The 72,089-nt window shown below is 38.3% G+C and overlaps 1 protein-coding gene across 2 annotated transcripts; it reads left to right on the forward strand.

Moving 5' to 3' along the window:
* The first annotated feature begins 23,119 nt into the window (after positions 1-23,119).
* tmem168a (transmembrane protein 168a) lies at positions 23,120-44,715 on the forward strand. Of its 2 annotated transcripts, none has more exons than XM_028450518.1 (6): positions 23,120-23,168; positions 25,724-26,674; positions 28,335-28,610; positions 33,752-33,894; positions 40,058-40,335; positions 42,606-44,715. In XM_028450518.1, the coding sequence occupies exons 2-6, from the start codon at positions 25,841-25,843 to the stop codon at positions 43,154-43,156; spliced, it is 2,082 nt and encodes a 693-aa protein (XP_028306319.1). In that variant the 5' UTR covers positions 23,120-23,168; positions 25,724-25,840; the 3' UTR covers positions 43,157-44,715. The 2 variants fall into 2 exon arrangements, with proteins under 2 accessions (XP_028306319.1, XP_028306320.1); XM_028450519.1 differs by having other exon boundaries at positions 23,154-23,281.
* Positions 44,716-72,089: the final 27,374 nt, after the last annotated feature.

Below are 72,089 nucleotides of genomic sequence, written 5' to 3' on the forward strand. Positions count from 1 at the left end.
TATCAGACCAATTGCACATTTAAATAATACATGTAGGAAACCATTTCATTTAGATACATTATGCTTGTGTTTATGTATCCTATTCACAATGGCTTCTTTATGTAATTCTATACGGTATACTCTTTGGTTTGGCACTAAAATAGATTGGATTGTGGCATAAATGGGGATGTCAAGATGAGATTGAATAAAATGTAGGACTTCTACTGCAACGCTGTTTAGTTTTAATATTATGTAAGAATAGAAATGCATATAACTCTTTGTGTAAGCATTAAAATATACATCCATTTATTTTACAACTAGAGGATACCCATCATACAAATGACTTTAATGCTGAAATATGTCTTTAATTATTTGAGTCGTGTAAATTCTGTTGAACCATTCATTTGAATTCAATAATTAGTAAAAGCAATCTTCATAATGCTGCGGCTCTTTTTAAAAGCATGAATGTTTTACACTTTGGGTTAAAGAGGAGAAGAGCCACTCAGTACATTGTCATTGCAAAATTAAAACGTTACACCTGCAAAATTAGTGATGTGTTACATGGCTCTGAAATGGAAACTATGCACAATGTGCATTTATAAATACACAATTACTCTTTTATTAATATTGTTAAGCTGCTAGGGACACTTTTTTTTATCAGATAAAGACAGTGTAGGCCTGATTGATGAATAAAAAAGTAGCAAGCAGTAAACCACTCATATGCATTGTCAGATAAGTTTCACGTATTGCATTGTGGAATGTGGAGTCCCAGTAACATATGCATGGAAGTGTTTTGCATTTTTAGCGTGATTCTTTTCATTTAATTGTTCGAGCAAATGATCTTTAATTTATTCATTAATTAAAGATCCAGTATAATACTATTTTTCACCCATCCCCATTTGTTCAAAGAACCCCAACAACATAATATTTGAGGTTTTTTTTCCCAAACTCGCCTGTTTTCTGGAGTTTTCGCCTCTGAAAAGTTAATTTCATGATGCTTCTATGAACAGGCTGTTTTGGGGCCTACGTGCTCAGTCTGAAACACAGACACACAAGCACATCAACTCAGCGTGGCTGTACACTCCCGGACATCTGGGTTAACTGAGCAACACATGGCATCATGGACCCCTGTGCTGCCCTGAGCTGTCCCAAAAGTGTCTGTGTGATATTTCTTCAATTTAATCCACAAATGTACAAACTAAAATATCACGGTGCCCTTGTACAGGAACATCTAGCAGTAGCCCTCACACATCCATACCCATATATACTGTATATCTACATCATTAGAGATGGACAATATTATCACAATATGCATCATGGGTGTGTCTATAGACGCAGACTTCATTCCTCGATCTTGCGAGGGAGATCTGTGGTCACCAAAGCAATTTCCTTTTGCGATCCACACACTGTTGTTCTTGTATAGCCAAAAACCTGCACACTACAGTAAAACACATGGCTATTTAAGCGGCTATTGTGATTGTGAGTCCAGCTCAGCGCTGCTTCAAGGTGCGTTTTTCACATCAGCTGCAGCGGAGTCAGTCAGCTGTTTCAAACATTCAATGGAGTGTTAAGCTGCTGTCATTTTCTTCTCCTCTTCATCTCTACTAACCACAGGAATAGTGCATTTAAGATGATAATCCTTTTTTTTGTCCAACCGCTGCGTCGCATTGTGTCACAAACACGTCAGATCATGTCAAAGGCAATAAGAGGCGAAATAACGGATACTAAAAGTGGAACTGTTTGTAACTGCTCACTGGGCACTACACCGTTGCTGCCCACTGCTCCTCAGGGAGGGGTAAAATGCAGAGAACACATTTTGTGTATGTAGCTTTACATATATGACAATAAAGTACAACATGTATTCTATATAAAACCACAGTGTTTGTTTTACCTGTGAGGTAGTTTGAGAGGGAAGAGCTCACATTCTTATAGAGTAGGAGGAGCCAGGATTGTCAGGAGGAGGAGTTTCCACTAGGTGACATCAAGTAGCGGGGGAAATCCAACTCGCCCATTTGGAACTGACTTTTTACAAAATATGGAATAACAAGGGAAGGAGGAAACAGAGCATTTTCAACTTTGGCCCTCTTAATGAGGCTAAAGGAATGTATATAATATCACTATAGCAAAACCATTATAAAGTGATTTTTTCAGAATACTGCCCCATTAAGCCTACACTATGCTTTTATCTGATAAAAAAATAAATAAATAAGGGTCTCTAGCAACTTTAATTACTTTTTACTTGATCATTCAGACTCAGACTGTGCCCATTCCAAAATGTAGTGTACATCATATGAAAATGAAATCTCTTCTTTGTATTGTACTCAAAATGTTTTAAATAAAGCCTTTATATTCAGTATTATTTAATCCTGGCTGTGGCGTTTCTTTGTTTACTTTACATGTTCTCTCCAGCCTGCAGGAACTCCTTCATGAATTCCTTCCTCAGTCCAAACCCATGTACCGTATGTTAGGTTAATTGGGGTTGCCATATTGACTGTTGGGGTAAATGTGTGTGTATGTGTGTGCGCACACCTTTGACTTTCTGTCTCAGTGTGAAAACAATGCGATAGATTAGAGTGAACCTTGCATTGTGCTCCAGTAATGAACAAGCACGTAACATTTAACAGCAAAGCAGTTGATTACACTGCCTCAAAGACCAATAACACTCACTTCTCAAAGCAGTATTTCACTGTTAAGAGAAACATTTAGGGGCTCCATGTTGCATTGCTAATAACTTTTGACAAAACAGGCTCGATACATGTAGCCCATTGTTTTTTTAATGTAAAACGATAACAAATGAATCCAACAATGCAAAAATGTTTTTTTGAAGACTATTGACACACCAGACATTTTGCGCTTTAAACAACATCAAATGACTAACTGATACTGTTGTTTTGGAAAGGTTGAGATATTGCATGAAAGGAAAGGAAAGTACATTTACAAAATTGTTTAAACGGGTACTCAATTATCTGGGAACCCATTGACATGTGACTTATGTAATATGTAAGATGGTTTGTTTGTTTTTTTCAAGATGGTGGATCTGTATTATTGTTATACTATTTGTTGGTTACACTGCTCTGGATTGTTATATTAAAATGTTCATTAAAAATGTATATATATTAAAAAAAAAAAAATTTGGCAAAAAATAAAGCACAATACAGATACCAGAAAACACTATTTTGTCACTTGTCACCTCCTCTTACTTTACATGACTTATTGACAATAAACCTCTGTACAAAACTACAAAAAACAATATATTACTTTTGGTTTGTTTTACATTTAATAATTCTACTCAAGATGATTAAATGGATAATGAAACAAAAAACAGACAAAAATAAAATAAAAAAACATCAAATGAAAGGTAACTTACATCATTAATTTTCATTTTGACGCATGGACTCGTTTTTGAATTGTTGCCTTCACTGCAAGAAGATGCAGAACCCATTTACCTCATGCTAATTCCTGGTCATAGATTATCAAACAAAAGACTGTAAACATCGCTTAGCCTGTTTCTCACACAATGAAAAAGTTTTTCAGCTTTGGTAGACACCTGTGTGTCATTCAGCCATTTATAATCTACTACGGATGTACTTTAGAAGTAATTTTCAGTCAAATCAGGCGTCTTCTTCCATTAGCCATGCAGTAATGATGCATTTAACCATTAAACTCACTCACCTTGGCATTGTGTAGACACGTGTATTGTGTGTTATCAAAGATGGGAAGCAAGTGTGGGGAAAAAAAGCAGATGGATTCAAAGGAACATGTATCTCAGATTTAGGCGCTCAATGAAGGAGCCAACGTACAGTATGATGGAAAGAGACAGAGATGATAATGAAGATGCGTATTGCACATACCCTCGGTGAGGCATCACTTAGTGATGTGAATCACAAGTGAGTACACAGAAGGTGTCCCAATACTAATGTTTTCATTGGAGATTGATGACTAATTTACAGCAACACATACACAATCTCCAAGCTCCATCTGCAGTCGGCGTCAACTTCTTTGTTGTACTATGATGGTGCTGCAGTGATTCGCTCTGACCAAAGAACAAAAATAGACTACTGACACCAACGTCGTTATATTAAAACTTCTGTGTCTTAACGCGTGTCGCAGGATGATTGGTTTTCACAGATGACCAGATTTGGTCAGTGTTGTACATTAAACACAGGAATGGGTGAAGGGTTTTGGATATCATTGCTCTTTGGTGATGATACGCTTTCAACCGAGAAGGAGGTAAAATATTCATATAAATATTCACAATTTATTAATTTGTTTGTTTGTTTGCAGGATTATGTCAAAACTCCTTAAAAGATGTATCCAAAGGTAGATCTTACACCATTTAGTGATTGTGGATTTTGAAAGTTGTAAAAATCCAATTTTTATTGGATTTTTATTTTACTCATCCTGATCAGATCCAAATTGTCCAATTTCATCAAGGTTTTTCTAAAAAAAAAAAAAAGGCTTGTCCATACATTTTGACCTATTGTATCATTGTTAATGGAGATAGGAATTTCTTCCAAGCCTTTAGAGCACATACTGTACGTCAAACTCAAGGCCAAATTCGGTCCTTGACAGCATCTAATTCAGCCCACAGGAAACAGTACAAATGACACAGAAAACATGAAATATTGTGTAAATTAACAAATAATCTAGTTGTAGATATCTCAAATTCTCAAATGTAATGAAACGCCACAATATTTTTAGGGGCTTGTGGTTTTCCTTTGTTTATATCACACAAATGCAGTCATTTTTAATTGCAAATTGTGGAAAGAACTCTCAATTTTTCCACAAATTTCTCACAAACAATAACACAAAATTCCTCTGCATTACACAAAATCTGGTAACTCGTGCACAACTGATGTTAAAATTGTTCTTTTTCCCACTTAAAATCTGTGGTCCACAATTGGTCCATATTTGGCCACTGAACTAAAATGAGTTTGACTCCCCTGCTTTAGTGTGTGAATGATCATGGTACCATGATCAGGATTACTGATCTAGATAAGTGTGAATATTTGGCAAAGAAGATATTTGGCTCTTGACAGGTTTGCATCGTAGTGCAAACCTCTGCCATTTTATGATCAAAAATAATTAAGTTTCAAATCAGGAAATATTCTCAAACCAAATCATTACAGTCCTGATTTACTAAAAGGTGAGTGAAAATGTACTCTGACGTGACCGCGAGCACAAACAAGTCATGGTTGATCTAATTACCAGATGCACTAGGGGAACAAATCAGAGCTGGGCCGGGGGCGGGCCCTTTAACACTAGAAGTCCCACAGAGGTGTCAAATGAACTTTTTACCTATAAAACCCAGAGAGGTGTCATTTGACCCAAAGAGAACACAAAAATTATTTATTTTTAATGACAGTGTGGTGTGAGAAATGTGCAAAAGAACAACTGTGATTTGTTTTCAATGGTTTTTATTTGTGTAAAAAAAAAACAAACAAAATAAATAAAAATAACGATAATAACAAAGCAACTGTGCACATATTTAGAAGAATCTCCTTCATCCTCTTATTGAGACTCGTGACATACTTGGCACTGCCACGGTATCTCTCTCCTACATTTGCCACATGTGTATTTGTGGCAATGAACACATCGCACAGTTGCGCGATTGCTCTTGCAGCAATGGTTGATCTGACACTTAGCCCTTTTCCCAGGGCCAGGTGTAGGCGGTTGTTGTTGGCGCAGTTGCTCTTTGAGTGCCTTCTTTTCACTCACATGAGAGTTAGCCAACTCTCTTGCTAGCTGAACCAGGAAGTCCACCCGTCTCTCCTGCACCCCGGTGCATGCTTGATAAAGCAGATGTGCATTGAGTGCCGCCATGTCGATCATGTTGTAGAACACGGCGACTGGCCATCGCCGTGTTCCTGTGCGCACACTGTACTCCCGCACCATCTGGTCCATCACATCCACTCCGCACTTTGTGGTGTTGTATTGGGTGATGGTGTTTGGCTTCCATTTGATGGTTTCCTCAGTCTCAACCACGCTGTGCATGCTGCTGAGAATGTAGACGGTCTTTTTTCGTTTGGGCGCATACACCGTCAGCGTGGCACCAGTGGTGGAAAACACCTAAAAAAGAAGAAATTGTTGTTATTATAGCGGTTTTAAACACAATGACACACTCAGAGGTGTTGATGGAATAAAAAAGACCAACAACATACCTGAGTGGTGAATTCCTTGCGGTCCATCTTTCTAGTTGACTGAGGAATTTCCCGGCGAATCTTGTTGACTGTCCCGAGGATGGTGGTTTTCCGGCTGAGCAGTCGTCGTGCAAGTGTCAGTGATGTAAAGAAATTGTCCGTGGTGACCGTCCTGCCTTTGTCCATAAATGGTTCCATCAGCTTCATCACCACACTCTCAGAAAGTCTCTCCTCACTGGGACGACTGGGGTCCTTTCCAAGATATGGGAGGACATTGCAGATGTACTTTGTTTTCAAATCACAAGCCACCCAAAACTTTATGCCAAATTTGTCGGGTTTTGTTGCAATGTACTGCAGGAAACAGCAGCGAGTCTTCGATGGGAAAAGCTGTTCATCAATTGTGATGTGTCGACCAGGGTTGTAGCATGTGATGCAGTTGGTAACAAACGATCCCCACACATCCGAAATTGCAGCAAACTTATCTGTCTGCACTCGCTCACTGCGCGTAAACATGTCATCAAATCGTAGGTGACGCATGATGTCTTGGAAACGGTTTCGTGACATAATTCCAGTGATAAGTGGGTTTCCCAGGCATGCTGACCAGCTGTCACGCAGAGATGGAACCTTGGTCACCCCCCTCAAAATAATAACAGAAATAAATGCCATTAGTTCATGGAGGATCATGAACCAGTCCGTCTGCTCCGTTTGCCGTGCATGCTGAATAGTCCATTCTTGAATGGGACGGAGCATGCCAACAGTAATGAAACAGAGGAAGCTCTGAAGGCGACTCCTGATTCTTCTTCTGGCCTTTGCTGTTGGCTCTCCATCTGCAGCGTACGGTTCCATTGGAGTGAAACGGAGAATTGTACCCACATGTTCTTCATGCCACACTGTGCCCTCTTTCGCCGTCTCTGTGGGCTCACTCTCCAACCGAGCTCTCTTTTCCAGATGAGGAGCAGTCTCGTCATCTGCAATGTGAACAAATTCAAATTATTCTTTTCTTCGGTTTTAAATAAAAATAAAGTCAGGAAATGAAAATAGGATGTTTGGGAAATCTAACCTGAAGACAGCTCAGAGTCCGAATCCGAATTTGGCTGAAGGTTTATGTCCTCCCCATCTGAGTCACAAGGGTTTGCATTGTTCAGGATCAATTCCAACGCTTCTTGAGTGGTAAATCTTCTCTGCATTTTGAGTAGAATAAGTGTGGAGTGTCAGCAGGTGGAAGCAGCCAGCTATTTATTCCCCACAGCACAAAAGGCTGCATGACAACATGGTATTCCAGGGGTGTCCAATTCCGGTCCTCGAGGGCCACTAATCAGCACACCTTATTCAAATGATCATCCAGCTCTGCAGAAGCCTGATAATCATTTGAATCAGGTGTGTTGGAAGAGGTGACTCTGTTTCTTTCAATGTTTGTAGTCTGTGTTTGTTCTCCCCCAGCATCAAGCAGAACGAGTTAATAAACGGGGCATTGTGACTTTAGCTTCCAGGGCACTTCCCCCTAACATTCCAGACTTCCATTGTTAGAGTCAGGCTCTCCCCCCTGCTGATTTCTCAGGTGATTCATTTACAAATGAATAGATGCAAATTGTAGCCATCAGAGTCGTCAGTTTGGTCCTAGAGTTCATTTGACCCTGCTCTGGGACTTCTGGGGGGATATAGAAATCCCTGGGACTTCTAGTGTTAAGGTTCACCCCCAGGGACCAGGCCCCCCAGGCTGGCCTCAGTGGTAGCAAAGAGCACCCCTGGCACCCTGGATGGGACTAGGCCGCCGGGCTGAGCTAGGCTTGGTGTTAAGGTTCACCCCCAGGGACCAGGCCCCCCAGGCTGGCCTCAGTGGTAGCAAAGAGCACCCCTGGCGCCCTGGATGGGACTAGGCCGCCGGGCTGAGCTAGGCTTGGGGTTAAGGTTCACCCCCAGGGACCAGGCCCCCCAGGCCCCCCAGGCCGAAAAGAGCATTTACAAATGAATAGATGCAAATTGTAGCCATCAGAGTCGTCAGTTTGGTCCTAGAGTTCATTTGACCCTGCTCTGGGACTTCTGGGGGGATATAGAAATCCCTGGGACTTCTAGTGTTAAACCCAAATAATAAAGCTTCTGATAACATTTTTTTGCAACATACACATGCCCGCAACAGTGGAGGGGTATTCCAGAAAGCGGGTTATGTTCAAACTCTGAGTATGTTCGGGCTCAAATGAGGGAAACTCTGAGTATCCTATTCCTGAAGGCGAGGTATGTTCTTCTCTGAGTATGTCACCATGGTAACATTTTCCATTAACTGAACCTGCTCGCTGGCAATGCAATGCCGTTCTCTGGTTGTTTTGCGAGTCTGCGCGCGCATGCACCTAATTTATATGCATACATCACACGAAATGGGTCTATTATAACCCCTTTATAAATCTGCATGATGGGTGATGTTAAACAGACTGCGCCCATACTTTGGGCGCCTCTGGGCACAAGTCATGGGAGGGCCCACCTTCTCCAGCTCCCCTGAGCCATGGTAGAGGCCTGGCTTTCTTAAGTCCAACCTCCTATCCGGCCGGGGGCGTGCTGCCCTCCCAGCCTTCCTTGAAACCCCGCCCCTGACCGGACGCATTGAAGATTGTGTCAGTCAAATGTGCAAAAATAACTATTTAGCGTGATTGCCTCTCATAAATCTGAATCTGAAAAAAAAAGAAAAAGATAATAATAAAAATCTGGGTGTTTCTGACAAAAGTTAATACTGTAGATCACAGTATACTGGTTGATTGACTTTTAATGTCGCTATTAACGATGTTATGTCTAATATGTCCAAACTGTCATGTGGAGTAGCCCAGGGCTCTGTTCTGGGGCCTGTTTTGTTTTTATTGTATCTGATGCCTCTTGGTTGATCCATGGTTTTAAAAATGCGTCTAATCATTTTTATGCTGACGATATCCAGTTGTACTGCTCCATTAATGACTCAGAGTTTCACTTTTTATCTGAGTTCTTAGATTGTATATTCAGTATCAAAAACTGGTTGTCATCAAATTATCTCCAGATAAATTCAAACAAAACAGAAACTCTGATCATCGCTCCTGATACAAAGATCCCTCTGATTAAAAACTCTCTTGGTGATCTGGGCTCTTCTGTTAAAACCAGCCTCAGAAACTTTGAAGTTATTTTTGATCAGTCTTTGGAAGGTCACTGTTGTCAATTGACTAAAAACTGTTTTTACCACCTGGGAAATATCTCTAAAGTGAGACATCTATTATCAAAATCAGATCTGGAACTGGTCATACACACATTTATATCATCTCATATTGACTACTGTAATTCTGTTTTCACTTGTTTCAATAAGTCGACCCTAAACAGACTCCAGATCGTTCAGAACGCTGCTGCCAGACTTTTAACTGGTGCTTCTAGAACATCCCACATCACCCCCATTCTTTCTACTCTGCACTGGCTTCCAGTTAAGTTTTAAATAGAGTACAAAATATTAGTTCTTACGTTCCGAGCATTACATGGTCAGGCCCCTAAATATATCTCGGCCTTGTTGTGCCCCTACTCATCAGGGCGAGGCCTTCGGTCTTCAGGTCAGGGTCTCCTAAAGACCCCAAAAACTACATTTAAAACCAGAGGAGACCTGGCGTTCCAGGCTGTAGCTCCCAGACTCTGGAATAACCTGCACCAGTCTCTCAGGGAGCTCAACTGTGTGGACACTTTTAAAAATATGTTGAAGACTTCACTTTACAGAAAAGCTTTTAGTTAACTGGGTTTAAAAATGTTATTATCCTTTAATGTTGCTCCTCTTAAGATGTTTATGCACCGATGTTTTATTATTATGTTTTATTATACGTATATATTATGATGTTGCAGTTGTATTTTTACCACAACTCTGCACAGCACTTTGTGATTTTATCTGCAAAAAGCGCTTTATAAATAAATTACTTACTTACTTACTTAAAAGGAAATTCAAACAAGTTTATTTAGCACATTCAAAGGCATGTCCTAAATGTCACAGCTGGCTGCAGTTACAGTTACAAAGAGGAAACGTAAACAAAACAAAAGCTTAAAATGTCATTTTCCCTTGCAGCCAGTTGACTCTTTCACTTTCTCGTTATTAAATACCATTGCACTTGCAAAACATTAATTTAGACAAATCAGTCTCCAGCACATTAGTGCCTGTGGTCATTTGTGTAAGCAATCCAAGTAAGTAAACTATCTGCAACAGATGAACAAACATCAATCAACACACCAATTTAATGCTCTTAATTTGAGATCTTAGTAAGTCATGCTCAGACAGTGTATCCTGAATTGTAGCGAGGTTGTTTTTTGGGACTTTTTTGTGTAATTTGCTGTGTAGCAATGTAGCGTTTAGCCAATATATCTACTCTTATTTTGTAGTACAAAAGGAGCAATACATGGCCATGTCATTGGCGTAAACAATGAAAATATGTGTTATTGACATTTTTATCTAAGTTATTAATACCCCAAATCAACAATAACTTTCCCAAGTATGACCCATGAGGCATACCTTCCACTGGTTACAGTGTGTGTAACCATCCACATGCACACACGATCTCTTACTTTGATCTTATACATGACAATTGTTTATTCAGATCCCAAACAGCTTTGGTTAGAACGGCACACTTCAAGCAATCATCCTTTTGTAGACACATCAATGGATAAAACCATACACGAACAAGAGCTCTATAAAACCAATAGAAGACACAGTTTATATGCTTTGCTTTCCTTCTTTTTGAAAATCATACTTTTACGAGAGCATTTGGCTTTCTCTAATGCCTTCAAAACAAGAAGTGCACATACGGTTGCACTGAGAGGTTGTCTGGGTAAACACACTGTTTGACAATGACTGTCGAATGGAAGTAAAAATTACCTCCCAGAATGGCTTTCTGCTCAAAAAAGCCAAGCATATTCACTGGAGAGGGACAATACCTCATCCGCCAACATGTTCCATTTCACAGGAGTCAATTTAAATCGCCATTAGACTGCTTTATCCCCCGTCAACAGCAGATATAAAGCCATGATGAGACCCGCAGAGAAGACGCCCTTCAAGTGATAGTGGATGGAAATCTTATCTAAATAAAGCAGGGTTTGAAATGTGAAATAATTTCTTTAAGTTTCCACAAGGTTAAAATGTGGTATGATAGGACGTTTGATAACAACATTAGCTTAAAATATCATTTCACCCTGTAAAAAGGCACAATCATTTTATTTTAACACTGACTGTAACCTGTAGTTTATTTACATAACCCCGGTTCTCTGAGTAATATGAGTGCGATATCTCACTATGAGATATACGCCTCCGGGTCATTCCTCAGAAGCCCAATCTCAATACGTCAATCCTGATTGGCTGGTGAAAAATATTATTCCGCGGCATGGGGTTATGTAAATAACCTATAGTTCTCTTTCATAACATTCGTTTCGATGTCTCACTATGGGATGTGGTAGCTCCCGTATTGCAGACAAATTTATCACTTGTACACCAGTCCGCAGGGCAAGCACTGTTCCGATCATGCACGGAGCGGAGATAGTCTCTGACAGGTTTTCACCGTGAAGAAGGCCTTCTGTTTGTTAATCAGCTCCTGCACAAATGACAAAATCATTAAAAAGGGGTGTGTCCCATCTGGTGACACCATCCCTGAAAAAGCCGGTGCGACAGAAGGGCACAAATTATTTTGGGTGAAATAATGTGTTTGTGCGTGCTTTTGACTTTTTTTCAGAGGGGCAACAGCTGGAACCTCCATCGAAAAATGTCTTTTTCTCTCTGCAGCCATCGAGGCTGGGGCGTGGAGAACTTTCAGGTGCACGCTTGGAAGCAGAAGTGGAGCTGGAGAACATAGTCACCGTGGAAGGCGGAAGTCGGCCGGCGGAGCAGCAGTTGAACCCGAAGACTTCCTGGGCCAGCCGAAGTAACCGTGACCTGATGGTTGGGCGGGCCAAAATGTTGCCTCTCTCGTTCTCCGACAGATTCGCCAGGTCGAGCCAGTTCCTGGAGAACTGTTGTCACCATCGCTTTCCCAGTGGCCTGGACCACACAGCGCTGGACACAGAGACACAGGTCGGTCACCACCGACATCTCCTCCCACTTGGGAGTCAGTCAGGGCTGACTGGAGGTGGTCAAACTTGGTGATTAGGCTTGGCTTCCGGGGGGACACAGCAGACAGTCACGGGACCTGCGGTTCCACCGGGGCATGTGGAGAAGGCCCAGGTTCTCCATTACCTCGCAGTCGAGTGACAAAGCGCCCGGCACAGCGCCCCTGCTGCTAAACAGTCAGTCCTTCCAGGAATTCAACACCTCGTCCAGCAGTACCCGGAAGACAGGGAGCATTTGCCTTGCCGAACCCCTGGTTAATGGGAATTGCTTCCCCTTGTAGCGGGACCTGGTTGTCTCAGCTAAGATGGCGGGCCAGGAGATGGCCAGTCAGGTAGCTGCGCATCTGCACACGTCCAACATGTCTGAACCGGGGAGAGGAGAAGCTGGTGTGCTTCCCTCAGCTCCCTCCAGGGAGGCAACAGAGGCAGCGGGCTTTGCAGCCCTGGCTGAAGTGACAAAAATGTCATCTTCCTCTTTGTCCTCTGAGATGAGGAGCTCAGAGGTTACGTCTTTGTCGTCCCCACAGTCCAGGTCCAGGATGTCTTCCTCTAGTGGAGGAACGGTGGCGAGGTCGAGCTGGGAGCCCCAGGTGGAACCGAGCCTCACCGCATGCTCCACACAGGTCTTCATTTCCATCTCTTTCGCGATGGCAGTGCCGTGGGGAGGAAGATATGGGTCCTGTTGACGCTCTTTACCATAAAAACAGCGCAGTGGCAGCAGGAGCCGGGGGCATTGAGGGACCGTCGGGCGTGTTCCAACTAGAGGCAACCTGAGCAGACCTGTTGTGTGTGTCTCGGGCGGATGTCTTGTTGCCGCAGCCGCAGAGGCGTGCCTCAGAGCCTCCAGACCCCCAGTTGTGTAGGGCCTTGTTCTCCATCTTCCGTCTGTGCTGGTGTGCAGGCAAAAGGAAGATGGCAGCTAACTTGGCACATGGTGTGTAGAAGCTAAGCTATCCGGAGAACTAACACATGACGATGGTGGGGTGGCGAGGGCGGTGTTGTAACCAGGTTGTTAGCTGGAGTGTTAAGCCCCAGGCTCGACAGCCGTGGTGTGGCTTCGAGGAAGTGGTAAACCGAGCCAAAACCAGTGTTAAATTTTTGGATAATAAATTAAGTTCCAATTGTGCAAGATTTCATCTCTTCCTTTTTAAGTTTATACATGAGATGTTTACTGTATGCAAGGGAACCGTGGCAAGATTTATTACCAAAAATAAATGTGGGTGGCGAAAATAACTAGTTTACTACTACTACTTTTTACTTGTACTTGAATATTTTACATATGACTTACTTGTATTTACTAGTACACTTTCAATCAAGTAACAGTACTTCTACTTGAGTAGGATACATCACTTTTCTTTACACCTCTGACCAAATTTTATTTAGATACATTACTAATGATTATCTGATTACCAATCCAATTTGATTTGTTTCACTTTTTTAATAAGCTGACCCAATTGATCTCACTGAGCTGTGACAATGAAGAGTCTGATTCATTAACTTCACCAATAGGGGGAAAGAAAACATCACATTTCTAATAATGAATAGGTTTTTTGTACCACAGTGAGAATCCTCATGCGTTCCTTTCAAGCCACACAATTGCATTGACGCTGTGTGATCACCGCTGATGATAATGGTGTTGTTTGTTAAACACATGTGTTTGACAAATGAATGAATTGACTTTTAGCTCTTCTGCTGAGCTTAAATGTGCCTCTCCTGTAAGTGGTCTGGATAAGACATGAGTTTACACAGCGCGAAACAGTCCAATTGTGTTTGTCTCACCTTGCTTGATGGATCCATGGATGAAAAAAAGTGTAGTCATTCTGTTTGGTGCACAACGTGGTGAAGGAAAATATGGCAGATAATGGGGCAGCATTCAGGATTCCTGCTGTGCTTTGTCAGGGTTAACAAATCTGCATCTGATGCTTTCAGCTTCAGCCAAAAAACCCACTGCCTTCAATTCCGAAAAAAGAGATAGAAATGAAAGAGGACTTTAAACAATGCTACAGCGCTGAATATATAATTATCCTCAAATCCAGAGGCATTGTTTACTTTTATTGTGCATCCTATTTCAATATAATCAAACAACAAAAGATCAGTACAGGCTTTAGAAAATGCAAAACAATCCCTGTGCAGTTTTCCATCTGATGTAGAGGAAAACATTTTTATTAGCAGTGGAATCAAATGGAAATTTGCCTCATTCTTTAAAGGGAGCTAGTCAAACAAATTACAAAGACAGCACAAATGAAAGACTAGTCTCTGTAACCTTTATTAGAAGGAGTGAGAAGTGAGTTAGAAGCTGCTTACATGTGGAGGTCGGTTCACCAACTGTGACGTAAAGCTGGGCAATATATAGTTTTCTTTTCTTTTGGGGATACAAAAAAAATTACATCATCGCCTATATCGGTATATATATATTTTTATAGCTTATTTTGTTTTAAAATACTTGTTTTCGGAGTCGCTGCTTTTGCTACTACTCAGAATTACTCAAGGATGTGCTCTATTCACGTAACTCCAAATGTTTTGATGAGGTTAAAGGCATCCAACGATTCCCATGGTTCAGCTAGAAGGCATTATGTAGATTATACAACTTTTTTCCTTTCCAAAAATATCACTGGGACTTATCACTCTGCTATACAGGCTAATAACTGTTAATTAACATTACATCAGTTGTTAACTATCTTAGATTGTGACAAACTTTGTACTGCAAACATGGACATATTTCCACAAGCAACATTTGATCTAAAATATGAATGGACATCAGACTCAAAGGATGATGAAGGGAAAAGGAAAGAGGCCTGGATGCATCAGTGCTAACCAGTTGTGCTGAAATGATATCAGCTTGTAGACCCGCTGTATAAAAGCATTATCACACTCAAGGTTTGGTTGTTGTGGTGAATATTATCATAACTGTGCTCATCTATGGCCTTGTGCCTGCGACTGAATCATACTAGTGCTGATATTTAGCACAACAACACTCCCTTTTGTGTAATATTACTTAATTAAACATTTATCTGAAGTAAACTATTGTGATGGGTTGTGTATCGCTATCATATTCTAAGGTTACCTATTTAATTCAAGATTTAGATAATGATGTCTGCTAGTAAAGAGGAACGGTTCTGTCTAGTGTCCCTGTTTCTCATTATCTTCTTCATATTTAAAACCTCATTAAAAAATCTTCTGCAATCTACAAACCTTTATTGTGAAATCATGACATCTTTGATGGATAAACTGAACCCAGACAGCTTTTGATTTAGTCCTCAGATGCCTCTCCTCACATTTGGTTTAGGTGTGGCGCTCCGTCACATTGATTTCTGAAGATGAAACGTTGATTGAACAGACCTCTCCTGACGGCTGAGTGTGTGTCCTGCATTGTTGAAGCGTAAGAGACTATTGCACGCAATCAGATACCTGTGCAACCGCGTGATGCACGAGAACGGGCACTCCTTTCAACAATCTATTTTAAAAATCACATTTTCAAACTTTTAAACTTGTTATTTCTCAGGTCCGCTCTACCTGACTCTGCCGGTAATAAATATAGCAGGTTGGTCTTTTATAAATGCTTTCAAGGAAGTAAAAGAGCCTTGTATTAAAAAAACATCTTATCTGTTGAAAAAGAAAATGATCTCATCAAGCATGTTTTGCCTTAGCAGTAATTTAATTAGATTAATTAGATTAGGTATATCGTCTTATTGTAAGATAGAATGAACCAGCAACAAGATATAAAACCAAGTGAAACACATAGGCGTAAAAGACTAATTTAATATTTTTGTCCAAACATAAATTCCAAAACATTTAATTTAAAATTTCCTACATTGATGTGTGATGTATTTTCAAACCATTTAATGACAAAATACGTAACACATTAATATACCGCACCCCTTTCCAGCTTCCATTACCTACCCAGTGATTAATAATGCTGCATTCGATTGCACTCAGAACTCGGATAAATCTGACAGAACAAATCAGAAAAGTGCATTAAAATATCCCTTGAGCTTGGGACCCCGACTCGGGAACTTGGGCAGGATCCAAGCAGCCCGAGTCGATCAGAAACACATAAAGTTAAACGGCGGCGCCCACACGTTAGACGTAAAAAGTCGCTTTCTTCTGAACTTTTACTTTTATGTGCCATCTAATTTGGCATGTGTGTTACTAAAAGTGCAGAATAACTGCAGATGTATTCCCATTCACACTCTGTTCATGTGTACGCCGCTCTACGTAAGTAATGATACCCGTATAGTTGCACAGTCTATAGTCTATGGTTCAATGAAGCATGCAGGATTATTTAAAGTGTAGGACGTCTCTCTCTCTCTCTCTCTCTCTCTCTCTCTCTCAATCTCTCTCTCTCTCTCTCTCTCTCTTTCCCTCAAGTTGCTAATATATTTCCTCAGCAGGCAAAAAAAACAAACCAACATGAGCTTACTGTGTTCAGCCATGTTTTCCAAGCTTACTGAATGAAACGTATTTACCTCGGAGGTCGAAATTGAAGTGCGATCGATTCGAGTGCAATCGAATGCAGCATTCCAAGCTACTTGCAATCCAGCTTCCAATGTTGAGGCACAGGTACAGTACATGTACAACTCCAGTGCAGAAGTCCTAAAAGATCTGTCCGTTGAAGGGCGAGGGCTTTTCACAGATGTCAAAATTCTGGTGAGATTGGTCCTGGTCATACCTGTGTCGTCCTCTGAAGCCAAGCGCAGCTTCAGTGCACTTCAACGTTTAAAAACATGGCTGAGATCTACTATGTGACAAAAGAGACAAAACCATGTTGTGGTTTGCCATATTCATCAAGAAAAGCTTGATGAGATAAATAAAACAACAATCTGTCAACAATTTGTTTCATTTTCAGACAAATGGAAAAAAACATTTGTGTAATTTACGGTTTTCGTGGTGCATTAAAAGTCAATAAATGAACAGTGCCAAAACCAAGGCCTTAAATGTTATTAATTAAACTCATTTTATTTACAACAAAGTCATCTCAATGCACTAAACATAATATAAAGTTCATAGTAAAAAAGAAAGAACCCAACAAAAAAAAGCATTGAATTGGATTCAAACTGGCGTTAAATCCGAATTTTTTTGGGAAATTATGACTTTTGTCAGCAAGTTTTACTGTATAAGTTAATTAAGAATACTATAATTATGACCTAAAACTTTTTCAGCTGTTTTTTTGCGATGAAATTTAACACATTTCTTGCTGAAAACTTTTGTTTTCTCCAATTCTCTTTCCTCTGTTTGATGAAATGTTTGCATATCTTAAATTAAATATGAGCTGACTTTTTCGTGCATTTGTGACATTGAAATATAGTATTTGGTCATTGAAAATAAAATTGCATGAAAAAGCATTAAATTTGACTTGCCTCTGCCTGTATCAAAACTGTAATTCTGTGATTTATTTGTTGCAACAAATCCACTGCTGGTCTTCACTCTGTAATGTTGGGCAAGTCCCTTAACCCTAACTGCTCCTCAACAATGGGTTAAAAGTAGGGTTGCCATGACACTAAAATTTTCAATTCAATATCAATACTCTGGAAACATATCTGGTACTCAATACCATGGGGGGGAAAAAAATTCATTATTATTATTTTTTTTTTTTTTTTTTAATTAAAGATTTTATTTTATTTTTCTGACTTTATAGAAACATTTCTGTTTCTATTACAACATGAAACAATTGACAGAACCTTATTACATAATAAAGAGTTGTGCAAAAAAATAAGCTTCATCTATGATTACAAGTTATAGGTAATCCGAGATAGTGCAAAAAATATAATCAATATTTTGAGGTTGTGCAGTGCAAAATATCTAGGTGTGTACACTCCAATGCTGCTGTGTGAAAAGAGAAAGAGGGTGGGGGTTTATTAGATTATTATTGATTATTTTGCAAATGAGTATTTTATCCTGTTACAACGCTTTCGTGTCGATCCTTTTGACAACTCGAGTTAAAAGCAGAGACGAGATTTTGTGGATGTACCCGGCCTGTGCATATATATATATATATATATGACAATGAAGGTGATTTCACACCCATTTATATTTAAAGTTATGACAGATTTAAGAATTTTTGCTTCAAACAAAATCATTTAATTTAAGTTAAGATAATTCTGCTACTTACTACTTGGTTTTTAGTTTTTATTTTTGCAGTGTATTGCTTTGGGAATATGATAGTGATAGCTGAAGGTGATTGAATTAGTAGCTGATTAGAAGAGAACAGAAGTTCAAGCTCAATTATGTTAAGCCGGGCTGAATTTTGGAGAACCCAAGTGCAGAACACAGAGTCAGAGGCAGGGAGCTGGTAGAGAGGAGTAATTTATTAACAGACTTCAATCTTGGTAGCAATTCCACAGTTCAGGGAGGATAAGGAGCTGAGAAAGGCAGGCCAGTTTGCAGAGGTGGAAGGCAGATAAGAGTCGTTCTAAATCCAGCTGTTGCAGGAGTTGAGCGGAGGGATACTGTCGGCAAAGGAAAACAAGTCTCAGTAATTTACAAAGGAAGATGGTCAAAGAAGTGGCTTGAACAAGACTAACTGCAGTAACAGAGTCTACAATCTGGCAGAGTGGTGGAGTTGAAGCCCAGTATCATAGCAAAGTTGAATGAGGATGGTTTGCAGCTGCAGCCCAACTCCTAACCACCTGATCCCACTCCTGCAATCAAGAACACACACACAACCTGCACGCTAGGATGTAGCAGAAGTCATGACATATTATGTTTCAGTTGCTTTTCTCTTTTTATTTATCAATCTGAAAGTAAACAAAAAAGTGTTTTGTTTTTTTTTTGTGTGAAAAATACAGTGTTTGACTCAGGTTGATGGTCATGACTTCATTGAATTTTGTTTGATTCCCTTCAATAATGTTAGAGAGCATAAGACATCTTTCTACATGCATGTCCTGGTTGGAAGTAATGCATCAATGTAAACCTTGAACATGTGATTCTCACCAGCTTACTGCTGTATGCGTGCGTGAGTTTACGAGGGACTTGTGCAGCCAAGCAAACAAAGGTTGTGTGGAGGTGTGCATGACATGAGAATGAAGGTAGGCCTTGCATAATTCAGGTGAACCTGTCTCCTTCTGTGTCCTTTATTCTGCTCTCTCTCTCTCTCCATTTTAATCTCACTTCTTCAATCCTATCCTCCTTTAACCCTGCTCGCAAAAATTGCACTGTCCAAATCTGGCTGCATATTTCTGTTTTTTTTTTTTCTTTTTTTTGTTTTAAAAAAAGCTCATGCTACAACAACCTTCAAGGGATCATAATACATCTGCAGTACGACTCAGCAATAGCAGTAGCATGGCTCATGTTTTTTTTAATGGCTTCTTTGTTACTGATCTGGAAACCCATTGAAGTTATGGGAAATTATCTTTTCACCTGTTCTTTAATTATACATGGACACAAGGCTCAGGTTGAATAAATACTGTATGGTGCCTCCTTATTCTTTGACTTGTTCTGTTTGCGGAAAGGAATTACAAGGAGGTACAGTGTTCTGGAGATCATGATCATCCAAAGATTGTTTTTGTTGTTTTCTAGTCTAAAATCAAGATCCTCAGCTAAAGATTCAAATATTAAATGGCTGTATTACTATATTCATTAATAGTCCACTGAGGGAAAAAACGAGGCTTAGATATGGATAATTTTTACAAGTTCTCTCCAACCACAAAACACTCCCAATAATTTGTGTCTTAAAGTCTGAAGACTTGTTGAAAATCACCCCAAAACATGATTTCTTCTCACTCTGCAGCTCAGACAGTGATTGAATCAACAAATCCTGCCAAGGGGCAGGAACAAGTTGCTATAGCAACTAGCTTGCAGCAATGCTGAACCAATCCAAGCTTGACTATAGCCAAGATTTTTCCAATAATTCAGCTTCTTGAAAGAGGTATTGAGCTCAAGATTGCTTGTTGGAGCAAGATTTTTTTATATATATATATAAATAGTATGTTTATGTTTCATTCAGTTGTCTGAATAAATGAAGTTTATTCAAAAAGAAGACAAAAGGAATCTTGCTGGAACTACTACGCGGAAGTCAAGGAAACTTCAAAGGAAACATCAAAGCGATTAGCAGGTGCCTCTGACAAAGACTGGCAGTTGACAGGTGAAAAATGTCTAAAAAAGGATTTTAAGTAACAGTTGTCTGAATAAATGAAACCTTAACATGCTGTTTGGTTAACTGTTTGGAATCAAAAGCGATCTGTATTAAGGTCAATAAATCCCGATCCGATATTGATATCGGGTACCGGTCCAATATCAGCCAGAAAACGAATATTGGATTTTATCGGACAGCATCTAATATCTCCGATACAGGCGCTTCGATAAGTTTTTGTTGTTTTTGACCCCGCCCTCAGTTGTTCCCACCATATACTGATAGTAAAAAATAACTGAAGTGAACTTGAATTGTTGACTATTGTTCTCTGTTTGAGTAACATCACTTGATCAAGCCTTTTCTAACATTCCACACTACAAAATAAGTAATAAAAGTGTGTGACATCGTATTGGATTAGGGATGGGCGGTATGACCAAAAATGTATATCATAGTATTTTTCAAAATTGTAACGGTTTCAAGTTATATGACAGTATTTTTTTTTTTTTTTTCATGCATAATCAGGTGTTCATTACATTTTCTACTGGTTGACAGATGAATTACTGCAGTAGATTGACTTAGGATGTTGTTTTTACTGTTATGATGAGTGAATATTGTAGAATAATTCCACACTAGTAGTAATACAAGTTTGCAACAGCAGCCTAATGCAATGGCTCTTTGCCACGCTAGCTTAGCTTTAGCATTAGCTTGATTTCTAGCTTTAAATGCTGCATACTCAGTGGTGTGGTGGTTTCTTATGGTGAATAAGGTAATGTTTCATTTGCAGCTTCACCAGGACTTATGTCCACGTTATAGGAATTGCAAATTATGATCCTTTCCTCTCTTTTTTTGTGTATTACTACCAAACTGCCGACATGCTAAGCTAACCGTGTCCATTAGAGTTGTTCTCCTGTAGCAGAGGCATGCGCACGCAGGCACATGCTCACATGCAGCTTTTAATTGTGTCTTTCTTAACCATTTACACGTATGATTTACACCATAACTAACACCAGAGCGCTACTGTTTACCTAACGATTTAGAAATGCAACGTTGAAAAGGATCCAGTCTGAAATGTGCCTCAGCGTAGCATTTCAATACACCGGTACGGTAATCAAATACACCGGTACGGCAGCATATTAAAAATTCATATTATAACGAAAATATTTATCGGTATTCAGTATGAAACGGTATACCGCCCAGTCCTATATCGGATTGATATCAGTATCGGCCATTACTCAAGGCAGCAATATCAGTATTGAAATGAAAAAAAGTTGTATCCAGACATTCCTAATAATAAATATATATATATATATATATGATTTCAGCAAACAATTATCTTATTGTCTTGACTTCATTCTAAGAAACATTATGTTTGACACAAAAAAGCAGGTGATGGTGATTCCAAAGAAGCAGTGCTCTTTGTTACACGCAGATATACTTTATTTTCTTTCTGATACCCAATGTGCTCACCTGACCCTGACTATTCCTTGACAGGCTGCTTGTGAAAATGGAAAATAACACTTGCAAAGTCAGTCTATCACCGTCTCATCACACAAAAAGGATATTCTACCTATCAAGCACTTCCCCAATTCAGGCAATTCAGGGGTATATGAGCATTCTCTGAAGCCATAACAATAAATCAGATCAGTACCATAAAGAAAGCTTGAAATGTTAACATTTTGAGGTCATACACTATTGAATATATCAATATTACAATAACATTGTTATGCAGTTTCAGCATTAACAAGACAAACGCTCACAATAATGTAGTTTGAGACGTTCGTGTATTAAAATAGGAAAACCACATTTTTCACCGCTATTAAAATATTTATAAAAGCCAGCGGAAATTGTTTCTGTTCCTTTTTCTCAGTCAAATTAAATTGTAAAAGTTCCTTCACAGAACAAAGACATTTATTTGGTTTTCATCCCCTCTTTTATTCACAATGTCCTTGTGTGTATGTGAGTTAGAAGTAAAGCGTGTTCCCAGTTGTGCCTTCTGTCACCATGGGATCAAAGCATGTCTACTCACACACATGCATGACATGAGTGGCTTCAGTATAGAAAGTGATACAAATCACTGCAAAATCCAGAAAAAAAAGAATGTAAACTGTCTTAAGACCAACACATTTACATTGGTTTTTATCCCATGTTAGACATTTAAGGTGTCAGTTACAGAATTATAGCATTAAAAACAGTGTTTCCATGAAAAATCATCTTTATATTGTATTCACACACAAGATTGCTTTTTAGCAACAATTATCACAGGCTTTCTGACCTTTTTTTTTCTTCTTTTACAAACATTTTATATTAAAGAAAAGTGTGCATTAATGTTTGAGTAATCACACATTTTATTTTTTTTTTTAGAATTCTACCATTTTACTAATAACAGTTTTTGAAATAATGATTCAACAACAAATAAAGTGGATTTTTGCCTATAAATAATGATTTTTTTTTTTTTACCCATTTGTCTCAAAGCAAATATTTAAGTGAGTAAATAAATAAATAAATAGAATAGGGACAAAACCGTTTTAAATTACACAATTAATTATTTTATTGATGTAAACTTTGTATCTATGAGTTTTTCCAATATGTCTCCATTTTTGGGTTCAAGCAACACTGAATAGGGATCTCTGAAATGTTTCAAATATATTGTTTAAAAAAAATGTTTACACATTTGGATCATTGCATTTCGGATGGATATGATAGAATATAATTTAGTCCTACTTTATTTCTTAACTAAACTGTTTGAAGAGCCGGTTTAAGGTTCGCGGAATGTACTTTTAAATATTATTATGGCACTTTTCTCATCTGGATCGTAATACAGTTTTGCGGTTGAGTTTTGACACTCGCGAGTTTCCGTAGCAGTGAGTCCGGAAGTGCAGTGGCTGTACCAAAGCAAAAGACATGTAAGGAAGATTTTTACGGTTTTAAAGCTAAAGTACTGTTTATTGTTTGTTGCTCGTTGGGGAATTTAGATGTTGTTTGTTTTATGCTCTTCTGACTGATGAACATGTTATTTGTAAGTGATGTGAAAGACTTCCCGTAAACGGAATGTGTTGGAACTGCAAACTTCTCAGCTTTAGTTTTGTGCCACATCGTCACAATCTGACCACAGGCCTACTGACATTTACCCGTTATTAGCTTTACACTGCTGGCTTTTATTAGCATTAATTAGCTGCTGTACCTCAAGTTAATCTGCATGGTTTGTTGCTCTTTTTTTTTAATTCATTTTTTAGCTGACTATCAATGTTGTGTCACAAGCGATTTTCTGGTTTATCCGTATTGAGGCTAATAATGATAATTGTCTTCCTCTTTCTCATCAACTTTATTTTATTACATTGTATTACACAAACTCTTTGAACTTTAGTGATTTCATAATGGAAGTTGTGTGTTTTCCATGTTTGTAAAAGTGTTATATTTAAAGATGTAATCACTTACCAAATGTTCCCCATTGTTAAATAGTAATGTATATTATGTCAACAAATACAATTCTGACAACATAACACGGGACAGTTTTACACAGTATTGGGCTATTGAGCCGTGAAGCTGTATTGCAAACTATTATTTCAGTACTGATGGTTTCTGCTTTCTGCTTTTTGTTTAATCAAAATGAAATTAATTGATGTACACATAGAACAGGGTGGCCAACAGGGGTGTCACTAGCTTTAAGGACAGGGGAGGCTTAGCCCCAAGAAAACACACACCCACACACACAATTATTAAGGATTCGATTTGACGTTAACTTATAATATGATGCAGTTATAAAAGACATCGAATGGATGAACATGTGATAAGAAAATGAAACTTTGATAAATAAATCAAGCCACAATTTTGTATTTATTTATTTTGCCCCGCTTGAAATGAAAATAAGCTTCAAGGTGGAAAAGACACTGTGAAGAAGGGGAACTGATTTTAATAATGTAATAATAATAATATTGAAAAATGAGAGGTTATATGATTATTTTTTTCAAAATCAGTCTGGTCACTTTCTATTAAATTTGTCTACACTTTTTTTGTAAAATAAATAAAACAACACCAACATTATTTGGGGGGGGGGGGGGGGGGGTTAAGAATATTTTCGAGAAGATTCAGTTCCCTTAAAATAGGCACTGGCTATTTGTGCGCTTGCCGTATCAATATGCCATCATTCTATTTGTACGCAGCGCCCCTCATTGGCCGGTTTAGGTCACGTGACCAAGACTAAACTTTACCCTAAACCTAACCCTGAAAATGGTTGTGATATAGGGTTATAACCTAAACCTGACACTAAGATGCTACGTACGTGTACTTTGGTAAACGTATCAATAGCACCGGAGGTTGTCCGTATGGCAACCAAACAAATAAACACTTTCCCTAAAATCAGCACACAATGCTTTTAATATTTTAATGCTCATGTCAGATTCCTACTAAGCAATATGCTTTCTAAAATTTTCAGTGATTTACTCATGGAGTAGTTGATGATTATACACCCCGCCTCCTTTTCCTCTGTGGATTCTGGGCAGAGCTCTTGAGCTACTTGAGCTTGATATTAAAAAAAAAAAATTAAAAAAATGGTTTGGTTCCTGGCATTGCCTGTGAATTGTTCAAAGACACATTTTTGTTGCTGCTTGAGCAGAGGTAAGGAATTAATAAAATATAAAATTCAGTGTTGAAGTAGCAGCCTGCATGACTTAAATTCCATATGACTGTGATAAAGAGTAAAAATGCAGCGTTTGTTCTCTATCACTGAATCTGGCGTTTTACAGGTTTGAAATTGTTTCTGATGGATTGGATGTCTGTGATCGTGATTTATTGATGAGAATGAAACAAAGCTCCCGGTGACGCTGATTTTAAAAAATACATATATATTAGATATCGCCTAGTGAACATTTTTAAATCAAAGTTAAAGGCACTTTTTTTCTCTACTGCATATGATTGAGGGAGAGATTTTTGGTCATGTTGTTGATGTCATGATGATTTTACTGATGATTTTATTAGATTTTACTGATGATATTAATTGATTTTACTGATGATTTTAAATGTTCTTATTGATTTTAAACAATTGAATGTTTTATCATGTAAAGCACATTGAGTTGCCTTGAGTATGAAATGCGCTATACAAATAAATTTGCCTTGCCTTGCCTAGTGTAGGCTTCATAGATCAATAAATTAAAAATCTTTGTAAAAGGTGTAAATTGCCATTTGAAATTTGTTTTGATATCCACTGCATTTATTGACATTTTCGTAAAAGTTTTGCACATTGCATTGTGGGATGTGGAGTCCCGTTGACAGATGCATAGAAGTGTTTATTATTGTTACTGTGATTTATTGTGTGTGCTGGTTTGAGTGTTTTTTCGAAATTCAAGTGTTTCCATTACAAGTTTTTATTGCGCTATTTAGATTTTGTGCATTTCCAAGGGCAATGGAAACACAGCTAGAGACACATGTCAATGAATAATGGTGTCTTTTGGATTGTTCACAGGGGTTGATTTGAGAAGACTCCATCAAGAGGGGCAGTCCTCTATTCGTACATCGAGAGAAGGTGACTGGAGAGAATTCACAAAGGACAGCACGGAGATAAAGTGATTTGGACTCAGCCATGGATCGAGAGGAAGAAGAAGAGGAGCTCACAGTGAGCAAGCCAAAGGAGGTGGATGTGTTCACCTCTGTGCAGTGCCTAGGATACCTGTCCAGCATCACCCTCCTCGTAGCGGTTTGTGTTGGCATGTACGTGCGCTGGGAGGTGACGAGTGAACCCATGATTCTGGTCATCTTCATCCTTGGACTCTTCGTCCTGGGCATCGCCAGTATCCTCCATTACTACTTTGCCATGGAGAAAGCCAGCTTGAGCCTGTTTCACCTGTGGTTTGGTTTCCTGCTCGGCCTCCTGTGCTTCCTCAACAGTCCCGCCTTGGCTTTAAACGTCAAGGAAGTGGTGGCCAACTATCTGCTGCTCGCGAGCGTGATCATGAAAGCTGTGTGGGCTTTCACCGAGAGAATCTGTCGCTCTGTAGTTTTTAAGCCCACCTTGTTGAAATCAGGAGAATTTCTGGAACTGCTGGGATTTGCCATCGCCAGCACAACGATGCTGCTTGAGAAGTCGGTGGCTATAATATGCTTGGTCGTTGCCCTCGGAGCGTTAATTGTAGACCTAAGAATGAAATCCCTACTAGCTTTGCCAAACTTTACCAGTTTCGTACTGGTTACATCTCTTGCTTTTTTCCAGGCCCTAGGCCTCCTGGCTAACTGGTATGCTCTGGGCTGTTACGTGGGCCGGCTGCTCTGTGAGCCTGTGTTGGATGTGTACTTCAGTGGTTTGGGACCCACTGAGCGCTGGATGCCAGTGCTGTCTTTAAGGAAGCTATGGAGGAGGCTTTCGCTGTTTCCTCTGAGTTTAATCGAGCTGGGCTTCTTTGTCCTGGCAGCCTTAAAGGTACAGTCTCAAATCAGCATCTTTTAACTGTATATTAGCGTAGGGCGATTTATCGAGATTCAAGATATCGAGTTTTTTATTTTGGCTGTATAGAAAATTACAATATCGCCTATAACGATATTTTTTTTGTACAGGTTATTTTGTACGAACTGTCTATAGTTTCGGACCTCAGACAAACCTAACTGTAGTTCCGGCACTTTCAGTGCGCATGCGCAGTGCCGTCACTGCCGGACCTTTTGTACATAAGCGTGATGTGCCTGTGTTTCCACCGTGTCAGGATGGCCGAGTGGGCTAATGCTCTAGATTTAAGGATTTTTCCTTTCGCTGGTGTGGGTTCAAATCCGGTGTGGTGCCGAACGAATTTCACTTCTGACATTTTTTTTTTAAAACATATTTACCACGGCAAATTCCACCTGGGTTAGGGTTAGAGTTAAAAATGCCACCTTTAAAAAAACATAAACAAAAAAAAGAAACATTTTAGGGTATTTCCTGGGTTAGGGCTAAAATAAAACTGACAGAACTATAGCTAGAAGGACACGGGTCCGGCAGTGACGGAACTACCGGCATTTGTGCCGGAACTATAGTCGGGTTTGTTTGAAGTCCAGGTCCGGACCAATCGTAACAACCTATTTTGTATTAAAATACTCGTTTTAGGAGTCGTTGCTTTCACTACTTCTCAGAACAGCATGAAAAGCACAGTTTGATGGATTTGAGTGCATCTTAACCCAGGCCTTCTTTTAAACATCCACTACAGAAGTCTCTCATATGCGCTGTCTCTTATAGTAGTCTGGTCTAGGGCTGGGCAATATATCGAGATTGAAGCTATATTGTTTTGGCGATATAGAAAATGACAATATCGCCTGTATCGAGATATATCTCCTTTTTTATTTACTGTTTTGATTTATTTACACAGTACAAATCACATCATACAAGTATTTAATAATATTCATAGAGTGCAGTTAAACTGTGTTTTTCTTTACAATTTTTCCATATTTCTGAGATATATATTTTATGGCTTATTTTGTACTAAAATTCTGGTTTCAAGAGTCGCTGCGTTCACTACTCCTCAGAACATGAAAAGCACAGATGGATTGCTGAGTGTGTCCTAACCCAGACCCTCCCCTAAACAAGCCACACTACAGAACTCACTCACACGTGCTGTCCCTTTATTGTGCAGCTGTTTGTTAATAAATGTGCTTATGTGGCATTTTTCAGATTTGCGGCCAATGGAAACTTAATATAATGCTATTTTAACGCAAATGAATTATATCGATATTGTCCCGTGTGATATCGTGCTTATAAAAATATAAATTTAAATATCGATATCTCCCAGCATTACCACCTGTGAGTATTTAACATTGAACGTTTAGCATAGAAGCCTGACATCCCAGATCAAGGCATCCCTAATTGATCAACTAAATCAACTGTTTATTAATAAATGTGTCTGTGTGGCATTTTGCATCAGCAAATTTAACCCTGAATTGTCTTTCTGGTCGGACTTCATTTGAATTAAAATGATCGAGATTTATATCGTATATCGCCATTTTCAGGAAAAATATTGAGATAAGAGTTTTGGTCCATATCGACCAGCCCTAGTGTATATTGTGAACTATACTAAATCAGAGCCTGTTTCTTCATAATTTCCTGTTTTCCTCGGTAGCTCGGCCACTTGACGCTGTGGTATCTGGTGATCCCCGGCTTCTGCCTGTTTGGGCTTTTCTGGTCCATCTGCCATGTTATTTTGCTGATCACGCTGTGGGGCTTCCACAACAAGCTGAGTGACTGTCAGAAGACGTGGCGAGCCCAGCGCACTGGTAGCAGGAGTTTGCACCAAGTGATGGCTTCCAGAGGCATGCGCCACTTCTGCCTAATCTCAGAACGCCTGGTGTTCTTCAGTCTGGTTTCCACTGCCATACTGGGAGCTGTTTCCTGGCAGGTAAGATCTGTGGAGAATATTATGTTACTGTAAATATTAGGGATGCACCGAAATGAAAATCTTTGGTCTAAACCGAAAATGAGAAAACCAAGGCCGAAAACCGAAAAACATTTTTATGCTAATTATTAGTCCCATAACATTTATGCCTCTGAATGTGCACTAACCTCACTAAAAATTGTATAAATGAATATTAATGTATCAAAGAATAAGTCAATTACAAATTTAAAAATATTCATTTAGCGCTGACATTACTACAATGCACAATATAAAATAAATTAAATAAATTGTCCCCACTCATACATTAAATAATATTGCACAGGCCTATAAGTGACTGGGCTGCCGAAAGAGAGTCACATTAAATATATTAACTCATTAAAACGCAAAGTGCATTGAAGGTCTTGATGAAAATCAGCTTGTTTGCTTTATTATTATCTAAGCTCTGTGTGCACCGTGTGCTTTGAGTGCGACATGGATAAATTGTTGTGCGCGCTGGTTTAGTTTTAATCCCATTCAAGTAATGCTTTTTATAAAGTGGACAAATACAGTTGTGATTTACTCCAGATGATATTTAAGAAACGTGCGCTGACAGACTGAAACCAGATGCTAGAGATGCGCCACCGTGCGTCAGGCTGCCGCGTCGGGGTTTGTTTTGACGGAGGGTGACACGTAACTGAAATACAGCCGCGTACAAAGTTGGCCCGTTTCCAGACAAGCGCGCGCACTGATCCCATATCTTGTTTTGGTCAGCTTTTTTTGGTGAGTAAAGTGTTAAGCTGGAAACCAAAAAAGCACTTTTGGGCCATTTTCGGCCTAAAGTTTTTGTTGGCCGGAATTTTGGTGCAAATATTAAAAAAAACAACAACAACAACCGAACCAACCATTCATTTTTTGCGTTTCAAATTTTCCCCAATTCTGTTTCAGGGTTTATTCATTTCCGCGTCATATCCACGTAGGGCTGGGCGGTATACCGGTTCATATCAAATACCTAAAAATATATTTTTGTTATATGAATTTTGAATATACTGCCGTACCGGTGTATTTTGGTACATCTTTGGGATGCTACGCTACGCCGCGTTACGGATCCTTTTCAACGTTGCATTTCTAAATAGGAAGGTAAACAGTAGCGCAGGTTGTGGTGTAAATCATACGTGTAAATGGATTAGAAAGACAATTGAAAGCTCTGATGCTGCATGTGCCTGTGCGCGCATGCCTCTGCTACAGAACAACACTCACAGACACGGAGGCATGGTTAGCTTAGCATGTCGGTTGTAATGCACCAAAAAAGAAAGCAAAGAATCGCATCTTGTAATCCCTATGAAAATGCGAAAATAAGTCCTGGTAGAGCTGCCAACAAAACACTACCTTATTCACCATAACAAACCACCACACCACTGAGTATGCAGCATTTAAAGCTAGAAATCAAGCTAATGGTAAAGCTAAGCTAGCAGGGCTAAGAGCCATTGGGCTGCTGTTGTAAACTTGTATTACTACTAGTGTGGAATTATTCTACAATATTCACTCATCATGACAGTAAAACAGACCATCCTAAGTCAATCTACTGCAGTAATTCATCTCTCTTATTTCTTTATCCTCTATCCTTTATTTATCTCTTATCCTTATATTTATCACTATTATAATTTTTACTGCTGCTGGCTTGTGTTTTAGTGTTTCTTTGTTCCACGCACCGATTTCCAAGTCAAATTCCATGTGCTGTTTTTTTTTTTTTTTTTTTTTTTTAAACTGCACTTGGCAAAATAAACCATTCTGATTCTCAACCAGTAGAAAATGCTGTGAACACCTGATTGTGCATGGATAAAAAAACAAAACATCATATACCGTGAAACTGTTCAAATTTAGAAGAATGCCGTGATATACATTTTCGGTCATACCGCCCAGCCCTACATCCACGCCATTTCATTTCTGTTTCGTTCTTGGTTCATCGTTTTCCCAAACCTGTACCAGAATGCTAAATAGGGTTAATAATTCAACTACTGTTATTAATTTCACATTTATATGCTTAAGATGGCCTTTCAGAATCTGGGAGCATTACACTGAATTCAAGTGATCGCATCTCAAGAGCTTTAGATTATCTGTTAGCGACACTTTTGATCCTCAGCCACTCGTTTGACGGGTAAAACACAATGGAAATGCATATTATTAGTCCAAAACATGATTTGTAAAACCTTTATATACTGCCAACTTGCAAATGACCCTAAGGTTTTGCAAGAAATTGCACGCAGCTGTGTGATTGGAGGCGCTTCTGCTGTGACGTGTCACGAGGTAAAACCATCACCAGTTCAGCTAATACACCGACTGCTAAAGCTGTCTTTTTACCAGAGCCTTTACAGATTTGAATGCAGTCATAGTAATATGAGCCACTTGTTCATCATAATAAATGATAAAAACACACTTCAGATGAAGTTCTGCATTCATTTTCGATCACTACTTGAACCTTAACACTTAGTGAGAGATTTTGAATGGGTGGAATTTGACATATTGGTCAGTTTTGTTACACTTTCTAGTCATTCAATCCTCTTGTTTTCCAGTAAAAAAAAATTGTGTGTAAATGCATGATAATGATCCATAAAAAGCTTGCTCGGCATTTCTGTATTAGGTTGAGGCTGGATTTTAGATAAAGACAGAGGAAATACATTTAAAAATCGCGAAGTTAATTCAGTTTTGTCCATCCATTTTCCACAGTCATAGAAAATCAGAGGCCCTACCTGTGTTATTTTTGTTCTCTGGGTTCTATTGTGCTATAGCCATAATGAGGGCTGGGCGATTTTGTCCAAAAAAAAAAAAGTTTTTTTTTTTTTTTTTTTTTAAAGAAAAAATCGAGTTTCAATTCCATTTTCGATTATTTTTTTAATAACTGTAGACATCAGATATTTTGTCAAAAGTGCAACTTTATTGCTGTGATTGTCCTCAAGAGTTAAAATCCATAGAACAATCCCAAAATAAAAAGTAAATGATTCTGTCATTCAGCTATTTCAAGCTTTAACCCAGGTTTAAGCAAAAGTGCAACAGCAACTTCACAGTAGCTTAAATTATCTGATTAAGAAATCAGATAACTACATATTCTATAACATATATCATTACAATTAAAAATAATAATAAACTCTTCCCTTTGCTTCTCAGCATAGTGCGAATAAAACATTAAACATGTCTGTGGCACACATAGCCTACTCAAAGGGTAAACACATGTAAACAAAGAGGGGGCTGGCTCAAATCGGAACGCCAAAAAGTACGAAAAAAACACATATATATATATATATATATATTTTTTTTTTTACACTCAAATTTGCAAAATATAAATCGTTTTAATATACAAATTAAATTAATCGATTAAATAAAATTTTTTTGCCCAGCCCTAGCCATAACAGATAATTCAGTAAAATCAAAAAAGCTACTTTTTTACTCTCGTTCCTTAATCCGAGGTCTCTCTCTTCTCATGTGGAACCAGATTAATTTTAGTTTAATGTCTTTCTATATTTACAGTATAAAGTGCAGCCATATCTTAGTTGTTGTTTTAAAATATTTCTCTCAGGTTGTAGATCTTGTTTTTTTTTTTTGTTTTTGGGTGGAGTTGCATAAGAGTTACTTGTAACTCTCCTGCTACTTTAAACTGAGGAATGCAAACAGCTTTTTGACCTACTATGAAAACTGCGTTTTGTGAAGGCATCACGACGTTTGCAGAATGTGTTTAATCAAGGGCTGAGTGGTTCCTAACCCATTTTAATATCAAAAATGTATGGCAACCCCAAAGACTTTTTTTCCCTAGAATATTTTTTTGATGATGAGTAGCTCATACAATTTTATACTGTATTTTATTTGAACTACATTTATATTTGAGAATGTGAAAGTATAGAATACAGGTGTATAAGATTGTGTGTCATGTTTTATTTTGAAAAATTATTCCATGTTAAGAATTTAATAATTTATTTTTTTTTATTTTTTTGTAATATATCTTTAATCAGTTTATTTGAGGCATTTTGTGTATTTTTGTTGTCAATTCATACATTTGTTATTTTTGTGTATTTTCAGTCATCTTGTGCAACTTTCGGTTAATTTTGTCTATTTCTGTTTACATTTTATATATTTTTTTGTAGTCTTTTTATGTTTGTTTAAATCATTTTGTGTATTTTTGTGGTCAATTCATACATTTCTCTGTATTTTTGTGTATTTTTAGTCATATTGTGCAACATTTGGGTAATTTTGTGTGTTTCTGTTCACATTTTAGATTTATTTTGTGTATGTTTGTTGTCCTTTTGTGTGTTTTTCTGTTTTTTTGAGTTATTTAATGTATTTTTTCTTGTCCATTCATACATTTCTCTGTCATTTTTGTGTATTTTTAGTCATCTTGTGCAACTTTTGGCTAATTTTGTGTGTTATCTGTTCACATTTTAGATTTCTTTTGTATTGTCTTTCTTTTCGTATTGTATTATTTTGTGTATGTTTGTTGTCCTTTTTGTGTATTTTTTTGTTTTTTGAGTCATTTAGTGTATTGTTGTCATTTTCTAAATGTCTGTTTTATTTTTGTGTTTTATATTTTTGTGGGTTTATTTGAATCGTTTTGTTTGGTCTCTTTGGGGGCCACACAAAATTAGACCCCCAAAGCCTCCTGTTGTTGTCTGAGCGAGAGGTGAGAAAATGAGCAATATATATATATTTAATCAGTAATTACTAGACATTTCAGGCAAGGTTGAAAAACACTGCTCAGCAGTAATTAGAAGTATTTTCTGCCTTTTTTTGGTTGCAGTGATATTAGTCTGTATTTTGCCAGCACTGTTCAAAACACCAATGATTGAACATAAAGAATAACGAAACGTCAAGTGAGTGCCCAGACAATCAAATTATAATGTTCCAACAGGCTCCAAATGACAGCTTCATGCACTGCGGTAATTATCCTGTTTTGGATTGATACTCCTAATGTATGTTGAGTCTGCAGTCTGCCTCAGCATTGTGTCTCCATTTAGTTAAGCCCTGTCATGTTTTGTCCTGAGATAATAGCGCACTGTCAGTCCCGCATTGTGTTCCAGTCTTGCCGAGTGTCAAAACCAATTAGGTGGGTTTGATTACTTTGCTATGAAACACTTCAGTTGTGAATGAAAGTGACTTGGGTCTTTTGGCTTTTTTACCAGCCGTCCAACGGCCTGTTTCTCAGCGCTCTGCTGGTGGTGCTGCCTCTGGAGTCTCTGGCTCACGGACTGTTCCACGAACTGGGAGGCTGCCTGGGAGGGACCTGCGTCGGCTACGCCCTGGTCATCCCCACCAGTTACTGCAGGTACCCACATATAAACAAACATGCATCCATAAACACAACCACGTCCAGTAGCAAACTCTTTTTGATTTTATTAGTAATTACCAGGGTTGGGGTCAATTACAATTACGTTTTTAATTATCAATGGTCAATTATGATTACAGTTACCAGCATGTGTTCCACTTACAATTAAATTATAATTATTTTTTATATTTAGAAAGTTAATTACAATTACGTTCTCAATTACTCAAGTTCACCGTCATCAACAAATATGTAGGTCAGGGTTGGGGTCAATTACATTTTTTAGTTACAATTACAAGTCAATTATGATTACATTGACCAGCATGTTTTCCAATTACAAATAAATGACAATTATTTTTTATATTTAGAAAGTTGATTACAATTATGTTCTCTATTACTAAATTAATTTACAATTAATCACAATTACTGAGCCTTTAATAAATAAGCCCATGAAACATAACCTACCTCTTGTGTTAGCTTTCTGTTAGCATCTCTTATGGTAACGGGTCCTAAATCAACTGTAAAATACACTAAAAACTAATATCTATCATCTAATTTATTTTCTGTTTATTGGTTACCTGGTTAGGCTTCCTAATCAATGAACATATAGATTTAAATATTTTTGGTTTGAGTCTTTTTTTGTGTAAGTATAGTATAGTGTTAGTGTTTTTTTTAAATGGTAAAATGTGGAAAAGCTTGATATGAAACATATTTTAATAACTTAACTACATATGTGCAGAACTGTACATAGAACTGTAACATGCTCCACCAGTTTTGACAATTTTTATAGAATTTTCATGGCAATTACAATTACAAAGTCAATTATCTGAACTCAGTTACAATTTAATTACAATTAAGACAGCAAGAGATTTTAAAAATTACATTTTATTTACAATTACTACGGCTACAGATTAAAAAAATTACACTTATAGTTACGGCATAATTGTAATTAATTATCAATTGCGCAATTACAATTATAATTGACTCCAACCCTGGTGATGACGCTGTTAAAGCTGCTGGAAACCATCATTGTATCAAATAAAGTCATAGTGTTGGTCTTATAGATCAATAAATCAAAGGTCATTGGTTTGTAAAAAACATGTAAAAAGGTTGAAATTGTTGCTTAAAAGTCTGCTTTGATCTCCAGTGGAAACACTCGTGTTTATTGACATTGTCTGAATAGTTCCACACATTGCATTGTGGGATGTGGCGTCCCGTAGACAGATTCAAAGAAGTGTTTTTAGTTCATTATTAAGGTGATCTGTTGTGTTTCTTCGTCAAACATGGTTGGTTTTGGGTATTTCCAGGTGATATCACCTCATTCTGCAAGATATTCAGTTTCAGCCAGATTCTTTCTGTGTGAACCCCAAAATAAACATCCACCATCTTTTAGCCACAACTTTCAGTCCATGAAAACACCAGAAATGTGTTGTGATGTCATGTTTGTGTACTGTCTAGGTTTAGGACCCTATTGTTTCAGGATCATTTACCCACAATTTAAACAAACCTAGATTATTTCACCTGCTCAACTGTGCTTCCTCATTATAATACATACTAATACATAGACCTGTCAGTGGGACTACCAAGTTTATATGGAGAAGCTGTTGAGACCATTGTACATTAAAAATATTTTTAAAGGGGAATAAATTATAATAGCTGATGATCTCGTCTAATTAAGATGTGATCTGTAGATAATACACTTTATCTGTTTTGACTGGTTTATCTGCCTCAACCCATTTACTGCAACAAAGTCGTCCCATACCAATACTTTTCATGGCCTCGCAGGAGTGAGTAAACACAATCCCTCTTTGGAAATCTCACCTTGGTAACACAAAACCAACTGGGTAAGTAGGCCAACAGCTATGCATAAACATGCTGATAATATTCAGGCCCTTAAGGGATGATTGCTGTGCTCCCTCTACAGCATACTAAGTTGTTCAGCTGGGGCAGTTGGCCATTAACACGGCTGCTGTTGCTGCTGATGATGATGATGATGATGACGCTTCTCCCTGAGTCGTCCCAGTCAAACAAGCATATTGGAAATGGACTAGTTAGTTTTAAAGATGCTGACATGTTCCAAACTCCTAACCAGCAGAACAAAAGAAAAAAAGCTATCTTACTACTCATCCTTTAAGAGAATCTTTAAGCTTACATGATGTTAATGACAGGGTTGGGGTCAATTATAATTGTAATTGGTAATTAATTACAATTATGGCATAATTCTAATTCTAATTGTAATTTTAAAAATCTGTTGCTGTTTTATTCATAGTTAAATTGTAATTGAGTTCAGATAATTGACTTTGTAAATGAAAATTCTATAGAAAATGTCAATTATAATGTAACGCAAAACTGGGGAACCATGTCACAGTTCTATGTACAGTTCTACACATATCTAGTTAACAATTATTAAAATATGTTTCATATCAAACTTTCCCACATTTTACCATTAGATGATAGATAACATTTTTTTTGTGTATTTTACAGCTGATTTAGGACCCGTTATCATAAGGGATGCTAACAGAAAGCTAACACAAGAGGAAGTTTATGTTTAATGGGCTTATTTATTAACGGCTCAGAAATTGTGATTAATTATATTTGAATAATTTGTAATTGACTTTCAGGGAAAAAAATAATTGTAGTTTTAAATGAAATTGAAAAAAATGCTGTTCAGCGTAATTGTAATTGAGTTGTTATTGAACATGATAACTGAAGACGTAATTGTAATTTAGAAATGTCTTTGACCCCAACCCTGGTTGATGATTTAAACTCAACGTATTACTGAGGTGTTTAGCTTTAGCTTAGGGAGGAATCCCAGCCTTTTACACTTTCTTAAATCTCAGGGGCTTTTTTGGATGTGGCATGAAGTCCTATTGAAACCAGCGCCGCTTTGTATGCACGCCTGCATGTGTCGGATCCACAGGGAAGACTGAGAAGCATGATGAGAATGCGGCAGTGTATAATAGGCTGTTTGATGGCTGCAGATCATGTTTTCACAATGACAAGAGCCCCTTGGGGAGATTAGAGGGACGGGAGAACAAGGAGGAGGCTCACAGAGAACAACAGGAATGGCAAAACAACAGGAAGGGAACACAAGCGGGAGGGTGGTGGTGGTGGTGGCAAAGGAACGGCAGAGCTCGGAGAGAGCTGTGGAGAAAAGGGACATGACTATCTTTTTTTTTTTTTCTTGTGTTGAAAGGAAGTCACAGGGGGAGATGTTGTAGAGATGTGATGAGATGGTTTTAAGTTAAAATGGCTCATTGTGTCATCCATACAGTATGTGCAGAGTCTCATACACACTCCATAATGGCCCTCATTTGTCGACCGTTCATATGCGTTCAGATTTGAACATATGACGTGCGTTAGACCAAATTCACGCAAACTTTGGTCGGAAGGAATAATAAACACAGACAAGTTTCAACATTTAATAATTTTAAGGCTTTTTTTTAAGGGTTTTGTTGATTTTTTTTTTATGCAGTGCAGAGAGGGGCAGACGTCTCCTATGAGCGCCTTTATACGGTGGCCAACAGGGACAAAATGTGCAAAATGTTGCTAACACAGGAAGGCTGCAAAACTATACCATTAAATCCACACTGTCAAAAAGTTTATCTTTGTTTTGCTCATCATAGACCTTTTTTACGACAACCAGAAGTAGCACCTCCTGGTGCCGAGTAACTTCCTGTTATTGCAGGTCTAAGGGAAAATGGCTCTTATTTTTTCAACAGCGTTGCTCAACTTGCCAGCTTTTTTGTTTGCTGATGTGGAGGCAATTGCAGCGGCGAATACCCTAACAAATAAAGTTGATAAGGGGTATAAGTTCTTCCATGAAGAATATATCCACAGCTGTCAAGATAAGAAAAGAAGTAGCTTTGTGAACTAACCGCTATCTACAACATATGAAGTATAAACATTGTAATAAAGAAACCTAATTTAGTCTGCTAAAATATTCAGAATGTTTAAAGAGAGGCATGTTATAGACCTTTAAATTATATTTTAACATTGTTATATGTGTTTGTCTTATTTACCTGTGGGTGGATGTGCCGTAGCAGCTCCATAGCTTTAGCATAGCTAGCTTGTTGTGAGAGGACAAGCTACCGTTTATGAGCCCTTTCAAAGGCAGACTCGCTCTACGGTGGTGCAATAAAATTATTCCAGGGAAAGAGAGATGGAACAGCTCCACTTTTAAGGTGTCTGATGGTGACTGGATCCACTGACAAAATCATCCTGAGTGAAGTGCCGGTGTAGTGTAGAATACAGATTCCGGACCCTCATCCCTCCTAACTGCTTAGATCCACTGCCTCCTTTGGTCTGGGTCTGTCTGAAAAGCGTGGTTAGAATGGTACGGCTGTTTTCTTGCCAGGAATAGAACAACATTTTTGTCACTGTCTAACGCTAAAGCTATAGCTCAGGAAGTTGTTGCACACTACTTCCGATTTAAAATGCGGAAGTGTGAAAAAGGTCTATTTCCTTTCTTTTCTTGCCAGTGTTTGTTTGACCTCAGTGGGCGGGGCCTCCGAACTAGGAAGATTTAAGGCCGTAACATGTTAAGGACGCTAAAATTCAATTCTTTATCAAAGCGACAGACCTCCCCTGCTTCTGTTGCTTTAACAATTGTAAAGTGTCTGAGTTTTTGAAAAGCGCTCATAAATGAAATGTATTATTATTCATATTTATTGTCAAGCGAACCTTCCGAGTGTGAAAAGGACAGTATGGATCTCACTTTGAAAAGGTACATTTACGAGGAACACCATTCACTAACCAGGTTCATGATTATTTTTAATAAGCTATTATTTATAAGTGAAACAGTTTGAAAAGCCAGGAAAATCCTGAATTTTCAGCTTGTGTGCAGCATTAGCTTTAGCAGCTAACTCGGCATTTCTTCCTTGGGGACCCATGCCACTTTTAAAAAGAATCTAAATCTCTGTCAGACTTGCTGTCAGTCATGGCGAGTTAATCGCGAGTGTGAAAAAGCTTATATAAACGGTGTTCTTCAATCAGACATAGCGTGTAGCGCACATGAAGCGGATCATTCTACATGCATGTGCACGGATGAGAATAGCGTCTGGTTCAAATGTGTTGGGGCTTAAAAATTCTGGTCGGACGGGTTTGGGACGTGTTTTCTTTTTTCGGCCTGATTAAAGCTCTACTGTGTGCGCGTTTGTTTCAATATTACTGCAGATCCAACATAATTTGAACATAATCATTTGAATTTGTAAGGCGCATCTTGGAATTTGTCTTTTCAATAAAATGTTATTTCTTGTCTATCCAGTGTGTGTGAGTATTTATTAGTGGAGGACCTAATGTATACTAAGCATGAGTAACAAACTACATTCATCATGACCCTTCACCAATTCAACAAATAACTTTTAGCTGGAACAAAGATTAAAAAAAGCTAACTTTGGCTTTACTTCACTAAATTTGGCCCTCAGAGTTATACATTTCTAAATTTTCCGCGCTGGTGGCGCTCGCTTGCGTGCCATGCGATCCCCCTATGCTGTGAAAAATGTGTGGTGAGAACCCTTCAAAGCCATTAGGCTTCTAATAAATAAACTTCCAAAGTGAGGTCAAATATAATAGTTCAGCCAGAGAGAATAATGAGGCGGGTCAGGTGTCAGAAAAGATAACCTGCAGCACATTGGTAACAAAGCAAGAAAAATAAAGAAATGTGAATGGCTGCTGTGAATAAAAGCCCAGCCTTGACTCACTGAGTGTTATTTATCACCCACTTGTTACTATGAAGCAGAGCTGGGTGCTACATGCACACACACACACACACACACACTCTGAAATCACTTTGTCCTCAGCTATCTCTCACTTCGCTTCCCACCCTTAGTTCCTGTCACAATTCTCAGTTCTCACACCCTTTTTTTTCCTCCTACTTTTCCTTTCATTCTTGATTTCCATCTCATCCCTGAGGCTAATGTCATCTCCACCATGCAGACATCCTCCACTCCCATCCTACATCTCCTCTTATCCTCTCCTGTCTGTTTCCTCTCACTCCGCTGGTGCAGTCAGCTACTCCTCCTCGGACTGTCATTCCATCATTCTCTCACTCACTCTGTTGTGCTTCTTATCCAGCCCTGTTGCTGACAAGCCAACGTAACATAAGTCCACCTTTCTGAGGAGATAAAACTAAGACTGACATCTTATCTGTCTCCCTTATGTCCAGCGATGGTGGACAGCCCACACTTTTACCGCCTGAGCATGTGCAGGAAGTGAACCTGCGCTCCACTGGGATGCTGAACAGCATGCAGCGCCTCTTCTCCCACCACATGATCCAGGTGTTCGGCTGCGACTACTCCACCAGCGGCGTGACCCTGCAGGCCTTGCAGGCCAAGCTGCGCAACTTCCTGGACCTGCACACGGCCGACGGGCCGCGTCACGACACCTACCTGATTTATTACAGCGGACACACACAGAAAGGCACAGGAGCCTGGGCTCTGGCTGGTGAGGCCCACGCACACACAACTTCAGTCTTATGCTAAGCTCCTAAAAAACTAGAGCAGGGGTTCTCAACCTTGGGGTCTCGAGACACTGGGAGGGGGTCTTTTTTTGAACATTTTTACTTATTTTTATTCTTTTTCTGTTACTACACCAAACTGGCCATATTTTAACCTTTTTTCATCACTTTTTTGCCATATTTTTGCTCCTTTTATTGCAGTTTGCTACATCAGATTTCAATACCTTTTCTGCACATCTTTTACACTTTTAAGACATTTTGGGCACTTATAAACCCTTTCCTCCAGTTTTCCAACCTAATGTCACATATGTTGACCCATTATTGTCACTTTTAACCTATTTTGATTTCATGCTTATTTTTACCAATTTAACCACATTGACAATTTGTAATGCCCATTATTTTCCAGTTTAAACTCATTATTACTACTAATTGTTCCAATATTAAAACTTTTACCTTTTCCACCACTTTTTAGTTTTTGGCCATTCCAATTTGCAGCTTTTAAACAATTTCTGTGTTTTTTTTAAAGTCAATTTCACCACCTTTTCTACCATTTTTGGTCACTTTTGACCCATTTTATTTCTGAATAAAACAATAATTTACATCTTTAAGATGACTATATATTATGGCACAAATAAGGATAAACTTCCTGGATAACAGTGGATATTATTCACATAAATAATTATGGTTATCACAGATTCATAGAACAATGGACCATCATTTTGCTGACTTTATGGATGGACCCCAAAAATCTCTCCTCTTTATTCCTCCTTATAGATGGCCCTGCCTACACATGACTGTTTTTCAGTGTTCATGTCTATTTTCAACCACCTTCAGCTACAGGGGTCCCCGGTCTCTGGCACTTTTATTTTGGGGGTTGCTGGCTGAAGAGGTTGAGAATCACTGATCTAGAGAACAGTGAAGACACTAATCCTACAACGTAATGCAGAAAACATTCCTGAATGTGTTTACTTGGACTTGAAGATAAAGTCACTGTGACTTCTTGCTTTCACTTTGTAACAAACTTCCTAAATAGCCAAAATGATTCATTTTTCTTCAATCTGACCCACTTTAAACCTAATTTAAGAGTTTCTTGATTATGTTTCTGGTCGCTGTGACCTTTAATTTAGCTACTTACGGTAATATCTGTTTGATGGAAACTCCTCGAAAAGACTCAATTTTGTTGGTTGATTGCTTTTAAAGCTCACAAATCTACGTTTGATTAGGTTAGCGCTGCCTTACATGTTCTCACGTTACACTGTAATTGTTTTTACCAAAACAAACAAAACGAATAAATAATATAAAATGAACAAAGGTTTAATATTGCTTTAATTTAATTTACTTTATTTGACTTCATTTCAAACCCACAGTTTAGGGGCTCTGATTTTCCGTTTTACTCGTTTCCACGTCATGGCTGCTTCCCTTCATACTTTCAATTTTATCGTTTTTCCTGGCCAGCCAAATTCCCGAAATCGTGCCAAACGGACTAGATTAGGCAAATAGAGTTAACTGCTGTTTTTCATTTAATATTTCATATGCTTCAGAGAATTTACAAAAACAGGAGTGTTACGATGAAATTGCGCAAGATTACTTTACTACAAGGAGCGATGTTAGCCACGTGTGATATAGTCCCGAAACATTATTGTGCATAAAAACCAATGCAGCTGTGTGATTATAGATGCTTCTGCCATGACGTGTCATCAGGTAAACTCATCACCAGTTCAACTAATACACCAACAGCTAAACCTGTCTTTGTACCAGTGCCTGTCATAAAAAATCTGAACCACTTGTTCATCACAACACATTAAAAGCACACTTCAGACGAAGCTCTGCCTTTATATTTAATCACAGGATAGCATGATCACTACTCTAGCCAATACACGTAGCGCAAGATTTAGAACAAGATTATCAGCGGAACTGGAGGCTTTCTTAATTTTGTCACGCTTTGTAGACATTTAAATCACCCGTTTTTCAAATTAAATTAGTGTTTAAATGTGTGATTTTTTTCCAAAACAAGGCATTTCCGTGTCATAGAGAAAGAAAAACAAAAGTCAGTTTGCTTTAGCCGTTTCAAAAGTCAATTGAATGAATGCCTTAATTCTGTGAAGTGCTTTGAGTGTGTTTGATAAAGCGCTATATAAAATCTAATGCATTACTATAATTAATATTATTGTTATTAGTAGTAATCGGAGACCCTACACATTTTCAACATTTCTTCTACCACTTGTTGACTGTCCTTCTACGTCTGTCTGTCCTGTAGGAGGAGACAGCCTCCACTTGGCCCAGCTGCTGGAGTTGTGGAAGGAGAAGGATCCTGATCAATGTTCCCGACTCATCCTGGTCCTGGACACGGAGAACTCTCAGCCGTGGGTGAAGGAGGTGCGCAGGGTGGATGGTATTCACGTAGCCATTCAGGGCTCCGCGCTGTCGGCCGGCAGGGTCGACCCGGAGGCTGGAGACGGCCCAATGTTGGGCGACTTCACATCAGAGTGGGTGGAGTTTAACTGCAACCCAGACAGTGACCTGCAGTGGTCTGAGAAGGGACGGACGGTGACTGCGGCCTACGGCGTGTCCAAACGCTGGAGCGACTACACTCTCCACCTTCCCACAGGAAGCGACGTAGCCAAGCATTGGAAAACCCACTTTCCCAGGGCCACATATCCCATGGTGCACTTGTCCAACTGGTGCTGTGGCCTAAACCTGTTCTGGCTCTGCAGCACGTGTCTGCGCTGCTTCAGGAGGTGTAAAATGGCCTGGTTTCCACCAGCTGTTCTGGACACTGGCCAAGGCATCAAACTGGTGCAATCATAGACGGTGTGGGACTTTGGTTTGGTTCCAGAGTAGGGTTGCCATGTTTGCTGGTGAAAGGTGATCTAAACTAAAAATAAAGAATTTACACAGATATGGAAACATGTATTTAATATTTACTTTTTTATTTTGAAAAGGGGATCTAATGTTACTTAAACTCAATTTTAGTTTTTTAGAAATTGGCATTTGGTTCTTTAGCATCGTAATCATTCACTCAGCTTTAAAATCAGCAGTAGCTTCTAACCAAAATATAATTTAGGTAAATAACTCATGCACTTTTCTTACAATCTTGGACATACTAAGCTTTTCTGCCAAAAAACAAACCTTTAAAATAGTAAGGGACATGTATATTTTTAATCTTTTGTTTACTCTGACTGTTTATGTTACTGATGGGAGACCAACGGCAAATATATTTATGTATGTATTTCTGCAGAAATATTTTCTTTGTTTGTGTTTGTACCATTTTTGTGATACAACTGGTCCTCCTTAATTAAAAGAAAAACATTCCAGTTACTAACATTGAATTAAGTTTTAATTGTTTCAATTTTTTGTCAAGGGCAAAGCATGGAAAATGAAATAAAAAATAATAATAATTAAGAAATAGGTTAATAATCAGTAAAAATGCTCAAATTATTTTATACGACAAAGATTGTTTTTTAAATAAGTTTTTTAATATATTACACATTACAACAGACCAAGAAAAGGCCAGAAGATTTTGCCACAAGTACTTAGAACTGAGCAATATATTACCTCTAAATGTATTGTTATTGTTACTTCTATGCTTTAGCAAAATCATAATTAGACTGGATTTAAAAAATAATCATAATTGTATCTTTTGTGGCGTCACCTTTAGCCGCTGAAACTAAAGCAGTATAAACTGATACACACAATTTGTGTCACAAAAGTTTTTCCTAAACTGTCTATTTTAATTCTTTTCACATCTCAGGTGTGTTTCTTCTTTAAATTCAGAGGATTTGGCTTTTCCTTTGATAGCTACCATGTTTGATAGTTAGAGCAGATGGCTCAGCCCTAAAGCGCCCTCCTCTCAACAGGATGAGCTTTGGAGGTGAATTCCAGTTGAGATGAAATCTAACCTTAAGGCCAACCTGCTGCTCTCATTTCTCTGCCCTTTTTTTTTTTATTTTAACGTGCCTTTCAAAGTAATTCAATTTCCACATAATAATGCAGCAAACAAATAAAAATGCTTTGCTTGTCGTGAGAGCGCGTCAACAGACCAATGTCCCCCCAACCCCCGCTTTCTGCCTCGTCCCGTTTGTTTCCACAAAATAATTCAAGTTGAATACATTAGCTGTATGCTTGCATGGTGCAAGCTGCGCCCTGCTTTCTATTTGTGCACTGAACTTCATTATGTATTTAAACCCAAGTTTTCAGGTCCTCTGGAGTGGATTGTTTCCTCTGTACGGTCACGATGTTTGGTTACTTGGTGTAGTTCCATTACTGGTGTGCCGTATTCTGTTGTGTCAAATTGTCAAACCTAATTTGGGATGGTAAATTGGTGAGAAAATGCAGGCTGATAAAGTGATTATCATATCTTGATGAAACTGGTGTCATGAGTTTGTGATTGTCTCTGTGTGTGTGTGTGTGTGTGTTCTGTCATGTACTGGAATCATGTCCACGGTGTTCCTGCTTTATATTGAAAGTCACCTGCGATGGATCCCCTGGAATCTATCGATGTATTTGCCCTAATATTAGGGACCAAGTATCCTCCTGTTAATAATGGATTTATGAAGCAATTATCGTACATGGCGCTTTATGTTCATTGGAAAAATCAGTAACACTTTATTTGAAGTTTTATACATAAGGCTGACATTACGCTGTAATTATCTATCAATGGCGTGAATAAGGTGTCGTTTGCTAAATTATGACCCTTTTGGAGCTATGTTGGCATTTGTTGTGTTAGGTGGAGGGATCTAGTGGGGTTAGGGGTTAAGGCAGACCTGGGCAACAGGCATCCCGGGGGCCACATGTGGCCCTCTGCCAACTTTTTTGTGACCCTCCAACGAATGGTACAACGTGAAAAAAACAAAACTGCAATAATACGCAAAAGGACAACAAACATTTGCAACAGGACAACAACAATACACAAGAGGATAGCCAATGCACATAACAGCAAAAATAATCCAAATCTATACAAAATCACAAAAAAAAACACACAAAATGACAATATGTTTTATAAAAATGTCACAAAAAATGACAGTAAAATATGCAAAATGTGGCCCTCAGATCAGACAAAACAAATTTTGGCCCTCACTGGGATACAAGTTGTTAATGTCCAGGTTAGGGTAACAATTGACACTTAATGCACAGCCTTCATAAACAACGGAATGTCAGCCTTATATATAAAACTTAAAATAAGCCAATGTGCAATGTAGTAGTAACCGGTATTTACATATTGTTTTACATTAATGCTTCTCTGTTATATTTAGTCTGCAAAATCATCATGTTTGATGACGTGTCGTAAAAAATTAGGAGTGTCCCGATACAACTTTTTCACTTCCGATACGATACTCACAGATCAGCTTAAAAAAACTAAAAATAAATTCCTATCTCCAATAATTAAAAATTCATATCTCAGTTTATTATTGACCAATTTTTATGAAATATGACTCAGTTATGTCGGGGTTGATTCTACAATTACCTCATCGACTCATCCAGATTGGGATCAATTGCGCATTTCGATTAATCCAGTCTGGATGTATTAGTGCCCATTCATTCAGATTGGATCAGGATTGCGAATTTCATCGCCCATACATTTGGACCTACTGTATCGTTATTAATGGGGATATAAAATTCCTCCAAGCCTTTAAAGTGTGAATATTCATGGTGCCATGTTCAGAATCACTGATTCTGATAACTGCCAATATCTGGCAAAGAGGGCATGTGGCGCTTGGTGGAGGTTTGCTTCTCTCTGAGTTGTTGTTCACAATATTGGGGTGAACTGAAGTAGTTATGACTGGTGATATATTTGATTCTGCTTTAGAACAAAAATGGCCATCTTCTCTAAGGTGAACTTTTGTCGTAGTCACTTTCCTACTGGTGCACACAGCCAGGCCTGCGTGATAAATGCAGCTCTGTGCTTGTAAAGGTACAAACGAGTGGTAAAGGTAAAAGAGGACAATGTAATCATTTCAATAGCACATATACTGTGGGGCAAAAAAGTGTTTTGCAGCCCCCGATTGTGCAAGTTGTCCTACTTAAAAAGATGAGAGAGAGGCGCCTGTAATTTTCATCATAGGTACACTTGGAAAAAAAATCCAGAAAATTACATTGTATGATTTTTTTTCAGAGTTTATTTGTAATATATTGCGTGAAATAATAATAATAATAATAATAATACATTTTATTTGTATAGCGCTTTTACAGTGCTCAAAGACGTTTTAAATAAGTATTTGGCACCTACAAACAAGCAAGAATTCTGGCTTTAACAGACACGTTACTTAGTTCTTCTGTCCTCCACTCATTACCTGTATTAATGGCACCTGTTTGAACTCATTATCTGTATAAAAAACACATGTCCACACCTTCAAACAGACTCCAAGCTTCACCATTGCTGCTTTTGTTTTAATATGACATAGTTATTTTCTTTACTCAACAAAGTAATAGCAGTAATAATATAGTTTTCCACACAGGTCACCCAGTTACATCTCATGGCATGCAAGCATTCAGTGGCTAACACTGATGCAAATAATAAGGTTAAAAGCTTTTGGGTAAATAGTTTCTTCTCTAAAGGTTTTGATAGCTTCAGACAGCATGAAACAGTTGTATCTAAGGTCGGGGACTTGTGTATACCACAGGAATCATTTTTGATAACATTAGATTATGGGATGGATTCATCTCCTAAACTGGATTAGATCATAAAACAGTCAGCTACTGATGCCAGAGTGGATGTGCTGAGTCAGACCCTGCGGCGTACACACACACACACACACACACACACACACACTCTTACCTACGTGTGTGTGTGTGTCCAACAGCACACACTAATTCTTCTCTAGCCTTGTCTCTGTTGCTGTTCCTGTGCAGCTGAGTCTTTGGTCTGTAGGGTAATTACTGCCTGTCATGGGGCGTTACCTTCTAATGGAGGTTACAGTGATGCGCCTGATGCTCGCCTGTAAATTATTTGGGGAAATAAATGTGCTTTTATGGCCCACGCTGGCTCAGAGTGAAAAAACAAACACGCAGCTGTTTGTGTTTTATTGTTTTAATTTTATAAAAATCCACATTGGAGGGCTAGCTTGTCCTCCCTGAATGTGTTTAGGCTTTCTTTGAAGGTTTTTTTACCCCCTACAAGCATGTATGTAAGCTAGTCTTACATACATGCATAGTCTAACAGAAAACAATTAGCATGTGCTATAGCTTAAACGCTGACATCCCACCAAACACCCATCATTTAGATGTTCTTTCTGTGTTAATCTGGTCGGTCCATCTTAGCCTCGTTGAAGAGTTGAAAAAACATCTTTTCAATGTCTTTTCAACCCTATTTTGCATAGTGGGAAATCTCTTTAGATGTTAAATTCCTCTGCCAGAGCAATATGCAAAACAAAATGACTCACTTCTTATGTGTCTAGGTGGTTATTGTATACACCAGCTGCTCTAACCCCCAATGATCGGAATATATTCACTGTGTTTTTTAGTTCCTAGCTAGCGTGCAGGTTAACAGCTGTTAACACAACTAGGCGCTTTCTGTTATGCTGGAGCTCCAGGTCCTCTAATGTCATTATCCTCATGCTCACATTCACTAAAATATTTATCATGAGAACTTTCCTCAAGCTGGAGCTAAGTTATATAACCAAACTCTTAAAAGATTAAAGACCTTCAAAGGTAGTGTACACTTGACATGGAAAAACAAGTTCATTTTATTTGAAAATAAAGTAGCCAACCCAATGTCGAGCTGCTATCAGGCCTCAAGAGTTTGGCCCGACGCAGCCCAAACTCATCAGAATACGACCAAACCCAAGTTAAGCCTGAACCTGTGAAAGCAGAACTAAGTATCTTGCGCTTAGCGCTCCCCGTAATGGTCCCTTTTGGTTATGTCACTGTCGATAACACTCCGCACCCCCCGCCGCCTGCCCCACCCCACAGCTACATGCGCACCTTTGCTCTCCTCAGACGGTAGCAACCCATCACTGAAAAATCCTAATACAACAGAGACACTAAGGGTGCTTTCACACATATAGTCCCATGTGACCAGTATGAAGAAGAGAGACAAGTAAAAGAAATGAATGATGTGGGAGCAATACGGAAGAGAGTGTGGAAATGTGTTTGTTTGTGTGCTGACAAAGCGGCTCTGAAGATGGATGGATGGATGGATGGATAGATAGATAGATACAGTATATGATGGATATTTGTGTGTGTGCTGCCTGATGGAGCGCTGGGTTGTGAGTGTGTGTGCGTGCCTGTTGCCGCGACAACAGTATGTGTGATTGCTGTGTGCTGCTGCTGAGCTGTCACTGCATGGAGCTGCTCCGTTCCTCAGACAACGGTCTTCTCTGCCTTTTATTTGCTGACTCCGCCATGACATAAGTTTGAGAAAAGTGAATGTGTACCGTGTGCAGCCACCTGGCTGGTCATAATCTAGCATTGGTTTGTATTGGGCTGCCGTAAAGCAGTACATCTTGCCACCGGGTCGGAGGCAGGAAAGTTGCAACTGCGGTTTTTTGGCCAGAGACGGCAGGGAGAGATGAAAGATAAATAAACACTTGTTTCACCCTCACAGGTAGTTAGTTCTGCATTAAGGCAGGCATAATGTTTGTGATTTGAGCCGATTTTTGGGATCAAGCCGAGTCTCGGCTGAATTGTGTGTCGTGCATCGTGTAGTATACATTACTTTACGACCAGCTTCCAAACAGCAATCGTATGGTCGGAAGAAAATCAAACCTGTTTGAAATCTTGGTCTCTCCTCATGAGGGTATCGCACTGTTGAAACAGTGCCACAGACCGGCTTAGCTCAAACTCTCACACTGCGCATGCGCCAACACCGTAAGACTGCTGTAAGATTGACGAACCATACTGTCCACGTCTGTCCAGCTAGTTCCTGGACCACACACATCGCCGCCTATTCTTTTTTTAAGCTCATTTTGTTTAGAATTGCAAGTCAATCCCCTTCTGGCTTCTTCTTCTGTTTTAATGGTGACACTTCAGAGTTCTCCTTCATCTTCTTCTTCTAGTTTTTTGTTGCTTTTTTGGAAACAAGACCCTGACATGTTGTGTATGGACGTACAGTGTAAGCAGTCAGGTTGCGTCAAAGTATCAAAAGTGGTTAAAAGTGACAATAATGGGTTTGTGACATTAGGTGGGGAAAGTAGTGGAAATGTCTTTAAAGTTGAAAAAATGTGCAGAAAAGGCATTGAAATTTAATTGGCAGAAATGAGAGTAATGTAGCAAAAATGCATTAAAAAGAGCAAAAACATTGCACGACAAAGTAATGGAAATAGGTTAAAATATGGCAAGTTTGGTGTAGTTGCAGAAAAAGGGTAAAAATAGGCAAAAACAGGCTCAAATTGTTCAGAAAATTGTCTTAGTTTCTTAAAGGCATCTGGTGACCCCCTCCCACTGTCTGGTGACTCCAAATGGAGTCCCAGTCCCTTGTTCGAGAACCCTTGATCGAAAGTGCACTCGTGTAATAGGTTGCATATTGCTTCAAAATAGTAACATTTTCATATAATGTCATATGTATTATTGTAATTTGTTTCATTGTAGATTAGCTTTAGGACCTTCCATCCTTAACACACAGAGAACTAACAGTCCTCCATGTCAGGGTGCCTGGATAAAGTCTGCTGTGGCTCACAAAAGGCTGTAAAACATCTCTCTGTGCTAATGTCTTATTAGCATGTTGATGTTTTTATGTTACATCAGACAGCAACGGAACATAAACGGGGGGTGGACAAATGAAAAGATAAATCCCAGACTTGGGCTGTATCAAGACATGCCAGCAAAAGCCTGTAATTCTCATCTTTGTTACCAGGAGACAGAAACATCTAAAGATTGTGAAAAAGCTGAAGCTTATGAGTCAGAACTGCTTTAACCTGAAGTCAAAAGGTTTGATCCTCTCCACATCCGCAGCTGAGATAAGAATGTATGTATATATACAGTATATATATACCCACTTCTTCACCGATGCTTTCCTGGGTGATATGTATGGCTGAGCACGCGGTCATGGCAGGTGGACGAGCTGCACTTCACATTACACTACCAACACAACAGTGCAACACAGCTATTAAAATGTATATTAATGCAAAGCACTTTACAGAATAAAGGCATTATTTTTTCAGCAGGCCCAGACCTGCTTAGCTTCCGAGATTTAACGAGATCAGGCAATGACTATTACTTAGTACCATTATGTAGTCTTCTTCTTCTTCTTCTTCTTCTTCTTCTTCTTCTTCTTCTTCTTCTTCTTCTTCTTCTTCTTCTTCTTCTTCTTCGTTCTTCTTCTTCTTCTTCTTCTTCTTCTTCTTCTTTCGTCTTCTTCTTCTTCTTCTTTCGTCTTACTCCTACTACTCCTGCATTTTTCAACTGATTCCAACAAGTTTGGTGTCAAAATTTTCAAATAATTTCTGGACATTCTGCTATGTATTAGCTTTTTTCTAACTTTTCAACTTTTTAAACTATTGAACTTTTCATTTTCCCATACACATTTTTGTAACATTTTAAACCTTCAACTCTGAACTATAGCTGATTCTTCAAGTGATTTCATCCATTCAAACTTTAACATGTTCAGCATTCTGTTCACTTTCAGCTATGTCTTTTAACCCATTTCAACTTTTTAAAACTTTTTCACCCTATTTCAACTTTTTTCAACCTTTTCAACCAATTTAAACTTTTTTAAACTTTTTCAACTTTTTTGAACCCATTTCAACTTTTTCCAACTTTTTAAAACGTTTTAACCCCATTTCAACTTTTTTCAACCTTTCTAACCTATTTCAACCTTTTAAACTTTTGTTGCCACCTTTTAGAAAAGATAATAAGGGTTACTCACGGGCCAGTGAATACAATCCTTAAAAATAGAAACATTTTGATATAGAAACATTTTCTTTCTGTGTGCCTCCTGAAAGGTGTTTTAAGTACCCCAGTTTGGGAACCACTAGAATCTACAGAAATCTCTACAAACATTTTTAACCTAGGGAATATATGTATAAAATAAACATTTTCATGTATTTATTTATGTAATGTTTACCTATCAGTATTATTTGTTCATTAAAAGCCCATACATATTAAGCCTAATTATATAGCGTAATACTATTGTAATAATAAATATATTATCTTTCATTTGACTTTAAAACCTCCACATCCTAAACATTAAATTAAATCTCAGTAGTCAATTAAATCAGTCCAACCATGATGTGTCTTACTGTATTCACCTCAGGAGATGATGGATTTATGAATAACTTCTGAGATTTTTCATATCCAGTGTTGTTCTCCAGAGGCTGTTTGATGTGAGACAGTCCACCGTGTGAGACTGAAAACTCTCTAAAATTAGACATTTTTAGGGTTTGAGAAGCGCCAGTGTGTGTCGTTTCTCTACTCTCCAAAAGTCCCTGAAAACACCACACCATACAGCCAGGTACACAGGATACACCACAGAGAACGGGGGTCCTACGTATATCCCACCACGATGGCCTTGGCATTTCCTGCATTTTATTTTGTTAATTATTCTCAGATTTAGTAGTTTTGTGTGTGTGTGTGTGTGTGTGTGTGTGTGTGTGTGTGTGTGTGTGTGTGTGTGCGTGTGTGTGCGTGTGTGTGTGTGTGTGTGCGCGAGAGCGCGCGTGACGATCACGACTTGTGCAAATACGGAACAAACAGTGTTCCGTTTTGGCTCAGTGCGGCACGCACCATTTAACTCATTAACTGCCAGCCATTTTCAGAACAGATACCAGTCTCACTGCCAGCCATTTTAGAGCATTTTGACTGATTTTTGTACGATGACATTCAAAAATATGAAACCAGATTCTGAAACAATAGACTACTTTTTTGTTTCTAACCCCAGTTTCTGACAAAAAGCTGAGAAAAAAGGCTTTTTCTGAAAAAACAGTGACTTTGAGGCAATTTTTTTTTGCTTTAGGGACACCTCTAACATCTGAACATTGGTTTCCTTCTATTAAACAACAAAACAACACTGAGACCGGGCTTTTGATGGCAAAATTATTATTATTTTGCTATCTGGGTTAGAGTTGTTTGCTTTCCTTACCGTGTTTTGGCCTTCCTCCAGCCCAGTGTATCCTAGCAATCTCCATTGAAAAACAACAAATGATGTACATTTACTCAAAGGCAGTGAGCGATTGGATTCGAAATGATGTATATATGCGTCAATGGCAGTGAATGAATTAATGGCCAAATCAGGAAGATTCTGTATTTTGAGGGACAGGTGGCAACCCTTTTTAAACCTTGTTACTATTGTTCAGCTAATGCTAGGTTAGTGCTAATGCAAGACTAATGCTAATGCTAGGCTAATGCCATTGTAAGGCTAATGCTAGGCTAATGCTAAAGCTAAATGAATGCTATTGCTAGGCTAATGCTAGGCTAATATTAATGCTAGGTTAATGTTAATGCTAAATTATGTTAACGTTAATGGTAACTTATGCTAATGCTAATGCTAGGCTAATGTTAATGCTAGGTTAATGTTAATGCTAAATTATGTTAACGTTAATGGTAACTTATGCTAATGCTAATGCTAGGCTAATGTTAATGCTAGGTTAATGTTAATGCTAAATTATGTTAACGTTAATGGTAACTTATGCTATTGCTAAAACTCGCTAATGCTAACGTATGGTAATGCTAATGCTAACTTGTACTAAAATAATGTTGTTTTGAGTGAGCAGGTCGCAAAATAGATGGATGGATCTTCTGAATGTGCTTACGCAGGCCAGCACCTGCATCCTCACTTGCATTTTCTTTAGGAAATTGAAAAATTCTAGTTTGTGTTGAAATAGCTGTTAGTAGTATTGCAGTATGAAGAAAACATGTGTTTTTTGGGTGTGTCTTCAGGGTAAAATGCAAATTTTGTTCACCTCATTAATCATATTTCCGTGATTAGTAAATTTGCTCTTCTCAGCAGCCAAATATAGTGAGTATGAGCCAGATGATGCTGATGCACTTGATTCACTTAGAAGTGTAAATGGGGGGCTAACAAGACTGTCAGAGCTCAGTGTGTGATCGGCGGTTTGGTAATTAACTTTGTAGTCCCAATCAGGTTGAGACACAACAAGGACGATGCTCAGAAAGGTAAGGGAGACAGACCAGCTTTCCCCATTCTTACTGCACATCTGGCAAGCCAGATGTCTTTTAAAGTCAGATAAAAGTGGATTAAATAACTGTCGAAAGTTGTTAATAGATTTTTTTTGGCATTGTTAAAGAGACATGAAAAAAACATTAAAGTGAGCTCCTGGGAAATTAATGAGAGCAAAGACCCCCAATGCAATATTAATGGCAACGTTTTGCTAAATATCAGACATTGTGAAATTCTTTAATATGTTACGTAGATTAAATCTTCACCCTTCCGGCAGTGAGTGTTTAAGGAAACTAGTCAAAGCTGAATCTCAATAATGGTTGGATATGAATGCACACTGTAAATGAGAAAAATATTTATTAATACCTAAAGCAAGAAATGGAAAAACATCCATTTAGGCATTTGGTTTTCAAGATAATTAATACGCTCATCAAAAGATTTGATCCACTGTCTGCAAGAAAGGCAAAATAGCATACATCAGTCAATACATCATACACATTATGATTCAATTATCATTACTAAGATCTCTGATTGTCTGTGATTGCAGAAAACGGCCAGAAAAAATGAAATTCACGTTCTGAAACCCAAAGCAGAGAAAGCAAGCAGACCCTTTTTTTTCTTTCTCTCTTATTTAAAATTGGGCCTCAACATGACACAGAAATACCTCACATGCATGTTTTGGAACAATGTCACACATTTACATGCAATTTTGTTCCGGAAAATGGGTGATTGGATGTCTAGAAAGTGTGACAATTGGACCAATATGTCCAATTCTGCCCATAATCCCATTCAAAATGTCATGCTCTGTGTAATGTTGTGTCTAGAACGGAAGAGTATTAGGGTCACAGAAGAAGAAAAAATTTGATGGCTAAAAGAAAAAAAACTGCACTTCAAGAAAAGAGTTAAAAAAGTCAACTTTTTATTCATTATGCTGACTGCTTGTACAAAATGCCTGAAGGGTTACTGGTCAGATGTGGACACAGGGTTTATTTGGTCAAAGGGTTTTTAAGGCAGACTGGTCTGGGATTCAAAGGTTTCAGTATGTGTGTCCAATGAATCTGTAGTTGTTCTGTGCTCTCAGGGTTTTTGTATGCTGCTGATAGTGTTAGGCATAACAATGACAGAGTTTCTGAGAAGAGGCCTTGGCAAATGTTATGAGTACAATAGTATCTGGCCTGCTTAGGGCAGTTTGTCCAGAACTGACCAGGAGAGATTTTGTAATCACATATCACTATCCATTAAGGATTTTGTAAATCAGGACACAATTGGACATCCTAAATCTTCTTCATTTTTATACATTTGCGACATTTTTACAAAAGATAAGGAGGCAGGTTTATCATTTCCCCTGTTTTGTTTTTGAACTTTTAAGGCATAAGTGGCTGATTGCTTTTAATAAATGAGGAACAGTTTACTTTAGTTTAAGGTGTTTTTTTCATGTTGACAGGTATCACTCTTGCTTGCTAAAGTAACATTAGATTGTAGTGACTTTACAGTTATCCTTCTAAATTTGACACCGAACAAAGTTGGGAGATCCTTATTTAATTAAACAGAGTATACATATTCATATACTTTATTTAAAAATTCACAGTCCTTACTAAGATTGTAATGAGTAACAGTGGAGTTCTAGGGAAACCTGCAGAAGTTCCCAGAACCACGGTTGTGTTTCCAACAACAGGTTGCTCCATCAGTGTGGACGGAGGATTCTGTTTCCAGCTAAATTCACCTGCCATTACTATTTTTTTGTCAACTCGTTTATTATTTTAGCCGTGTTCTGGCCTGTTCTGATACTTGTGTTCTGTTGTTCTCCCACTAACGTAAGGAATTAACATGTCGACGATGATGGTAAGTGTCTTTGCTTTTGCATGCATTCTATAATCTGCCATTCAAGCATGTGATTGGCATGTGATAACCACAGAACACCTGCCTTAGATTTGGGTTAAAATGCTGCGTCTTTGATTGTCACATAGTCAGAGCTTAATTTGGGATGGATCTTGCCGGAGCAGGATCAGGCACCTCCCAGATTTTGACCGGCACTTATTTGATTGGATCCTGCACCTCATTAAAAATTAAATAAAAATCCCACCTCTTTTTCACTTTCAGGTGTTAAATTTAATTTTAAAGAATTATATTTGGACAGCTGTGTCTTTTGAGTTGAAATTGCTGGAAATTTCATTGTAAACACAAAATTGAATGTAGACAGTGCGAAAATATGCTTCTAGTGAAACCTTTCCAAACAACAACATACTAAACATATGCTTTATTTATTACAGTTGTAGCTCCGCTGCCTGTATCTTCTTCACCGCGGGTTGCTCGTACTGGACCCATTAAAGCAGGAGGTCTTGTTTGTGTCCTGGACCACAGCCAGTGGACTGCACCCATGACAGCTCCAATCGATGCGCTTCTCATCAAGCACCATGGAACTAAAGATCTATGGAAGCGTGAGGATGCAGACTATGCTGCCATGGTGCAGAGGGCATGCACCAGTGACGTGCCGTCAAGGTAGGCAAGGTAGGCAGTGCCTACCCAAGGGTGAATTGATATTTTGATTATTTGTTTTAAAATGTAATATAATTATAAATTATTTATTTTTTCCATTTCCGATAGCCTACAGTACCTATAAGTTTGAAAGTGTCCGCATTTTGTGCATTTCATAGCCCAAATTACTAAACAGCTCTATTTCCTGGAATGGCTGCCGTCTCACTCCGCTGTAAGGCAGGAGGAGGCCACGCCCCCTCCCAAAAGCACACGGCTGCTCTGCCTCTGTTCCCATAGCGTGTTTTTATGTGTTTGCGCATGCGCAGTCAGTTCCCCAAGATGACAACCATTTACTTCCAAAGGCAGCTCTCTATGCGACACCTGAGTTATCAGACCTTCAGCAAAGGGAAGGTCAGAAAATGTTTCATACTTTTCACGGTGAATGGTACAAAAGGAAGGATTGGCTTTGTGGATGCTCCTCACTGAGGCTGTTCTGAGTTGTTGTTGTCATTTTCTCCGTGTTTCTGCGTTTCCAACACAAACAACGGATGCGCTGCCGTGTCATGAGATATATCTTGTTGGGAGAGTATGGAGGCTATATTAAATAATTGTTTATGTTTCTTTAATGGTGTTTTACGATGTTGATTTTGTTAGATGGCTAAACACTTGTTCATGTGGATCTTGTTGGGTTTTTTCTTTCTTATTATGAATTTTATATTTTGATAAGCATATTGAGATGACTTTGTTGTAAATTATTTTATACAAATAAAGTTGATTTGAATTGAATTAACACTTGCCAGCAGAAACATATGAAATTGTCATTGGTGGTCTCGATTTGCAACGTGCCTACCCAACCCTTGTGATCACGGCATGTCACTGTCATGCAGAGACTCTAACAGCCTCCTTCATCCCACAACTTGCCAGCATATCTCAAGATATGTAAAACATCTGGCCAAGATGAAAAACACCAGCTCCTCCCTCAACAAGACGATGAAACAGAAAAGTGTAACGTGACGCGTAAATTGATAATCCCTGAAATGAAATTTTGGGAACGCAAACTACAATGCCTGAATGCATTAATGTCAGTGCTGATGTATGATATGGTGTATGGCCCCGTGATTCCTAACTTGTCAAACTGCTCGTAAACATTCTATGGAGCCACACTTATGGTCTCTCATCAACCATGACACAACACACTGGAGCACCTGAGAAGAGCTGGACCTGTTTACAGCTCGTAAGAAGCAGTCAAATGGCTTTTAGCGAGACGACAAGAAATGTGGTTCAGAAAGGATTATGGGGCGACTGCTTCACCAGATGATAGATTTAGGAGAGGTTTTGTGTTTCAGTGTTTAGGTTGCATCCTGCATTACTACAACCTGAGCTGAGGCCTTGTGTGCTTAATATTAATGTACAGCTTTAGAACTGAATGATTCAGCTGCAAAAGCAGGTGACTCAGTTTTTTTTTTTAAATTCAGAAAATGTGGGGTTCTTTTTTCATGATTTAGCTTGACTGATATGAGTCACATTACAGTTGAGTAAATTTAACCAAGACATAATATCCCTTTTCAAAAGCCACTCTAGCTGGGTTTCCATTACAGATTTTAACAAAATAAAAGTGACATTTCTAAATGTTGACAAAGTAAAATCGCGCCTTGAATGTGTTTCCACTGAACGTTGTTTTGGGCAGCAGCCTCATAACTACCATGAAATCTCGCAAGTCTTTGCTGTAGGAAGATTTACACTCAAACACTCCTTATAACACTCTGCATTCCTTTGTTGTTTCACGTCTAATGTGGCAGTGATCATTTAAGTCTAATGCTAACAAATGTCCCAGTCTCCTCTTTTGTTTACACGCACTGCGCCATGTTTTTACGGAGAGAAGTGGTCATGTGACCAGGTACCTCACGTCATGTTACCATGTACGTCACGTTCTGTGATGTGTATTTGAGGAAAAAGTGTTTCCATAGCGACACATTTCAGTATGAGTAATCAGGTGGAGAGGGAGGAGGAGCTCTATAAAAGTGCTGAGGTGTGGGGTGAGTCCATTCTGCTGCCCACTTGACATTTATGAGTTTGCTATTTTGGGCTGGTGATTACTTGTTGTCCAGCTTTCAAGTTATTTAGGTAAATTTAGAGTTTTTATGGAGTTTAGAGGTTGGACCAATTATATACAGGCCCAGTGTCCTCACTGCTTTTGTTCAGTTTGGCCAGGGTCTTGTAATGGTAGAATTATATGCATATTATAATTCGGAGTTTATAGATGCTCATGTATGTATATATTCTCTCTCCCTGTATGGTCAGAGCTCAGTTTCCCCAGTGCTGTGTTTTCCTCAGACAAGTTCACAAAACATGTCCTCACAGGAGATTGTGTCAGACAATCTCCTAACAAAGTTCTTGCAGGTGTCCGGACTGGGAAAAACTAATCCCCTTCCCCTCTGTTCTGTGATATGACAATTGCAGCCTTTCTGATCACCTTTCCTTTTTTATCCTACAATACATATGTGCTGTTACAGTGTGATTGTCACTTTTACCTCTTCATCTGTACTATTTTTGTTCATGCCAGAGCTCTGGAATAAACTCCACAACATATAATTTGGTCTATTTTGACTTTATTTCATCAGACATATAGTGTATGCTCGTAATTATGGTAACATAATTGGGGGCTTGTCCGGGAATATTGTTGGGTTGATAATATCGCCCATCCCTAATAATAATTTATAATAAAATAATTAACTGAAGTGCACAACTAGATTTTAAATCTCACTGTGCACTTTTGTAACCTACTATAAATCTCTCCAAAACATCGTAATCAGAAACACCCACTGTTTTTGGAAAGAGCTGCAGTTGTTATTGACATGCCACTCAATGGTATTCTTTTTTTTCACACCCCTCAGTGTGTGTGTGAGTGTGTAATGTCACAGTTTGAAACTGGTACGTTTGCAGCATCACCGTTGGCATGCAATGGGTTTGCTGCAAAGGGGAAAAAAAAAGGTGCAAAATGAGAAAGATATGAAGAAATTGGGAATTCAGATGTGATAACCTGATCGACAAGGAAGACAGGTTTTTCTTCTCTCTCTGTGGTTGTGTTTTCCAAGAAAATGAAAAAAAAAGGAGGTGTGTGAGGATGTGGGAGAGAAACGCTGAAAAAAGATTGTTGAGGGAGGGTGTGCTTTAGCTGTCAATCAAAATGAAGGCAAAAGAACATACCTGTCCTTGAGTGATCAAACATACGCTTTAGTCCATCACTCAGATGGCATGTGGCTATACATCTTTCCACACATCAATGGAGGCAATCAGAAAATACAGGCACTCATATGGTAAGAGGAACTCATGGAATATTCATATATGCCAGTACTTCTCAAACTTTTTTGGCTCAAGTACCCCCTTTCTCTTATTTCTGAACCCAAGTACCCCCTTATGTCCGACTACAACTTTTTACTCAGAATTCTGTGGGAAAACAACTATAGATCATAATGATGGAACGAATGAGTGATAACACACATTTTAAAGAATCTCATTTTGTAAATAGGTGGAATGAAACAGTATTTTGTGTCTCCTGAACAGATTTAATTATAGTCATCTCCCTCCTAGGGGTATGACAAGATCACGTGCCACAAGATCTTGCGAGAATTAACTCGACAAGATTTCTCGTCGCGTTAAAAATCTGTCTTGCAAGATTTAATTTTATTATTGTTTTGTGAGCTATCCAAACTTCTATTTGTGAGCTGTGGGGGCAGTAATGCCTGCCAGAACCTAAAGCAGGAGAAAGAAGGAGGAGGAGGAGGAGGAGTACATTTTAGTTCTAGTTTCAATTTGTGGAAGAAGTTTATTACCAGTTAAAAGAACATGGCTGTGTAGTTGCAGCATCTACCTATAAAAGCAAGGGAGGTCTGTTTGTGTGTGTGTCTGGATGTGTGTGTGTGGAGTAAATATCTCCCGGACGCGGTGCGAATTCGACCTGAAACTCGGTCGACGGGTTCCAAATACCCCGAGTGTGTGTATCTGTTATTTTGGATTAATTTGGTCATTTTAAAATGTTTATTTTAATTTTATTTCACTACTGGACAGCCCCTAAATGAAACCTATTCAGCTTTTGACCTCAGGGTGTGAGGGGGCGCTAGCGCACCATCTGTTGAGAGACGACTTCCGGCATCCATTTTGAAGGCAAAACAGATTAACTGTGAATCAACTGCTATTCATCCGCGTTCCAAATGCCCCGAGTGTGTGTATCTGTTATTTTGGAGTAATTTGGTCATTTTAAAATGTTTATTTTAATTTTATTTCACTTCTGGACGGCCCTGAAATGAAACCTATTCAGCTTTTGACCTCAGGGTGTGAGGGGGCGCTAGCGCACCATCTGTTGAGAGACGACTTCCGGCATCCATTTTGAAGGCGAAACAGATTAACTGTGAATCAACTGCTATTCATCCGCGTTCCAAATGCCCCGAGTGTGTGAATCTGTTATTTTGGAGTCAGTTGGTGATGCAAAACGGTCAAAACATAAATTTCATAATTACGGCTCCCTCGGTAAGAGCGCACTACTTCCGGTTCCGGGTTCATGACGTCACCATGTCGCAGGTTGTTTGGGTTAAAAAAAAAAAAAAAAAAAAAAAGGTCAATATTAAAAACGTTTTTGTACCGCTAAAAGTCATTAAAGTTAATATTTCATGGTTATTTAATATTATTGCAGTGATTCCAAACTTTCTTTAAATCTCGTGTCACGGACTTCACTTCCTCCTTCGTCTCATGACTGTGAGCAGTGGCTGTGCTGACGGACTTTAGTCAACCTTATCACAAACTATCTGGTTATTCAGACAGAGGAATGTAACGTTTTTGTGGGTCCACAACACGGCTCTACTTTGATTATTGTTTGTTCTGCGCAAGGGTAAGTGTTCTTATATTATTCTATGTGCTAAGAAAGGATGCTAGCAGCTACAATGTAAACACACGCACACACACACACGGCTGATGCGGAGCACACAGAGCCGTTTAGAGAGAGTTGCGACTTTGGTGTTGCAAAACGTTTAATTTTTGCGGTACTTCCGTGTCTCTCTTAGCAAGACGCGCGTGTTTGTGAAGATAACGCACCGAGGAGATGGATGTAGAGACACACACACAGTATTTATAATAAAAAAATATACTAAATGAGTAAAATAAAACAAAAAATTAAACAATATTTATACAAAAAGTACACAAAATTACAACAGAAATGCATAAAAATATACAAAAATGCTCCAAAAACACACATTACTCCAAAAAACATACATTACAGAAAAATACATCAAACAAAAAAAAAATTAAAAAGAGTATAAAAAAACAACAAACACATTTATCATGCACATGTCCCATAAAATTAAACCATTTGCAAAACGTTTATTTTTCGTGGTGTTTATAATAAAAATATACTAAATGAGTAAAATAAAACTAAAAACTAAACAATATTAATACAAAAATGACAGAAAGATACAAAAATACACATAACTCCAAAAAACATACGTTACAGAAAAATAAAAAAGTGAGTAAAAAACAAACAAACAACAGACACATTTATCATGCATATGTCCCATAGAATTAAACCAGGAAAATTGCACCCACATTTTGCACCCGAAATTATACCCCTTATGCTCCCACATGAATGCATACTTCCGACGGGCACTGTACTAGTGTTGTTAATGACACACTTATTCAGGCTCTGTTTGCACTATTTGCACTCTGTATTGATGCTTTTATTTGGTTTTGCACATAATATTGTTTGCACTTGAAAAAAGAAAGAAATATATAATTTTATTTATTTTAACGTTTATAAGTTTTGGTTTCAATTTGTGGAAGAAGAAGTGTATTAAAAGCTCATGCTTACATCATGCATGTAAAGAATGAAGAAATGCATGTGCAACTTGGTTAAATGAAAGTCTGTTGGTCCAGTCACATATTTTGTCATTGTAGTTTTCTTAAAATCTCGTCTCGTCAAGTTCTTGTGATCCCAATATTGTGTCTTGTTTCGTGAGCTGAGTGTATTGTCACACCCTTACTGACCTTTGTATTTTCACTTCATATTCTAATCAAGATCATTGTGTGTGTTCTTGGTGTCATTTTGTTGTTGTTTGTCTGTTACTTTCATTATTCATATGTTCTCTTATTTTGTGTGTCTTTGTTGTTGTTTTGTGTGTTGCTGAGTATAGTATTTTTCTCTCTTGGTGTGTGTGTGTTTGGTGTCATTTTGTTGTGTGTCTGTTCTTTTTATTGTTCAGTATATTTTTCTATTTTGTTTTTTTTTTTTTTGTTGTTGTCGCGTTGTGAGTTGCTGGTAATATTTAGAATGATTATATGTGATTGTAGAAACACTGATATAGAACAATACAAAAGGGGAGAAAAAAGTATGCACGCACAGTATAATACATGGCTGCTGCTTATGAAAACATCAAGTTATGGTGGTAGTGTAGCAGCTCAGGAAAAAAGAAATAAGAGATGAAAAAAGAGGAAGAAAATTGGAACTTCAGTGCAGCAGGAGAAAGAAGGAGGCAGAGATCTGCAGACACACACACACACACACACACACACACACAGAGAGAGACCTGAGAAGCAACAAAGACAAAGAGAAGACTGCAATGTGTTTTTGGCTGTCAGGAGATTGCCGGGGGTGTGAAGAAGAAGCTGCTGGTATTTATAGTCCAGCTGTTCATTTTGGATGAGAAAGCCTTTCTCAGTCACTCATCTCTGATTGTTCAATGCTCTGTAAGCAAATCATGCACAGAAACTTGAACGCGTGCCATATTCTCAGCATTTTTTTAAGTGGAGAGAGTGGATTTTGTACTTGTCTCAAGCACCACAAAGTGGGAAACACACACAGTCTAATTTAGAGGCAGTCTTCTTTATTTACAATGGCATATGATATAAAAGAACACAGGGGAAATAAGCAAATATCATGATTTGGCTCGAAATCAAACTTTAACTGCCTGGAATTTGAAGTGAAAAAACTTTATTATTGGGGCTAAAGTCAACAGCAATGATGGTTTTGAACAAACAGGAGTCAGCTGTATCTTATATTATTATATACTAGTACAGTGCCCGTTGGAAGTATGCATTCATGTGGGAGCATAAGGGGTATATTTGCGGGTCCAATTTTCCTGGTTTAATTCTATGGGACATGTGCATGACTTCATCATCACTTTTATATTTTTTTGTTTGGTGTATTTTCCTGTAACATGTTTTTTGGAGTCATGTGTATTTATGTATGTTATGTTATTTATGCTGTTTTTGTTTTTTTTTATTTAAATATTATTTGTAATGTATGTTTTTTGGGGTCATGTGTATTTTTGTATCTTTCTGTTGTGTTTTTGTATAATTATTGTTTTGTTGCCATTGTAGTGTGATTCAGGAGTCATTTTGTGTATTTTTTGTGTAAATATTTAGTTTTGTGTATTTTTAGTATAAATATTTAGTTTTATTTATTTTTAGTATAAATATTTATTTTTGTGTATTTTGAGCCATTTTCATATTTTTGTTGTATTTTTCTGTAATGTATGTTTTTTTAAGTCATCATTATGTGTATTTTTTATCTTTCTGTTGTCTTTTTGTGAATTTTTTGTACAATAATTGTTTTTTGTTGCCATTGTAGTGTGATTCTGGAGTAATTTTGTGTATTTTTGTTTTTTTGGTGTAGTTTTGTGCAATTCTGTTGTAATTTTAGTGTATTTTTTGTATAAGTATTTAGTTTAGTGTATTTTGAGTCATTTTCATATTTTTGTTGTCATTTTGGTGTATTTTTCTGTAATATATTTTTTTTCTCACTCACACACGCGCTGCAGAGAAATTTGTAGCTTTCAACACAGCAGCCATTGCCGTCAATCACTTCCGGGTGAGGTCTGTCCGGTCTAAATAGCGTACGGTCAAACTAACGTTTTCAAACGACATCATCGCCAAATAAGGAACAGTAAAATAATATTTTTCCTCAAAAGAGAAGTCCACAGGAGCGAGATCAGGGCCAAACTCAGCTGTCACGCACCGGAAGAGAGCTGTGCAGTGAAATAGATACAGTGCCCGTCTTAATTATGTCCAAATGAGTATGTGTTTGAAGGTTGGATGTACAAAGAGGTGTACATACTCTGTGCTCTGTAGTGTTATAAAGGGGTTTATTTGCGGGTGCAAAATAAAACAGCGTGTGCGATTTCCCCAGTTTAATTCTATGGGACATGAACATGTTAAATGTGTTTGTTGTTTTTTTTAAACTCACTTTTATATTTTTTTGTTTAGTGTATTTTTCTGTAATGTATGTTTTTTTGGAGTCAATATGTGTATTTGTGTATCTTTCTGTTGTCATTTTGTGTGTTTTTTGTATAAATATTTAGTTTTGCGTATTTGAGTCATTTTCATATTTTTGTTGTATTTTTCTGTAATGTATGTTTTTTGGAGTCATGTGTATTTTTTATTCTTTCAGTTGTCTTTTTGTGCATTTTTGTGTTTTATTTTACTCATTTAGTATATTCAAATAAATAAATACCGTCCGTGAAATGTTTGAGACGCTGATAACCAAACTCCATAGACATTGTAGCGCCAATCAGAAAAGCGCAAAACAAAACATAAAGCTCCAAACTACATGAGTGAGTAAGTAAATTAAAATATTATATACAATTTGGCTGCCTTTTTAAACCGAGTGGTCAGAGCTTAGGTTCCATGCACGGCATGACACAGAATCCGCAGTTTTCCAGATGGAGAATTGAACAGGTTGAGGTCAAAACCGACTCAAGTGAAACAGCTCGTCATTGAACAACAGTTATATGGTTTAAACAATGGGAAACGTGTCTGCAAAAGACTCACCAGTGGCTGATGGTTTCAAATGATCTTTTCAGAGAGCTACCGTATTTGAGAAGCTAACAATAGCATGGCACAGGAGGAAGTGGCGTCTGCCGTGGCTCACACACACAAACATCAGTGACTAACATCAGGCCCAATGAGTGAGATTTAAGAGCTTTGCTAGTTTATCAGTTCAAGCACAGCTGCTTAGACACTCCTCTCCCCTCTCCGGTATAAAACTATCTTCTTGTCTCTCACTCGTGTGTTTACAGTCCGTGTCTGCTTGGCTGTGTGCGCAGCGATTGGCTCTGGCTGCACAAGTGACTCTTGCTCGTGTGAGGAGCTGTGCAGTGAAATAGATCTAGATGGTGCGCTAGCGCCCCCTCACACCCTGAGGTCAAAAGTTGAATAGGTTTCATTTCAGGGCCGTCCAGAAGTGAAATAAAATTAAAATAAACATTTTGAAATGACAAAATTACTCCAAAATAACAGATACACACACTCGGGGTATTTGGAACTCGTTGACCGAGTTTCAGGTCGAACTCGCACTGCGTCGGGGAGATATTTGCTCCACACACACACACACACACACAGACCTCCCTTGCTTTTATCGGTAGATATGTGTGTGAATCTATGGAGGACCAAACCTGCCAAAATTAAAAAATAAATGAATGACTAAATAACTCAAAGGAAATGAGGCTACCAGGCTACGAGGAACAAAAGTGGAACTTATGTTCCTCGTAAAATGTCTCTGATCCTATTTTTTTTGAATGACAGAATGCTCTGATTGATGTCATCGTGAGTTTTGTGAACGTTTGGCTGAGCTGGTCCTTTTAAATGTTGTCGCCGCAAGAGATTGTGGGGCAGCATTATCTCATCTCTTTTACCCTGGATTTCCACTGGATGCGTTACTGCTGCGAAACAGCAACGCAGCAGATAGGTTTCCATTAAAGTCAATGTGTCAATTTCCATCCCATGCGAATCTGCTCCAGCACAGCACCAGCACTGCCAACCCTGGATTTCCACTGAATGCGTATCTGCACCAAAACTGTTCCGCTGCGTGACTTCAGCACAATCTGGAGTCCAACAATCTGCACCACCTCCGGTTTTGCTTCTGTTGCAGCAAGGACTCAGGAGATCCGCTAATTCACGTGTAATTGCGCAATACATATGTGTGATTCAACCATGGATAAATGCAATATTTATGTGTCAAATGCAATTTTGAAAGTGCTCAGATCATGCCAACCATGGTATCAACGGAAAGGTCTGGTCTCCGCCAAGTCCGAATATGTGCTTGGTTTACGGGTAGAGTCCAAATTGTGTCCGCAAGAGCTGAAACGCACAATTTTATTGCCAATTTTTCTTTTTTCATTTTTTCAAAAATATGGTATCAGCGGACAAGTTTCATTCCCCTGAGTCATAGATAGAGTCCAAAATGGGCCCGTTGGATGTCCCGGAAGGTCAGTGTTTTCTCCCTTGAATATGTAGTATTTTATTTTGAAAATAATCTGCATATTTAATTCTGTGTCTATGTACTAATTCCTGTCCTGCACGGGTTTATTTTTTATTAAAATACGGCTCCAGCAAAAATAGAAGTGCTGCGTATTCAGCAGCATGACTCAGTAGGGACGGTGCTGTGCTGGAGCAGATTCGCATGAGGTGGAAATTGACACATTGACTTTAATGGAAAACTATCAGCTGCGTTGCTGTTTCGCAGCAGTTACGCTTCCAGTGGAAATCCAGGGTTAATAAGGGATGCATCAGTGTTTCCTTAGCTTTTAGAGAATTAGAACTCTCCTTATCATGGAGAAACACTTCTGGGGGTTAAGGAAAAGTGTATAGGAAAGGAGATAGGAGGGACTATATTGGGACGCAGCCCATGTATAACTGTTTGTGTCTCGGCCTCCCAGTGTGTTTGGGTTGTGAGTGATTAGTTGCCTCATGTTTTGTTACCAATCAAGCCTCCCTCACTATTTATCTGAGTGTTTGGATGCAGAATAATGGCTGCTTCATTGTGCGTGTGTTTTGTCCCCTTCTCCTTTTTTCCTTGTGCTTTTTGAATTGTTTTTGTTTTTGTTTTGTTAGTTTGAGCATTAAACATTGGTTTTATGAACACTACGCCTGCCTGCCTGCTGCCTCACTCTCTTTCTGCGACTGGGTCCTCCACCACCACACCCACCATTTACTCCCTCTATCTTCATAGTATCTGAGTAGCCTCTAATATGAATACTCACTATACCAACAGCAGGACCAACATGGCTTAGTCCATTTCCCTTTTATTTCCTTTTCCATGCAGGAGAACCTGCATGGAAACCTAAAGATGACTTTCTCCAAATATTGGGGATAATTTGCATGGAAGGTGAGCATGAGGTACTTTATCACATCCTACCAATAAATAATCTGCTCAAGGCACTACTTGTTAGAGAGAGTCTGGAGAGGAAAAAGCAGAATATACATCTGCTCCTTCAATGCTTTACTCTGAGCAAAATCTGGAAAGAGGTTGAGAATGCAGGATCGACGAATATCTTTGAACTAAATGAAAACCTGAAATTAGAAAATGATGAATTGATTTATCATTGACAATAAACAATGTGGATATCCCTCTCGTTCATGTTTTGTGTGTTACAGCCATGAAGCAGGTGACTCGGACAAATCTCACCCAAAATCAATTTTTAGTTGTGAAGTAGAACAAATTTAAATAATGAAAAAAATAACACAAAAAATTAGAGATAACTTGCAAAAAAATGAATAAAATCCATCAAAAGATGTATGACAAAAAGGCACTTATCCTTTTTATGTATCCCCCATTTCCTTTGATCTAGGTTTCTATGTACTTTTGCTTTCCTTTTTTGTTGTTGTTGTACTTTTGTTTTATTTGTTTTGTTTTGTTTTGTTTTTGTTAATTATTGCAATAAAGTTTATATATCTTTTCACAGCATTCCTCCATAATACAGTTTAGCTCACATTTTCTTTGGGAGGGCTGGTAATAGTCACAATTATGCAATATAATTAATTAATTTTAAGAAAAAAATTGCAAGAAAAAACATGCATAGCTGTCAAAAAAAAAAGAACTACGTGTAATGTCAACTTAAATCGACAAATGTAGTCGTCGTAAAAAATAAAAATAAAAAAAATGAAATGAAGGTCGTGTTTCTGTCTAATCGATGGAAACCCAGACAGGAAAATCATTTATTTCTCTGCTGATCATGAGTCAAGCATGAGATGAGTCAAACTCCAATACAACCTGACTGCCTTGATAGTTTTGCATCTAAAGAAATACTTAATGAATTAGATTTGTTTGATTAAATCCAAACCTTTCAATGTTCAACTAAAACTAAACTTAAAGGGTCCATGTTATGCTAAATTGACTTTTCTGTGCTTTAAACATCATAAAGTGCTATTTGGGTCTCATACACATGCCCAAAGTGTTTATTTCATTGATTCCCTCAATCGTTTGTTAGAGGGTGATTTGCTCCTTTCTTACTGCAGGGTGAGCCCAAACACCTCACTCCAGTTTGATGATGCGTTCCCACTTGGATGACAAATTTGACATGAATTTGACTGAGCTGGAGAAGCCACGCCTTCAGGAAGCTCTCTGCCATGATTGACATGTAAACAGACACATCCACAAAGGTCAGCATTTCATCGTCCTTCGCGCAGTGCTATGTATGTATTTTCGTATTGTCTATAGACACGCCCACTCATGAATATGCATAAGTAGGCTGCAAATCAGCCTGTTTGTGTAGAGTTGATCAGAAAGTGACTTTTTAGAGGCTAAAACTCTGGAAAACAGACGAATTTGGGAAAATAAACCTTAAATACTATGTTTTTGGGTTTCTTAGAACTAATGGAGATGGGTGAAAAATAGCATGATATGGGACCTTTCAGGAATAGCCTCCATGGCTCCTGTTTGAAGGACACCCAGATCTAAACTTTATTTCATCCTCCTTTCTTAATAAATCCATCTGATCGCAATTTTTCCCACTCATTCTTCAATCCTGTTTCCCTAACTGCTGCTTCCTCTCCAGTTTATAATCTGCTGTTTCAGGATGACTTGTTTGAACATCCGGCCGTGGATCATATTTGACTTAATTACCTCTGTGTGGACCGGAAAGACATTGGAAATCATGACCTTAATGCATGTTCAATAAATCGACTAAAACACAGAATAGGGAGGAAAGCTGTACAATTTATGCACTGGGGATTTGTGCTGTAATGTCCTTCAGATGTCATTGTTTTTTTTTACTGCCAGGCAATGGACAACAGAATATCTATTGTTGTCAGGTTAACAGTGAAAGATGCTTCAAATATTGTGTTTATGAACGAATCGTAGCAGGTCTTGCATTGCATTGAGAAGCAAAAAACCGCAGAGTCGTAAAAGCTAATGTCTTGTTACAAATCAATGGGAATGTGTGCTTTTTTGTAATGCTGTTTTATGGATGTGCAATAATTGCATTATTTCAATATGAAAGGCAAAAAGCTCTCCTCACATGACACAAATCCAAAGTTTATGTTGCTAATATCGCAGCAATTTCTCTAACTCTCCGAGGCTTGTCATAATTATGCACAGCTTGTTCCGTTTTGCTAGCATTTGATAATGTCTTCTGAGGTAAACCCTGACATATTTTTATATTTTTGTGTTATTCTTCTAATCAGGGGAGGATAAATGAAAGGCAAGTCCTGACCTGCCGGGCTAAAGTAGCTGTCGGGGGTCTCAGCATGTCTTTCCTTTATTTACTCATCATTGATGTTTACCCGCAGCTGAGAGATTGAAGCTGCAAAATCAGGAGCTGACTTTTATTACCCGAGGGTCCTTTGTTTTCCTGGCTGTGTCCACCATGGGGGGGAGGAGGAAAAAAAAAAAAACCTCTTCTATCGATTGCCTCCAAGGAGTGAAAAAGGATTTGGAAACATGCACAGGCGCTGAAAAGACACGGCTATGTTAGCGATCTCGGAGGAGAGCATCAACCTCTTTAATCTGAGAGTTAACAATGTAGGAAATCACTTTAATGATCCACATTTTCTTCCCCTTTTGTTCTTGCGTCCGTCGATTGCCTCTTCTGACTGCGTCATTCAGTCCATCCCTGCAGTTTGTGCTTTAGATACAGCACGCGGCCTCAGGTATACGTGCACGCGTGTGCATACATGCTATGGGTGCACATTTATTGGCATGTGTGTCATTACAGGGAATCCAACCGACTGCATAGCTTAAGCTCTCAATGTGCTAATTAAAACAGCTCACACTCATAGTGAATGGTACAGTCATGGTAAGACTGTAATTAATTTCTTAATGAATGCATTTTAAACACATGGATGTTCTGAGATCCACCAACGCAGAACATCCAGAGTCGTCTGACAAAGCCACTGCTTTAACCCTCGGGCCACCTTTGAAAAAAAATTACACTCTTTGAGCTTAGGTACCAAAATGGTACCCTTCATACAGCTGTCGTAAAAAGGTCGTATATATATATATATATATATATATTTTTTTTTTTTTACCAGATTTTTCATATCAGATCTTTTCAACAACTGCAGACCTAACCATAGATATAAAGTTTTTATTATATTTCTATATTTATTTATTTTTTACCTTTTTATGCCCTTTCTGTCATAAAACACCATTTTTTTCAATAAAAAAAACCCCACAAAATATGCATTTCTTTTGCCCAAAATAAGGTGCAAAGTGGAATATTTGGTATGAACTTGTTACAGATTTGACTTGGTCAATAATTGATAAGAATATTGATTTTGAGGCATTATTACTTTTAGAGCTATAAGAATTTATTAAAAAACAAAACAAAAAACACACTCTTCCAGCTTAGGTAACAAAATGGTACCTTTTGTAAAAGCCTCTTCAAAATGTCATTTTTTCACATCCGATCTTTTCAACAACTTCAGACCTAATCATAGATATAATGTTTTTCATTATATTTGTATGCATTTATACAAAAATATGTGGTTATAATGGGAGTCAATGGGACCAAATCGGTCTCGAACACAAAGAGTGTCGGTACATTTTATAGCTCCTGTTCTATGAATCTTGCAATAAAGGTGATCATGGAATTATGAACATGATATTAAAAGAACACTCCTGGCCAAAGTTCTTAGAATTAGTCTTTAAACTCAATGAGATATTGAGAATTTAATAAACGTGTTCTGTTGTTTGTCCGTCTGCAAGCCCAGACTGTGTAACCTAATGAATAATTACTGATTACATAGTTTCAAAGACACAAAACATAACGTATTTTTTCACACTATCTTTAACGTCAGTCTTTAACGGCCTGTAAAACCTTGTCCTTCTAAGCCAATTAATTCAGACGGTATGTCATATTCCTGTATAATAAAGAAGACAGAGCCAATGTTGCCAACAAGACGTCCTTGCCAGCCGCCCTTATTATCAGTCAATAATGAATTTACAATACCTATGAGATGGTGAACAAATGGCTTTACTCCTGGAATACAAAGTCCATGTCCATGGCTGCTAGAGGTAGTGTCAGTTTTCTGTGTTTTCCACGCACCGTTCTACATGTGGCTGAGAAACACCTGACCCAGAGAGAAGAAGTACAAGGAGTGTGAAGTATTGCATCGTGCAGCTCACAGCCCTGCCATTCATTTTCATCAAGACCTGTAATAAGGCTTGTACTCCGGGATGAAATTGCTTTCTACCTTTCGGTGCAGTACAACCAGACTCTGGGACGGGGTGGAGGCTGTTGAGTGTGTGTGTGTGTGTGAGCTCTCCAACATATTCTTTTGTGTGGTAGTAAGTTAGCCAGTCTCTGCAGTTAACTACGATCAGGTAGTGCTGGTGCTACAGGGTGTTTCATTGTCAATGTGAAATTGCCTATAGATTGGATTCATTGCACACAGTAGATAGGTTTATACAACACTTTAGTGTTCAATAAAAATGATTTACAGTTGTGATTCACGTTTAAGATTTTTCCATTACATGTCCAACTTTTTATGGTTTTGTCAACTGTTTCACCATTTAATGCTGTCAGTGCCTTCAGCATTTAAAGATACTAATTAAATAGTCCTCCAGTTCAGTAGGTGACAGTAGCTAATACACAACACTGTGTAAAAATTACAGTAAGTTTATTTTGTCCCTGTTGTTCCTGATGCCCAGAAAGAACTTACAATTGTAATTACTCAGACACACACACACCCCTCCCCCCAATGTACGCTGGGTTCCAACCTGGCCCTCTCAGTTTGCCTGGGTGCCAAGCTCCAAAACTATCATTGATCCTCCTCCCTTAGACTTTAATTAAAGTTGTATTTTTTGTATTTACTGATTTATTTATTCTTTAAATTATTATCAATATTTATTTTCATTCTTTTTTTCTTCTCTTCTCTCAATTGTATATATATATATATTCCCTTTTCCCACATATTTGACTATTATTAACTTGTTATTGTCTCCTCCCCTCA

Source organism: Gouania willdenowi, chromosome 6, assembly GCF_900634775.1.
Source record: "Gouania willdenowi chromosome 6, fGouWil2.1, whole genome shotgun sequence".
Taxonomy (NCBI): domain Eukaryota; kingdom Metazoa; phylum Chordata; class Actinopteri; order Blenniiformes; family Gobiesocidae; genus Gouania; species Gouania willdenowi.

What these genes read in the sequence shown, in the direction of transcription:
- tmem168a (XM_028450518.1), top strand. Translation starts at nt 25,841, where the DNA reads ATGGATCGAGAGGAAGAAGAAGAGGAGCTCACAGTGAGCAAGCCAAAG. An exon ending in TTGTCCTGGCAGCCTTAAAG is followed by an intron (nt 26,675 to 28,334) that starts GTACAGTCTCAA and finishes TTTCCTCGGTAG; the next exon opens with CTCGGCCACTTGACGCTGTG. An exon ending in AGGAGCCTGGGCTCTGGCTG is followed by an intron (nt 40,336 to 42,605) that starts GTGAGGCCCACG and finishes TCTGTCCTGTAG; the next exon opens with GAGGAGACAGCCTCCACTTG.